The sequence below is a fragment of the Pelobates fuscus genome, chromosome 6 (assembly GCF_036172605.1).
Source record: "Pelobates fuscus isolate aPelFus1 chromosome 6, aPelFus1.pri, whole genome shotgun sequence".
Classification (NCBI taxonomy): domain Eukaryota; kingdom Metazoa; phylum Chordata; class Amphibia; order Anura; family Pelobatidae; genus Pelobates; species Pelobates fuscus.
In genome coordinates this window covers 232,073,516-232,145,604 of record NC_086322.1, presented here as the reverse complement: position 1 = coordinate 232,145,604, position 72,089 = coordinate 232,073,516, and the positions used below count along the sequence as shown (strand labels likewise).

At 44.2% G+C, this 72,089-nt stretch overlaps 1 protein-coding gene across 1 annotated transcript; it reads right to left on the bottom strand.

The window, feature by feature from the left end:
- Nucleotides 1-15,684: 15,684 nt before the first annotated feature.
- On the bottom strand, nucleotides 15,685-59,517 carry LOC134614729 (G-protein coupled receptor 39-like). The gene is made up of 2 exons (XM_063458834.1): nucleotides 58,363-59,517; nucleotides 15,685-16,046 (listed from the first exon to the last, which is right to left on the bottom strand). The coding sequence occupies exons 1-2, from the start codon at nucleotides 59,138-59,140 to the stop codon at nucleotides 15,718-15,720; spliced, it is 1,107 nt and encodes a 368-aa protein (XP_063314904.1). The 5' UTR covers nucleotides 59,141-59,517; the 3' UTR covers nucleotides 15,685-15,717.
- Between the last annotated feature and the right edge of the window lie 12,572 nt (nucleotides 59,518-72,089).

The window sequence follows — 72,089 nt, the reverse complement described above, 5'->3', positions numbered from 1 at the left end:
GGGTTGCTGTTTAAAACAGAAAAGAAACCCTGACATGGAGCCAGACTATGACGTCACCCCAGCATCAGTAGAGAGCTGCAGGGAACTGGGCAATCATTGCAGAGGGATCCCAGGAACAAACCAGTGGACTCCAGAAATGAGGCCCCACTCCAGTTCCGTTTATCCCGAAGGGATACTATAGCGACTACCAAGAGGGCAAGGCACGAGGGGTCGCGATCCTAATGCACAGGAGGGTCCCCTTCGTGGAGGGGAGACACTAACAGATAGGGAGGGCAGATACATATTCGTGAAGGGAAAGATCGTGGGCCAAACATACACATTCACCAACATTTACGCCCCCAGCCAGAGACACTACAGGTTTCTATCCCGTACACTTCGCCTACTCTGGAAATTCACAGAGGGGGTGCTCATCCTGGGAGGAGACTTCAACCTAGCTATGGACCCGAGATGGGACACTTCCACAGGAACGACACACATCCCGACACAACACCTAGCAGCACTTAAAACGCTTCTGTCCAAGCAAAAGCTAGTGGACTGTTGGAGGGCTCACCACCCCGACGAGAGGGATTATACCTTCTTTTCCCACCCACACAACACCTACACCAGAATTGATTACTTCTTCATGACACACTTTCACCTCCCGCTGGTCGAGCACGCGGAACACGGCACAGCGACGTGGTCAGACCACGCACCTGTATCTATCACGATCACATCCCCACTGCACAGACCTACAGTGTCTAAATGGCGCAGAGATATGCTCACCCTTGCAATTAAACACAGGCCAAGGTGGTCAGGGAAGAACTCACCTGGCCTGTGAGTCTGTGCACGGGGGCTGTTCAGGATAACCAGGTCAGAGTACAGACAAGGACTAGAGCAGGAGAATCGTCGTGGGTAAGCCAGAGGTCAGTGGGTGCCAGAAATCAGGATAAGCAAGTAGAGAGCCGAGGTCAGAGGATGCCAGAAGTCAGGGTACAACGAAATAACAATCCGAGGTCAGGAGAACACGGAACAGCAATACTCGAACCAGAGTCAATGAACTGACACTGCCCTTAGGGAGGGGCAGTGTCTTATACCTTATTAATTAGGTATCAGATTCAGCTGAAGAGTTACTGACAGGTCTGAGCCTGGTGAAGTCCAGCCCCCTAGTGCTGCAGGCAATTCAAGAATAAACAGGAGTTATCCAAAGTCCTGAAATGGCTCAGAGGTAACATAGAAGGATACAGTCCAGAAGAACCACGGTTCAAATCCCCTGTTGGCCGCTTCTGGGGTGACCACGTCTGTCAGTCGGGATGTCACGGTGGTGATCATGACACTTGGGTTCTCACACAACATAGCTTGATACTTAGTCATGCGGCTGTTACTAAACCAATGATTGCCTTTATAGTCTAGCAACGTTTGTACTGCATGCGGGACTCGCACATAGAGTTCTTGACCCAGAGTGAGTTTATCAGCTTCGGCTACCAGCAGGGCTACGGCTCTTAGACAAGGTGGAAGGCCACTGGCCACTGCATCCAGTTGTTTAGACATATATGCAACAGGTTGTTGCCATGATCCCAAGTACTGTGTCAATACTCCCACAGCCATTCTTCTTTGCTCGTGTACATATAAGTAGAATGGGCGTGTATGATCAGGTAGACCTAATGCTGGGGCACTCATCAAAGCCTTCTTCACATCTTCAAATGCCTTTTGCTGTTCAGGGGTCCACAGGAAGGGATCGTGTTCTGTACCTTTTATAGCTGCATAAAGAGGTTTCGCCAATATCGCATAACTGGGAATCCATATCCTACAGAAGCCTGCTGCCCCCAAGAATTCCCGCACTTGTCTTCTATTCTTGGGTATTGGTATTTGGCATACAGCTTCTTTTCTCTGTGGCCCCATTATTCTTTGACCTTCAGAGATATGGAATCCCAGATACTTTACAGTTGGCTGACACAACTGAGCTTTCTTCCTCGACACCTTGTATCCTGCCTTCCAGAGAATGTGTAGTAAATCATGTGTTGCTTGCTGACATATTTCTCTAGTAACTGCCGCTATCAACAAATCATCTACATATTGCAATAGTGCACACTCTCCTGGGATGGACTTGAAATCCAGTAAGTCTTGACTTAAAGCTGATCCAAATAGGGTAGGTGAATTTTTAAACCCTTGGGGCAGTCTTGTCCAAGTCATCTGGCATGTCGAGCCCGTTACAGCATTTTCCCATTGGAATGCGAAGATACACTGGCTTTCCGCAGCAATTCGAAGGCAAAAGAAGGCATCTTTGAGATCTAAGACAGTAAAATAGGTAGCCCCGCCCGGAATTAAAGCAAGCAGGTTATATGGATTGGGCACAACTGGGTGTATACTTACGACCGCATCATTGACTGCTCTCAAGTCCTGCACAGGGCGATACTCATCTGTACAGGGCTTTTGAACAGGCAACAATGGGGTGTTCCAGGGGGAAGTACAGAATTTTAGGATACCATACCGTATGAACTTATCCAAATATGATTGTATGTTCTTCTTGGCCTTTTGTGGGATGTGGTATTGTCTTAAGCTCACTGGATAAACCCCAAGTTTCAGTTCGATTCGAATTGGTGGAATATTGCGAGCAAGTCCTGGTGGGTTGTTCTCTGCCCACACTCCTGGTATATTGAACAAGGATTCATCACTCTTAGGGTTTTGGCTAGTCAACACTGTATAAAGTCGCCACTCTTCTTCCTTTGGTACAGATAGTGTCATTATACCTGAAGGTCCATTGAACTTTAAAGATGTTGTTCCATTAGGTAGAAACGTTATCTGTGCTTGTAATTTAGACAACAAATCACGTCCTAGCAGTTGGACTGGACATTCAGGCATATAAAGGAATTGATGTTTCACTACGTGGCCTCCCAATGTACAGAGTCGACTTTTAAGAACCGGTTTAGCAGCACTCCTTCCAGTTGCTCCTATTATGGTGATAGTTCTTCCAGATGGAGGAGCAACTAGGTCAGTCACCACCGAATGTTCAGCACCAGTATCGATCATGAAAGCACTCCTTTTTCCCCCTATTGCTACATCGACCATAGGCTCCGCTCGGCCAAGGGGGATGGAGCCCGGTCGGTATCAATAGTCCTCCATGACTGTGTCAGCCAAACCTACAAAGTCCCTATCTTCTCTATCGCGGGGTCTCTGCGCTGCTGGATAGTACCTGTCTCCACTAACACTTCCTCTATTGCTACCACTATTCCCTCCAGGACCTCATCTACCTCTCGCTCTGCCTCTATAATTACCATATTCTGCCCTAGGTCTGTCTCTCTCATACTGTTCCCTTTGTGGACACTCACCTCTCCAATGCCCTTCTTCCCTACAGTACGCACATTGATTCCTACTCAGGGGTTCCATATTCCATTTACTCTCGCCTTTATCCGTTCCCCTATACACTTCCTTTTCCCTTCTATCTACGCCTGCGATCGCTACCGCTAGCATATCTGCCTTTCTACGCATCTTGTGCTCTTCCTCCTTCTTTGTCTCGGTTTCCCTATTCATATATACCTTTTTTGCTACCTCCATTAGTTGGGTTATGGACATCCCTACAAACCCTTCTAACTTTTGTAGCTTGCGCTTTATATCTCCATAGGCTTGGCTGACAAAGGCAGAGTTAACCATCCGGGAATTCTCAGGAGCCTCCGGATTAAAGGGGGTATACAAACGGTATGCCTCCAATAATCGGTCATAAAAGACACTGGGCGATTCATCACATTTCTGTAATACCTCAGCCGTCTTAGACATGTTAATCGCCTTCTTTCCTCCAGCTTTCATGCCAGCAATAATAGCGTCCCTGTAAGCTTTTAAATGGACCATGTCTGTGCCATTGACATTCCAATTTGGATTGTTATTTGGATAATGGGCTGCGGCCCATGCTGCTGGGTTGGCCTGATTTTGTGTACGGGCCTCTTCTTCCAGCGCTTTAATTGCCGCTTGATTTATCCTAGTCCTTTCCTCGTTATTAAACAATGTAATTAATAATTGCTGGCAATCAGCCCAAGTGGGATTGTGTGTCTGGACTATTGAGGTAAACAAATCCGTCATGGCTTGAGGCTTTTCGGTGTAAGAGGAGTTATGGGTCTTCCAATTAAAGAGATCGGTGGTTGTAAAAGGGACATAGACGTAGACTGGATCAGCATATTGTATCTGGCATATTGTATTGTGTCGGGCCAGGAGTCAATCGAAGAGGCATTTGATAATGTCGGGGTTGGAGGGTACCGGTCAGTTGTCGGGTTAGTATGGAGCTTCGTTGAGATGCGTCAGTTAGGGGTTCCGGTCGAGGGGTAGTAAGACAAGGGGATGGGGAAGCTTTACTAAGGGGAAGGTTGGTGAGTAGAATATTCCGGGCCGGGCTAGGAAGAGCCTGACCGGAAACTAGATATGGCGCCAAATCTGGGTATGTGGAGTTAACAGAGGTAGGTACCGGAAGGGGAGGGTTTGAAACAAGGGGCTGGGCTCTGAGCTAGAGGAGGGAGTAGGTGGGGACAACGGGGCAAGGGGAGGAGCGTTTCCAACAGCACTTCCTCTTCCTCTTCCGGTGGAGGAGGAGTAAGGGGGCGCATGGGGATCTCAGACTCAGGGGGCGTGTCCAAAATGGGCGTGATTACGGCCTTAGTGGACAAGCGAGTCCTGGCCACCATGAGGCGACATTGCTCCTCGTGGCATACTCGGATCCATTTTGACGAGTCATTTACGGCCTGCCTCCAACAATCAATATATGGAAACTGGCCGTAAAGTTCAGGCCTACCTGATACAGCCACGTGTACACGCTGTACCAGATTAGGATCCAAACTGCCACGTGGTGGCCATGCGGCAACCAAAGTAGGCCATTCCCTACTACACAAAGTAGTCAAGCGTGCTGGAGACATCTTTACCCCAAAATCACATGCAGTATATCCCTTTTTAAAGTTTTTTATCATACATCCTAAGGGATCCAAAATCGTCGAATCTGACGCGCCCATACTTAACAATGGAGCGTCGTCTCCAACAGAAACTACACAAACACTCTTCCAACAGTCACACCCGTTCCCTCGGCAACAGCACCACGTGGTACAGTTAGTAAGCGAAATGCACACAACAAAACACTCAGGGAATTCCCGTACACACACAGCTGTTACACCAGTCACTAAGTAACTAATACTGTGCCCTTTGGCGAAACTATACTGTCACCCACGCTATAATTCCCTATATCTGAATTACCCGTCTTTAACATACCCCAGTAACATCGTCTTTACAAACAGTAGTTATAGTACGGTTAGCATTGGTTAGAGTACAATTTAAAGTCACAGTTCAATTAGTAGTGGTTATGGTGTTAAACATACAACATAGACGACAATTATTAGTACTTATTTACAGTGTCAGTAATTATACATGGTTATGGTACCGTGCGCTATAATACAATTACACACTATTCACACTCTCGCTAGACGGCAGAGCTCACGCTATCTAGCAAGATATACACGCTACTACAACAATCTTTAGCACATTTACAATTCCCAACTAATCTATTGGCCAGTACCTTGATGGACTACCTAAAACTATCTACATACGTTTTGGTTAGCCACACTGCCCAAGCACCACATATAGCGAACTAGAGGGCAGAATTTACAACAGTACCCTCTTAGTCTATCTACTCTATCAATAGTATAGTGGGTTCCAAATTTACACGCCTTCCCACTTAGCCAAGATAGGTTGAGATCTAGCGAACCGAATTTACACAGGCGCCGCTTAGTCTCCCGGTCCCTCCGACCTAGCGAACAAAATATACACCCTAGAACGCTAGTCTAGACAAGACACCGGTGTCCGGCTAGGGCTATTTACACCAGAACCCCGCCTGACTCCAAACCAAAATTAAATGGGCTGACTACAGGGCGTTTAATTGAGCGGTGCGCCTTCGCTCCTTCCCTCCACTGGAGGGGGCAGATTCCAAATAACCCCTTATGGGCCTACCGCACAATCGGTATCCAATACCCCTAGTGGGTCCGCCGTCTAAAACAGCGGTCATCTTACCTCCTCGTTCCTGAACCTGAGTTCACACTCATCGACGGGGACACCCCAGCACTTACTACGTAGAGGCCGATGATCTCCTGGACAACAGACCTGTGGCGCCGAGACAAAGGGAGGTCCACGCAGAAGTTATGGGGTGCAGCCGTAGAGAACGTGGGCAAAGATAGACCATCTCACGCCTCTGCTTCTCAGCTACCGTTGAACGATGAGATTCCCGGCCAATGCACCAAATGATACCGGAGAAACTGACGGAAGCCAAGCACAGAGAGATGGACACAGATTTCTTCAAGAAGGAAGAGATTCTTTATTCGATTCACCGAACGGGACTCAGAGGGACTAATGTCACCAAAATACAACAAGATCTGAGCCCCGGACAATAGTGTAGGCTCCTTATATAGGCATGTAACTCCTCCCATAATAAGCTCCACCCACACATACTCTTACCCAATCAATCGAACAAGAACTAACTTCCTGTTTGACAGCATGGCTTGCCCAGCACAATGGAGGAGGGGAATACTACATCCGGTATTCTCGCACATGCTCCGTACACTACTGATTGTATCTTTGCCACGTGCAACCAACCGACCGATACACCAGTATATGCACGTACACATGCCACGTGGTAATCTCTGCCTACTAAATTTATTTTTACCGAGATTCCACCACAGGAGAACCCCCCCCCCCCCAGCATTCCTAAAGGTAAGGAGGCTGGGGGGGTTGTTAAATAAATAAAATAAAAAAAAGTCAGTGTTAATGTGAGTGAGTGTGTTTGTCTGCTAGTGTGTGTGTCTGCTAGTGTGTGTGTCTGTTAGTGTGTGTCTCTTAGTTTGTGTGTCTGTCTCTTAGTGTGTGTCTCTTAGTTTGTGTGTCTGTCTTTTAGTGTCTGTCTCTTAGTGTGCGTCTCTTAGTGTGCGTCTGTTAGTGTGCATCTGTTAGTGTGCATCTGTTAGTGTCTGTCTCTTAGTGTCTGTCTCTTAGTGTTAGTGTCTGTCTCTTAGTGTGCATCTGTTAGTGTGCGTCTGTCTCTTAGTGTCTGCCTCTTAGTGTCTGCCTCTTAGTGCCTGCCTGTTAGTGTCTGCCTCTTAGTGTCTGTCTCGTAGTGTCTGTCTCTTAGTGTTAGTGTCTGTCTCTTAGTGTCTGTCTGTTAGTGTGCGTCTGTTAGTGTCTGCCTGTTAGTGTCTGTCTCTTAGTGTCTGTCTCTTAGTGTTAGTGTGTGTCTGTTAGTGTGTGTCTGTTACTGTCTGTCTCTTAGTGTCTGTCTCTTAGTGTCTGCCTCTTAGTGTCTGCCTCTTAGTGTCTGTCTCGTAGTGTCTGTCTCTTAGTGTTAGTGTCTGTCTCTTAGTGTCTGTCTCTTAATGTTAGTGTCTGTCTTAGTGTCTGTCTCTTAGTGTCTGTCTGTTAGTGTGCATCTGTTAGTGTCTGTCTCTTAGTGTCTGTCTCTTAGTGTCTGTCTCTTAGTGTCTGTTTCTTAGTGTTAGTGTGTGTGTGTCTGTTAGTGTGTGTCTGTTACTGTCTGCCTGTTAGTGTCTGTCTCTTAGTGTCTGTCTCTTAGTGTCTGTCTCTTAGTGTTAGTGTGTGTCTGTTACTGTCTGTCTCTTAGTGTCTGTCTTTTAGTGTCTGTCTCTTAGTGTTAGTGTGTGTCTGTTAGTGTGTGTCTATTAGTGTGTGTCTCTTAGTGTGTGACTCTTAGTGTCTGTCTGTTAGTGTCTGTCTCATAGTGTCTGTCTCTTAGTGTGTGTCTGTCTGTTAGTGTTTCTGTCTGTTAGTGTGTCTGTCTGTCTGTCAGTGTGTGCCTGTCTGTTAGTGTGTGCCTGTCTGTTAGTGAGTGTGAGTGTGTTTGCCTGTTAGTGAATGAGTGTCTGTTAGTGAGTATGTGTTTCTGTCAGTGCATGTGTGTGTGTGTGTATTTAGAATGCGGGGCAGGGTGGAAGGGTTGCGTGGGGGTGGCGCGTGGAAGGGTTGGGTGGGGATGGGGGGGCCTGAGTTTTGTCCTGCCTAGGGCATGGGAACTGAGGCAAAGGGAAGATCACTGGGCACCGGGGTCGAGGAGCTAGCACAGGGAGTCTTCCTGCAGGGACGCCTATGGAGAATGGGTCTATGGGGACGGGTACAGGGAGCCTGCCTACCGGGGAGGCTGCAGGGATTTGGGGTTGTGGAAGGGGTACGTGTGCCTACCTGAGCCTCAGAGTGTGAGCCGTGCTGGGGATGCACATAGGTGGAGGTGAGGTGTTCCAGGTCATTCCCCAGTAGTACTTCTGCAGGTAATCCATCCATGAGCCCAACCTCCACCCTCTTGGCCCCAGTCAAGGTGGATGTGGGCCGTGGGCAGGTGATAAACGTTCCCACCTGCTACCCGGACAGTGACTTTTCCTCCGTTCTTCTCGGCTTCTGCGACGAGCTGACTTTGTACCAGAGTCAGGGTGGCCCCCGGAGTCCCGGAGACCCTGAACGGTGTGCTGTTAAGCCAGACTGGCTGTCTGTGATGAGCCCTGTTGTCGCTGGCAGCTTGGAGGGGGTCCGCTTCGTGCAGGATGGGCCAGGTGTCTTCACTGGGGATCGGTTGGTACGAGAGGGCAGTCTGATAGCAGTGGGCTGTGGCACGTTGGGCAAGGGCGGCCACTGGGCAAACAAACTGGGGTTGGCTTCTGAGCTGAGGGCAATCTCTCTTGAAGTGGCCGAGTTGGTGGCAGTGATGGCACCTGCAGCCCCCTCAGGTTTGGCACAGGGGCTGGTGGGTTTCTTGGGAGTGGGTAGGTCAGAGCTGCAAGGCGCAGGGGTCGTCGATGGCTGAGAGAAGTAGTGGGGTGTATGGAACTGTGTCCTGTTGGTATCTCCCAGAAGGGGAGATGGTTATCTGTAACCCATCCCCTTCTCCTGCCTTGGACAAAGGATTGTGTTGAACTGAATAGAGACCCCTGCGGAGGTCTGTGCTTAAAAAGCTGTGTGTTCCAATAAAGGATAGTCAGTGTTGTAACCTCCAGAGCTCCAGAGTGTTTTGTCCAGTTACTGTGGGGAAACGGGTCTCTTTGTATTTTAAATGGTTCCTGATCGGCTGAAGGAAGGGAATCAGCGGAGGTAACTAGTGTGGTTACCAGGTGGTCCGCTACAATGGCCATGCAAGAACTGAAATGTTTTCAGCTTCCAGGGATTGTGTACAGATCCTTGCAAAATGGGGCCGTGCATTATCATGCTGCAACATGAGGTGATGATTGTGGATGAATGGCACAACAATGGGCCTCAGGATCTCGTGGTATCTCACAGTATCTCTGTGCATTCAAAATGCAATCAATAAAATGCACCTGTGTTCGTTGTCCATAACGTACGCCTGCCCATACCATAACCCAACCGCCACCATGGGCCACTCGATCCACAACGTTGACATCAGCAAACTGCTCACCCACACAATGCCATACACGAGGTCTGCCATCTGCCCTGTACAGTGAAAACCATGATACACCTCTCCAAAGTGCCAGACACCATTGAATGTGAGCATTTACCCACTCAAGTTGGTTACGACGACGAACTGCAGTCAGGTCGAGACCCTGATGAGAACTCCGAGCATGCAGATGAGCTTCCCTGAGACGGTTTCTGACAGTTTGTGCAGAAATTCTTTGGTTATGCAAACGATTGTTGCAGCAGCTGTCCGGGTGGCTGGCCTTAAACTATTTTGCAGGCGAAGAAGCTGGATATGGAGGTCCTGTACTGGTGTGGTTACACGTGGTCTGCGGTTTTGAGGCCAGTTGGATGCACTGCCAAATTCTCTGAAATGCCTTTGGAGACGGCTTATGGTAGAGAAATGAACATTCAATTGATGGGCAACAGCTCTGGTGGACATTCCTGCAGTCAGCATGCCAATTGCACGCTCCCTCAAAACTTGCAACATTTGTTGCATTGTGCTGTGCTATAAAACTGCACACCTTTGCAATAATCATGCTATCTAATCAGCACCTGTGAGGTGGAGGAGAAGTGCTCACCAACACAGATTTAGACAGATTTGTGAACAACATTTGAGAAAAATAGGCCTTTTGTGTACATAGAAAAAGCCTTAGATCTTAGATCTTTGAGTTCAGCTCATAAAAAATGGGGGCAAAAACAAAAGTGTTGCATTTATAATTTTGTTCAGTTTATATTGCTTTATATTGCTTTCTATCAGAAATATTCTACAAGTAAGTCTATTATAATTGTTATGTCCAGGCCCAATAGGCTCTTAATCAAACCATGATTACATGTGTGCCATATAGCAAACCTAACATTGATCCAAATTGGTAGTATCTCTCTTGTGTGATTGCATTGTTACATATCTGTAATCAAGGCTTTTGTAAAGCAGTAAATTAAAAAGACGATGCACAATGAGTGAGATAATCCCAATACACATTGAGTGGTGCATGAAATAAATGGAAAAAACTGAACATCTACTTGGCTCTGGCCTATTTCAGCACAAGGACCTGGATCTGCCACTCCAATAGCACCTGTGTTAAAGGGTCAATTTGTATATTTGCAGAGAGAGGGAATAAGAGAGTACACTCAAACAAGAACTACATTTTTTAGACTAAGGTAGAGGAGTCTGTGACCACAGCTATCTGGGAAGTAAATCAGGCACTGACTGCATCTAAAATTGTTCAATGATGATACATAAAATTTTGTTTATTTTATATTTTAAAATAGAGATTACAACACTGCATCTGATTTCAAATGATTATGTTATACTGATATACTTTTTCATGATATATTTACAGTAATGATCATTAGTACATGTTCAACAAAGCTTCTTTTATTATTGTAACAGTTCTGTAAGGCATAGCACATAAAACCAGAAGCCCCCAAAATAATAAAATACCCGTAGTAGTCTAACTACCATAACAACTGCAGAGTTGTGCCTGGAGTCCCTTGTTGCTAACTTTTAGTAAGCTATTCGGTTATACTATAATTTAGGTAGTGACAGTTCCTCTTTAAACCTGTTCAAAGAGGCAAGGTATGCAGACAGGTATAGTCAACTACCTTGCTTACTGGTATTTGCAAGAATCCTGAAGGCATTACTAGCAATGCAGCCTCCTAAAGATGGCAGCATAATGTAAAAATAATGTCTCCATCTGAGCTTAATGTCCACATACAAAAACTAGTTAAATCCTATATTTCTAAAATAAAGGTATTAAAAACTGCTATAGCAGGAATACTAATGCAATGAGGACTGTGAAATGGTAGAGCCCATTCACTCCTCCATGACTGTATGAATGATCTGAGTCATTGAAACATCCAATACTGTTTGAAAGCAGGGAGTGTGCATACATTTTCAGCAGATTTGTTCTTGGCTGGTAATGTGTTCCTTTACAGGCTGGTAATCATAATTAGAGTATAAATGAGGGTGAGTGAGGCTCTATAGACTAGATTTCATTCTGCAAAACACACCAAAAGAAAAACATTAATACTGGATTTGGGTACTGAAGAAGTTAAGGATATTTTTTTGGCATCATATGGCAAAGTTAGTCAATTCCATTCAAATATTGACAAAACTGAGATATATAAATTATTGTATATTTATAAAAAGGAGCCAGACCAGAGGCATCCTGGTTTGATCTTTATCTGGGGAACAAGGCCAGTGTCTAACTATTTGAAAATGATTTGGCTTCTTACTGCGTGATGAAAGTTACACTCAGCATAACATTTTACTTATCAGTTAAATCACTGGTTCCCAAACTTGTTAGGTTCAAGGCGCCCTTAATATTTCAATATTTTTCCAAGGTGCCCCAAGTCAAAACTATTTTTAGGTTGTATATATGTACAGCGCAGCGGCATATACTGGGCCCCCGTTCGGCAAAAATGCTTGCCGTTTAAGCACAGATCCAGAACCTAATCTTGGGAGAGGAACTGGTAGATTATTTAAAGAAACAATCCAGGCACAATAACCACTACTGCACTTCATAGTGGTTATGGTGCCAGTAGTACCGTAGTGCCCTCCCAGAGTAAGAACAGTTTGACAATTTACCTGGGATCTGCAAGGATAGGGACTGTAGTAGGGAATAGGGGCAGTAGTGTGTGTGTGTGTGGGTTGCAGTGTGTGTGTGTGTGGGGGGGTGCAGTGAGTGTACGGGGGTGCATTATGTTTGTGAAGGATGTAGTGTGTGTGCGTGAGGGGTGCAGTGTGCGTGTATGTGGGACACTTTGTGCGTGAGGGGTACAGTGTGTGTGGGGAGGCAGGTTGTATGAGGGATACAGTGCGCGGGGGGGCAGTGTGGAGGTGCAATTTGTGTATGGAGTGGTAGTGTATGTGTTTGGGGGGTAGTCTGTGTATATGGGGGTAATGTGTGTGTGTGTATGGGGGAGCATTGTGTGTGTGTGGATGGGGGGCAGTGTGTGTGTGTGTACGGGGGGCAGTGTTTGTGTACGGGCGTAGTGTGTGTACGGGGGCAGTGTGTGTATGGGGGGGCAGTGTGCGTGTGTTTGGGGCCCTGTGTATAGGGGGGGGGCAGTGTGTGTGTCTCTGTATGGGCAGTGTGTGTATGGGGGTAGTTATTGTGTCTCTGTGGGGGTAGGAGGGCAAATCAATAAATAAATTTATAATTTATAAAGATAATTTTTTTCATAACCCCCCTCCCTGCTTACTTTTGCCTGGGAGGGGGGGGCAGTGCAAGACAATACCTGGTGGTCCAAGTGGTGAAAGTGAACTCTAGCCTGCAGCTCAAGCTAGAGTTCACTCTTGCGAGATTCGGAGCATTGCCACGGTAACCGCGAGAGGAGAACCCGGTGGAGCTGCAGGTTAGAGCTCCCCAGGTCCTCTCTCTCCCTCCCCTGCCAGCATTACACAGCTGGTGGTCTGGAGATGGAGATCTCTGATCTCCCCTCCGGTTCTGCAGAGCTGGCAGGGGAGAGGGAGGCACAGTTCCCGGTGCTATGATCATTTGATCATAGCACCGGGTAAATATCTTGCAACGCCCCTGTGTGCCCATCATGGCGCCGCGGCACACAGTTTGGGAACCGCTGTGTTAAATCATAAACCATAGTCCTCAATCCTACTATCAACTCTTTAGCTGTGAGTCTGATATATTTTAATTTTCCCAGCATGTGTTTTCCAGCAAAGAAAAATTGCACAATTAAATTTCTTGGTACTGTTTTCAGTAACTCTCTCCCCCAAGATGTGTTTGTGCATATTTTAGTCTAAGGTGGTAAATCATTCTGTTAATCACACACTATTCAAGTGTGAAGTTGCAAACACCAGAGATTTTTAATTAAATCCAATGTTGTATACAGTGTATACTTTTGCTTGATGTGAAAACTATGCACATTAAATTACATATGAAGGCAAATTTACTAGACGGTTAGTTATAAGGATCTGAAAACCAGATTTCCAAATTCAGACTAAATTAGCCATGATGTGACAGATGCTAATTGGGGAAATCTGGATTGAATTTTGCAGTTTGGTTTTCAATTCAGTGATTTCTTGTTTAGTGATTAAACACTCCAGGGATTTCCACTTAAAGGGAAACTCCAGTGCCAGGAAAACAATCCGTTTTCCTGGCACTGGAGGGTCCCTCTCCCTCCCACCCCCCAATCCCCAGTTGCTGAAGGGGTGAAAACCCCTTCAGTCACTTACCAGGGGCAGCGACAGGTCCCACGTCGCTGCTTCCTCCTCCCCCGCCGCTCCTCCTTCTGGTTACGTCGGCCGGTGGGCGAGACTGATCTCGCCCGCCGGCCGAGGAGACCTAATGCGCATGCGCGGCAATGCCGCGCATGCGCATTAGCGCACCCCATAGGAAAGCATTGAAAATGAATTTCAATGCTTCCCTATGGGGAATAGAGCGACGCTGGAGGTCCTCACACAGCGTGAGGACGTCCAGCGACGCTCTAGCACAGAAAACCTGTGCTATGAAGCAGGAAGTGTCCTCTAGTGGCTGTCTAATAGACAGCCACTAGGGGAGGACTTAACCCTGCAAGGTAAATATTGCAGTTTTAAAAAAACTGCAATAATTACACTTGCAGGGTTAAGGGTAGTGGGAGTTGGCACCCAGACCACTCCAATGAGCTGAAGTGGTCTGGGTGCCTGGAGTGTCCCTTTAACCTGGAATAGAGTTGGGAAGTAAACTGAAAATTTTAGGGCGAATAGCTGGAGATGGTAAGCTTTTCAGTTTGGCTATGATGCGCTAAAATGTTCTATTCCCTCATCAATTTTCTAGAAAAGTGAGTAGTTATGTACTGTATGAAATAAATTCTACAATTCTAAAATCTTCAGGTAATTCCATGGTTAAATATAAAGAGTAGGTAACACCTAACTATGCGTCATTATATACACATGTATACAAGTCCATTATATATGTAAAAGGTATTTTCATAGTCTGCATTTACTACTGCCATAAATACTGCATTTTAGTGACGTACTGCAGAGAAAGGCATTATAAAAACACATTTTATATCAAAGGAGGAGATTTATCAATATAACACCAGGTGCTACTGTGGGGGTAAAGAGCGAAATACGGCTCAATCACCATAGAAACCAATCAAATAGGTCTCTTTGCATTTTGCACCCAAAATAATACATTTTATGCCTTGATAAATCAACCCCAAAATGATCTAAATAGCTCATTGGTCCTTCAGCTGGAATTCAGCTAGTCAGTGACTAGAAAATCCTGAGCTGAAGGTAAACTAGTGTAATGACACATTCTTCTATTCAGGAATATAATCTTTAATATGTGGCGTAGCAGCTTCATGATACAATGAGAGATCTGACTGCCTGCCATTCAGGGCTTTAGAAGTAATATGTTCCTAGTTTGTTGCAAAATTGTTAAAGGACCACTCTAGTGCCAGGAAAGCATACTCGTTTTCCTGGCACTAGAGTGCCCTGAGGGTGCCCCCACCCTCAGGGACCTCCTCCCGCCCGGCTCTGGAAAGGGGAAAGGGGTTAAATCTTACCTTTTTCCAGCGCTGGGCGGAGAGATCTCCTCCTGCTCTCCTCCTCTTCTCCTCCCCGTCGGCTGAATGCGCACGCGCGGCAAGAGCTGCGCGCGCATTCAGCCGGTCACATAGGAAAGCATTCATCATGCTTTCCTATGGACGCTTGCGTGCTCTCACTGTGATTTTCACAGTGAGAATCACGCAAGCGCCTCTAGCGGCTGTCAATGAGACAGCCACTAGAGGACATAGGGGGAAGGCTTAACCCATTCATAAACATAGCAGTTTCTCTGAAACTGCTATGTTTATGAAAAAATGGGTTAACCCTAGAAGGACCTGGCACCCAGACCACCTCATTAAGCTGAAGTGGTCTGGGTGCCTAGAGTGGTCCTTTAAGCGCCTCAGACAGTTTTTTTGCCTTCTCTTGAATCAACAGCAAAAACACATGTGAGAAAGGCTGAATTTTATGGACCCGAGTCTTCTTTCAGCCTATATAATTATGTAGCTATGCATTGTGGGCTCCTGGGACAAAATAATGTTTTCTGTTGCAGGTAAGCATATTTTGGAGACAGTTTCTTCAAACAGTCAATAATTGTAGATCAAGAAAATAGACATCCAATGGAGTCCATGCAGACTTTTACTGGAAGGTTTTAACTCTTGTTAGAATTAAATTAGTTGAGGCTTTGAAGGATTTAAGTATAGTTTGGTTTCTCCCATTTTTATTTCCATTAAAATGTATAAGATTTTCAGAAACAAAACTAAAAAAAAAAACCACAAACATAAGGGCTGCTTATTTTTGTATTCATTTATATTCACTTTATTGGCTCACACATCACTGGTGCTTCGAACCACCGATGACGATCTGATGGTTTGATGGGTAATTTGTATATCCCATGGAACTGAGGCTGTCGAAGGCATCTTAGCACATGGTGTAATACTGTTGAAGAAAGCTTGGCGAAAGTTCCGTGATGTCAGGTTGTACAGCAGAGGAGTGAGGCATGAGCTAAGGTAGTAGAAGCAGTTCGTGATGGGTTGCAAGGTGATATATAAACGATAATACGTTTCTGTCCATTCATTCTTACTGCGCAGAACAGTCATCAGACGCCGAGCCTGAAAGGGCAACCAGCACACAGCCAATGTTCCCACTATGTATCCTGCAAGAGAATAAAAATGTTAACACACGAGGGACAGATGGCTTAATGTAACTTCTCATTCTAGATGTTGTTTGGTATATTGCCCAAGATGCTGCAAAAAATGTTCTAGTTGCATATAATAGAAGTGCTAATGCACAATGTCTGCCCCTTAGGTATTCTCTGTCATGTTACCCATACTTATTGTAAGTACACAAACTTGTACAACACGGTTTAGTCAATCTCTGCTAACGATACATACCAGCTTCATATAAGCACATTTTACTGATATAGATTGATAGTGTTTGTATATGAGCACATCACTGATTTAGTGAGAACTATTTGAAGCTCTCAGCAGGACTGCGGTCCCTACATGAGTAGTCTGTGGATTATGGCCTGTGGATTAACTCTTTTCGAGGAGGAGAAAGAGTTAAGCCCAACTGGGGGGGGGGGAGAGGGGGGGTGTAGTGGGCACTTAAAATTGATATAGGCAACCCACCCAATCAAATCGCTCCCACGTATATTGCAAGAGATCCAGGATTATGGGTTTGTGTCGTACTATTCCCAGAACACTAGCAAAACCCAGGAGCTAGGCATAGGTCTGCCCAAACAAACTTTAGATTTTCTTTGACAGAAATACTCCTTAGACTGGAGGAGAGACGATTTTACATATTTAGGTATGACATTTACAAAAACTGCAGCAGACCTTTTCCCAATAAATTTCCTCAGGGCTTGGAAGGATTGCAAACAACTCCTCCATAAGTGGACCCAGTTATTCCTTACGTGGACGGATCATTACTATGAAAATCATCATTCTTCCGAGACTTACCTATTCTGCACACTCTCGTTTCATCTACCACACACCTATTTTATCACAATTTGTAAAGATCTTACACAGTTTGTCTGGGTGGGAAGTAGAGCCAGGGTGGTCAATAAGATGCTACTATCAAAAATGGGAGGCTTCGCTTTTCCTGCTAGATCTATCTTAGCCTCAACCATCCCAAATTTCATCTCTGTATCGACCTCACAATGGGTTTCCCTAGAACAGAAACTGATGCAACCTTTTACTATTCCACACTTATTTTGGTTACCTAAAACGTTCAGACCAGCTACTCATTCTGCACCTGTGAATCTAGCGATACAAATATGGGACATCAACCTAACCAGGCTATCCAACACTTACCCCCTTTCTATGGCAATCCCGATCATGGCCCTAGTACACTGTCCACCCACCTTCCATGCTACAACATGGAGGGGTTACTAATTTATATCAGGCATACGTGGATAATAAATTGGAAGACTTTGTAACCCTTTCATTCAAGCACAAATTACCCTGCACATCACAATACTCTAGGGATGTGCATGGGCAAAAAAATTGGTTTCGGTTCGGACATACGAAATTCAGCAATTTGGTTTGGTTCGGCACTTCTGAAATTCGGGAATTCGGCAATTCAGGACTTTGGTTAAGCACTTCGGCAATTCAGGATATGGCAGTTCCCTAATGCAAGGGTAGGGTTAGGGTTACATAGTTACATAGCTGAAAAGAGACTTGCGTCCATCAAGTTCAGCCTTCCCACATTATATTCCTGTAATCATTCCCTTAATTTTCCCTCCCTCTCCTGTTTTGCCACTTTTCAAAAATCCGAAGCACTTCGCACTTCTGAAATTAGGCACTTCCGAAATTCGGTTCGGCACCTCAGAAATTCGGCAATTCGGAAGCATCTGAATGTCTGAATTGCCGAAATTCATACGAATTTAAATTTGGGCCGAAACTAATTGCACATGTCTACAATTCTCACACTCCTTTCTCCAGCGACGTAAAGTATGAGATACTCACCTAGACAATATTGCTCAAGGCTTCACCAAATGGAAAAAAGTTTGGATGAACTGAAAATTGCTTAAAAGTGGCAAATTTTGCTGTGTCCTGTGGAGAGGGGTCCCAGAAGTATGCTCTTTCCCTCCTGTAGCCTGTCTTCTCCTCTCGCGAGCCGATTGAGCATTGCATTTGGTTGCTATGGCAACGCTGCACATGGCGCGTAATGCACGCCAGAGCTTTGTCATGGCAACCCGCGGTTTGCGAGAGAAGCACATGTGAGACTGCAAGAGGGAAACATAAGACTTGTGGGCCCCCTCTCCTCAGGACAAGGTAACAGGGGCCCAGAATTGGACACTAAATATATATATATATATATATATATATATATATATGCACACACACACACACGGCTCCACAGCAGGCACCACAGTGCCGCCTGGAGCCATGGACAGGCCGGCCCTTGCATCATATGTTCCCTTTTCTAAATCTAAACAGGCAATACAATGGGCCACTGACTTGCGAAGCACAATCTTTCACAAACAGTGGAAAGTACTGCTTATTACCCCCAAGAAGCTTCTCAAATCCGCTACCTTTATAGAACAAGATAGGAAGGTGCTTTATCGATGGAACATGGTCCCAACACGAATACATTGGATTTTCATTTCAATAAAAACTGTAAATGAAAAAAAAAAAAAAACTGATATAGGCAGCAGGGATAAAAGAGGATGGCTAATTGACTGACACAAGCCTCCATCTACTGCAAAATAATCTAAATATCTTTTAGCAGAACTGCTACAGAGACACCGACCTTGCACAAAAGCCACTTCTACAGACTAAAGTGGTTATGGTGCCAGGAATAACAGTTTAATTGTAAGATTTTCTGTTCTTTAGTCTTCTTATTATTCATTATCCATTTTTTGCAATGTAGTTTTCCCAAAAATATGATATCCCTTTTGATTTAATAATACACCTTATTGAAAGGTAGAGCCACTGTCACAGCTGATGGATTACATATCATTTTATACTGTGGTAATCACTATAACCTGTCAGTTTTTTCATTTGCACTAAAAATTTGTCATAAAAAAAAAAAGAAGCAAATTATGAAACATGCATAACAGATGCCTATCGTGTCTGGGTCTTCCCTAGTCCATTATATTTTACTCTTGCACCTGAATGAGAATATAACAGTAATTAAGCTTTTGAAAGAATAGGGGGGGCGGGGGATGGCGACGTGACGCCACGCAGGCAGCGTAACGTGACGGGTACGCCGCCGTACTGAGCTGAGCTGGCGTCCCACGAGGGAAAGAAGGAGCTGCTACCTCTTACCCGATGCCCGATATCAGTTACCCGTTGGAGACTCTTTGTCTCTGTCTCTATGAGACAGATGTCCGGAGCTGCACGTTATGAGATATAGTCACAGCACAAAACCTTTGCTTCAAATTTTCTAAGCCCCCCCGGACCTGTTCAGGTGAAACGATTTCCCTCGACACTACCGCGAGATTGCCGTGATTGAAGGTTCAGTCCTTGTGGGGAGCCGCGGGGTGCTCGGCAACGCTCTCGGAATTGGCGTGGAGAGTACGGGGTAAAAAAAAAAACATCCCTGAAACGGAGGTGAGCACTTGAGTTTAAGCCTCTGTAAATATGTAATATAAATTACTAAAGAGACTAAGGCATTTAAAGGAAAGCTGGTTAAAACTCAGTTTTAAGTATTACGAAGCAGCTGCTGCGGTAAAAGCCAGTTGAAAAGGAGTTTTCTAGACAAAAAGAAAAAAAAAAAAGAAAGAGAAAAGGAAAAGAAATATAAAGCCCTATAATTGGCTGAATTTTGCCTGAAAGTATTGAAGTATTTAAAGGGGCGAAGCTGTAAGTGAAAGTAAAAGGAAGGAATTGATTTGCACTGACTCCCCAGGCAATTTAAAAGTGATAAATATCAGAAACATCAGGGGCTTCTCCGCTAAACAAAGCTAAACAAAGCTCCCGAATATAAAGTAAAAGGAAGGAATTGATTTGCACTGACTCCCCAGGCAATTTAAAAGTGATAAACATCAGAAACACCAGGGGCTTCTCCGCTAAACAAAGCTAAACAAAGCTCCCGAATATAACTTGTCTTAGAATACTTAAAATAGATTAGAAAAATGACAACAAGGAAGACAGCGGATCAAAGACAAGATCAGAAACTTCCTCCAAAAAAAGACCGGGAAAAAAAAGATAAACAAGAAAAGAGATTATCAAATTTTTTTAACGCTCCTGTAGACAAAAGCACTCTGGAAACTCCTTCGATATTAACTCCAAATAAAATGATTTTAAGTAAGGAATCGGCTGAATATAATGAGATGGAGCCACGGGAATCGTCAGAGGAATGACAAATGATTACCCCAGGGTACTTAAAAGAATGTTTAGACCTTCAGCTGGAAAAAATAAAAATAGAAATGCAGGGGAGTTTTGACAATTTAAAGCAAGATATATTGTCAATTGGACAAAGAGTGAAAGATAATGAACAAAAAATAGAAAACTTAGAGTTTCTTCTACATAAATACACTGAGACCATTGAGAAACAACAAATGAAGATAAATGATCTTGAAGAGAGAACTACAAACATAGAAGACAGAGCTAAAAGAAATAACCTGAGAATAAGAAACATTCCGGAATCCATCTTACAAGAAAATTTGGCAACATATCTAGTTTTTTAAAAACCTTGAAATAATAATTGATGAGAAAACGGACTTCCTTGAAAGAATACACCGAATATATAAACCAAGATCCCTCCCAGATGATCTCCCAAGAGATGTATTCATTGCCTGTCACTCATATTCCTTTAGAGAAAAAATCTTAAAAGCAGCAAGACAATCGGGAAGAGATCAAGATAAATTTAAAGACATAAAGGTCTTTCCCGATTTGTCTTTTCAGACAAGGAAAGCGAGGAAACAATTTTTTCCAGCTACTCTGCAATTAAGGGAAAATAATTTAAAATATCGTTGGGGTTTCCCCACCAAACTTATAGTCACTAAAGATGGGACCACTCACATATTTGACTCACTTGATAAGGTCACATATTGGTTGGAAAATAAGGTTTAGTAATGGATAGAATGGATTAAGGGAGGTGATATCTCCTGATTGGTAGTTAAAAAGATTTATAAGGGGGCGTGGCCTAACTCCACATGGAAGCAGACGCATAATCTGGGAGCTCCGCCATTCTGTGGACTTATACAGCGTGTAACACAGCATTACACCACCAGAACCACGACTGAAACGCTAAGGAGAGCTCAGGGGAAGTCATGGCTACTAAATCGGCGAAAAGCAGAAAACTCTTCACTCGCACCTTACGATGGGTCGCAGTGATAGCCAAGATGGCGCCGGAGAACAGAGCCCCACAGCTTCGGACCGCGAACTGGGTGAGAGTCAAGAATCCCCAGACCCCCCCTGTACCCAACCGGCCACGGATGCCTCCGTGAGCTGCATGCTGCAATCACTGCAGTCCAACCTCCGCTCAGATTTTTCTAAAATGGCGGCGGACATCAGGGCGGACATACAGGCCCTGGGAGATAGGACAGCGCACTTAGAGGAGGCGACAGAAGGGCTAAGGGAAGCCCACAACGAATTAGCAGAAGCACACACTGCACTGCAGCAAAAGGTACAATACCTGGAAGGGAAAATAGCAGACAATGAGGATAGAGACAGAAGAAACAACATAAGATTGCGGGGGGTGCCTGAAGAGGTAGGCCCACAAGACCTGACTAAATTTGTACAGGATATGTTTAAGGCACTCATCCCAGAGTTAGAGGCCTCAGACCTCCGGCTAGACCGCACGCACAGATTGCCCAAGCCTAAACACCTGCCTCCCTCTACACCGAGGGATGTAATCACTAAAGTCCACTACTTTACAGTGAAGGACCAGCTCATGCAAGCCTCCAGAAAACACCCACCCCTGCCTAAACCGTTTACCGACATCAAGTTATTCATTGATCTATCAGCAGTGACTATGTTCAAGAGAAGGGCATTTGCACACATAACCTTTGCTTTACGGTCGGCCAATATCCCATACAAATGGGGATTCCCTACTAAATTAATACTTAAGAGGAATGGAGTCGACAAGATATTCTCCACGCCACGTGACGGCGCGAGACTGCTCAAAGAATGGAACATTCCTGTACCACCACCGAGCAACCCAAGATCCCCGACAACTTCGCCACCCCGAAAGCAAACAAAGGGCTACAACTCGCTTCCTTGGCACAACATGAACATTCCAGAAACACACCCACAACCCGACGACACATCGGGCCGAACCGTTCCTGCCCATCGCTGATCAACCGCAGAAATGTATACGTTAACAGAGACTACACACGTAAATCCCCCTGTGCACCCTCATACCTGTCTTCACTTTCATGATGTCGTACAGCCGAGAGTCCACACGAGGCGGCTGACCATATATGATTGTTACAACTATTTGTTATATATTGTTATAGTATTGAATATTTAGCTTTCTTTACGTTATTAATATTACCGGTGCAGAGTGTTACCAGTGGAGGACATCCACTAATTTGGGTTATCTTTATTATAGTATTTCCCCACATGTGCATACCCCATAGGTAACACACCGACAGCGCCCACGGTACCCCAACAGGCTTAGTTACTAAGCCACTTTACTACCCGTCAGCAGATTTCTGCACTAAGCCACCCGGCTATCGGGTTTGTATATAGTTTACGCTTTCTGTAATATAGTGCTACCTAACCCTCCCCCATCCCCCCCCCCCAGTGCCTTCCACAAATCCCGACAGCACTGACAAAAGACAAAGGTAGACAACGAGACGAGACCACGCTTAATACACCGACTCAAGTTACTGCTGGTGACATGTCCCTCAAGGTACTTTCTCTTAATGTAAAAGGGTTAAACACACCCAATAAGAGGAGACTGGCATTATTAGAGGCCAAAAACCAGAAGGCGCAAGTCGCTTTCTTCCAAGAAACCCATTTTAAATGGGGATCTCGTCCCAGATTTAATTCACCCTGGTTTCCTATAGACCATCACTCCTGCTATTCCACGAAAAAGAGGGGAGTGTCCATTTTAATTAGCAAACAAGTCACCTTTGAATTGATCCGAAAAATCACTGACAAAAAAGGTAGATACCTGATAATACAATGCCACCTAAACAACAACCCCTTCACCTTAATGAACATATATGGGCCTAACGACAACCAAGAGGAGTTTATGTGCAGAGTGTTTGCATTATTGAATTTGTATAGTTTTGGGGAGGTAATACTTGGAGGCGACACCAATTTTCTTCTAGATAGCTTTAAAGATTCATCTGCCTCGAAAACAGTAGCAACGGCCACCTCAAAGAGGCGGCTCACACAGTCGCGTAACATTCGAGATGTCTTGGCATCACATGATTTTGTGGACCCCTGGCGAATCACACACCCTACTGAAACTGATTACACCTGCTATACAGCGGTGCACAACAGTTACTCCAGGATAGACAGGTTCTTGATTAAGACCACCTCCCTTACAAAAATACTGGACACAGAAATCGGAGACATTACGTGGTCAGACCACGCTCCTATCACACTAACACTCAAAGAGAGATTCCCTAATACCGGCCAAACGTCTTGGAGGCTAGACAACAAATTGCTAACACAGCCACACATAGTCGAACAAGTAACATCAGACCTAAAGAACTATTTTGCAGACAATGATCGGCAAGACATTAACCCAGACTACGTCTGGCTAGCTCACAAAGCGGTCATTAGAGGCAGCTTTATCAAGCACACTAGCCACACCAAGAGAACACACCAAGCACAATACTTGACTATAGTCAAAGAGATTAAAACTCTCACTCACGAGAACAAACAATCGCCCAATAGCGCACTACAGAGACAACTATTAGCTCTCCAATCTCAGTTGAGAGATATAGAACTGGCTAAAACTACCTACCTTTTACAAAAATCCAAACACAAATTCTTCGCAGCAGGGAATAAGGCGGGAGCTAAATTAGCAGCACAACTGAAACAGAAAACTGTCGCCTCCAGGATTGCCTACCTCCAAGATAGCAACAGCCACAAAATCATTGACCCAGAGGGGATAGTAAATGCCTTCGCAAAGTACTATGGTAAACTGTATAACCTTCAACATGACGGAACAACTATAGTCCCGACAAAAACGGACATAGACAGCTTCCTAGCGGACCTGAACCTACCCTCCCTGACTCCAACCGCAATAAAGTCCTTGCAACAGCCTATATCACTGGACGAAATCTCGGCAGTGATTAAGGCGTTGCCCACGGGCAAATCACCAGGACCTGATGGGCTCACAAATACATACTATAAGCTGTTTGCAGCTGTCCTCTCGCCTCACCTGCTACACCTATATAGGCAGAGTAGTAGCCGGGGAGCCTTACCAGCAGAAATTCTCCTGGCCCACATCTCCACACTCCCCAAACCCGGGAAGCCACCAACACAGTGCAAAATTTCAGACCCATATCGTTACTGAATGGCGATGCCAAAATATACGCCAAGATACTTAGCAATAGAATAGCTCCCTTCCTCAAACAACTGGTGCATAATGACCAATCGGGATTTGTCCGCGGCCGGCAAGGCTCGGATAACACCCGACGCATTCTTAACACGTTGGCATGTATGGATAGGAACAATACCGAGGGCCTTCTCCTTGCGCTGGACGCAGAGAAGGCCTTTGATCGCCTTAATTGGACATATATGTCAAGGGTCTTGGAGGCATATGGGTTCCCACCAGAAATGATCACAAGTATCAATGCACTGTATAGCACGCCAGCCGCCAAAGTTTCAAATGGAGGCTTCATCTCGGACGAATTCCATATCACCAATGGGACACGTCAGGGCTGCCCTCTGTCCCCTCTCCTATATATCCTGTCACTAGAACCTTTGGCTCAAAAGATCCGCAGTCACCAAAACATCAAAGGAATACATGTCTTAGGCCAGGAACATAAATTGGCGTTGTTCGCCGATGACGTTCTCGTAACACTGGCAGACCCGGAGCGATCCCTGCCCCACCTCGTACATACCCTTAGAGATTTTGGCCTAGTTTACCACTATAAATTGAACCAGGACAAGACCCAAGCATTGCCAGTTAAACTGTCCTCAGGCCGCATAGCAGCTCTAAAAAATAGGCACCAATTTGATTGGAGGTCATCCTCTCTTACATATTTAGGGGTTAAAATTGCACCATCTATTGACAAAACTGCCCGCTTAAATTTTTCGCCTCTCCCCCACATGTGCAAAACGGAGACACTGAAATGGAAACATACACACATCTCCTGGCTGGGAAGGATTAACGCCTTCAAAATGGCCATATTGCCCAAAATCCTATACATCTTTCGCATGCTCCCCCTAAAGATAGCACAACCCCTCCTCAAGACCCTACAGAGCACGTGTAATGCCTTTATATGGGACAATAAAAGACCTAGAATCCCTAACAAACTCCTGTACACACAAGTCAAACAAGGGGGTGTGGGGTTACCGAATATTGACCAATACTACAAAGCGTCAGTGCTAACAGCCGGGATCCTACTACACTCCCCCAAAGGAGAGTTGAGCTGAGTGGATATGGAGAACAAACAGGTTCAGGGAGGGAACATGATTGACACCCTGTGGACACCCAAACACTTGAGGACCCCTGGACTAGTCCTGTTCCCAACCACCACTCTCACACTCAACATCTGGGACATGTTCATGTCCTCGCTAGGATGTAAAACCTTGTACCACAACAGAGCTCCACTATCAGCTTTAAGAGCCACAACACCGCACCTACCTCTATCTAGGTGGGTTAAAGCAGGTATCACCAACATACAACATTTGTTGGAGGACGGGGAGGTTATGCAGTTCACTGACATACAGGCCAAATGGCACCTGCCACCGGAGGAATTATTTACATTCCTCAGACTCAAAGGTACCATACTGACTAATGTACATAAGCACGACAATACCCAAGAGAAAATCCTCTCAGCTCTGGGAATCATAGAAAGATGTTGGGCCGCACCAGGCAAACCCAAGACTATCTCCCTCTGCTATAAAATGTGGGAAGGAGTGGTCCCTCAACAAACCCCCCCGTGTAAAAAGAAATGGGAGGAAGATTGCTCCCTCAACTTATCCAACGAGGATTGGGTACAGGCTCTCAATGGTCTCTCTTAACTCACTAGATGCCACACACACATTGAAGCACATAGAAAACTGCTGTATAGATGGTATATGACGCCACTACGACTACACAAAATTTACCCTACTGTGCTGCCGACATGCTGGAGGTGCTCCAAGGATATTGGATCATTTTTCCACATATGGTGGACATGCCCAGTGATTCAGCCCCTCTGGACCGAAGTCCAGGATCTGCTGGAATCGCTGGGCATCGGGAGCCTAACACCGAATCCTCAAATGTATTTCCTGCTCATGTTCCCCACCAAGATTCCTAAGGAACACAAACAAATAAGCGCTCTCGTACTACTAGCTGCTAGGAACCTTCTAGCAATAAACTGGAAATCACAGGCCTGCCCATCCAAGTCTCAGTTGTGGGACAAGATCCAACAGTATCAGATCTATGAAAGCATGACAATGCACCAGAGTGTAGAAACACAACAGTTCAAAACCACATGGCAATCATGGCAGACAATGTATACTAGAGTACTGACCAAACAAAAACCCCTACAAAGTGTTCAGACGCAAGGTATGTGACAATACCGACAGACCCCAACTATCGACGGGGATGACCCCATCACACAAATTGAACCGATGTACTGTCCAGGATGTTGGGAGTGACAGTTCCTGTAAATAACTTGGCAGGTTATCACCAATGTATATGGCCTTGCCAAAGAGATGTAGTGGCAATGACTCGCCACTGCTTAACCCTGCTTACCCCACTACCCTTCCTCCCCCTTGTATATCTTGGCTTAACCTATTACCACCCCACTGTGTTAACCCACATTGTATAACAATCCATAAATTGTATTAAAACTTCTGTATAACGAGTTCATATATTGTGTGACATGCTGGGATTGATACCCCGTACCCCCCCTTTCTCTTCTGTACCCCATATTTTGCAAAATAATAAAAAGTTATATGAAAAAAAAAAAGATTTATAAGTATATTTAAATGGAAAAGGTTTGGTATATTTTGACACACTAAGGGAAAAATGCTGAAATACGAAGACAGGGTCTATGTGTTGTTGGTTTTTTTTGAAGTAAAGAGATAAAGAAATATAGTAGAACAGGGGGTGATTAGTTAGAACACTAAGAGCATTATAACGGCAATACGATTAACAGTAAAGATATCGATATATCACTGGGTTAGTTTTATATCTACTAGGATAGATATTCTTCTCAAAATGGGGTAACACGAATAATTTAATATTTAATAGATTAGCAACACATTAGTAACACGTTCATAGAAATTAGTTTAAATTTACCGTTTTAGAGTAAAAGTAGGTAAAAGATTTATTGGTAGTGATAAAGATTTAATGAAAGGATTTATAAATATTTATAAATATTTGTATAGCTGATATTTGAAACACAAGGGTAGAAAGTGGGAAATTGCAAAGGGGGGAGGGAAAGATGTAGGTGAAGTAGTAAATTAAGTATAAGGGATGGCCACAGCTCAGCTCTTCTCTTTTTCCTTATCTAGGAGTCATCCGGATGAGGACAAGATTCTATAGGGGTTCTTTTTCCCTGTTGAATCAATACCCAGAGTATAAGACTCAGGGTTATTTGTATGAATGGCTCTCATATATGAGGGGACGATGTATGACTGATGTAGTATGTGTATCAGTGGTGGGGGCCCATCTTCAGTATAAAAAAAAAACTTAAAAAACAAGTTCACAAGAACATAGATAACGGAATCTGGATCTTGGAGACATTATATAGGAGGATAAAAAAAAAAAGTATAATGGTTAAAATTTTATCGTTGAATACCCAGGGATTAAACTCTCCCAATAAGAGAGTGATTTTGTTTGATTACATCAAGAGAGAAAAAGCCCAAATCATCTTCTTACAGGAGACGCATTGGAAAAGATCCGATAGCTTAAGATTTGTCCCACAAAGATTTTCAATAGTAGTATCCGCTTCATTAGAAAAAAAGAGGAAGAGAGGGGTATCTATTATGATAAGTGATGATATTGACGCTAAAATTATTTATCAAGAAATAGATAAGGAAGCTAGAGTAATATTAATGATAATTAAAATTCAAACAGAAATCTATACTCTAGTTAACGTCTATGCGCCTAATAATCCTTCTAATAAGTTCTTTCACGATCTATTAGATAAAGTTGAAAAGATAAAACAGGGAAAATTACTTCTAACGGGGGATTTTTTTTTTTTTTTTAATTCTTTATTAAAAGACTATAATACCTCGGCTGTGCTGTGTACATTAATAACAGTAAGGTTAGTTCTAAACAGGCTAGGTAGGGAGGCAGTTAGGAACCACATGCTTCAGGAGTAGTTATTAGTAACAGATTTCTGTAAGCTTAGTTAATTTTATCCACCAGGGCATAACTTAATCGCACATTTTTTTTTAGAAATAGAAACAGACTAGTAACATATCAAGGTTCATAAACTGAGTGCTGTCTAGCATTGCCTGTCTATTGTGCTGGGTCATCCAGCTTCATGTGTAAGGCATGCTATGATTCCAACATGTACAGTAGCAATTAACGCCGTGTAAACAGTGTAAACAGTGCCTATCTGGCTGAGAATGTTTTTGCGGTTGCTTTTATAGTTATAATATCTAGATGTGTATTCATGCTTGTAAGATATAGAGTAGGGTGAACATTGGTGATTTGCTACATAGCTTTCAATTATGCTGAGGGAGATTAATAGAACATGCTCACAGATTACTTTTAGAAACAGGGTACCACAAACCTAACATAATATGAGGTATGCATTGAGAGGTCAGAAAGTCATACAGTGCTAGGTGAGGTGGCCGCTGGAGAATGGTATGGTAATTGCGGTATGGTGTAGCTTTAGGGCAAGACAGCGTCCATCATCATCATGGCGGGCTCTGAGTTTAGCTGCAGTGTCCGCTGTGCAAAGAGTGTCTCTGATTCAGCCAATCCCTCGGTTCGGAAATCTCGCCGGGCATGTAAAGCGGTAAGCAGCCTTTCTGGCCCCCTGCATGGGGTGTCTCTTCGCTTGACGTGTGGCCCATTCATGAGAATGGTTGCTCGGGTCTCTCCGTTTGGTCTCCACTTGGTATGGAGGATCAGAGCCGGGTCGGCTCCCATGCTGGTTGTATCCGTTCCTTCCCCATCTCCTCCCAGTTGTTCGCTGCTTTGTGCGGCGCCGCTTAGCGGATTTAGATGTCGCAGGTCTTCGTCTTTTGGGTACCTGGCTCCCGGAGTTCTGCGTCTTGCGGGGAGCCTTCCGGTTGGAAGCGTGGCGGAGTGGGTGCTCACCCGCGTGGGTCCTCTGCCTGGAGTGGGACAGGCGGACTGCCGCTGGTGCGATCTCTCGTTTTGCTTGAGGGTATTGGGGCCTATGTTGTAGGCTGCTCCAAAATGCTTTGCAGATCTGATCGAACCGGGTCTCAAAGTGCGATCTCCATTGCTGGAGCCTCAGATCCGTTGTGTGTTGCCCGAGATGGTGCATGGCGGCCATCTTGGGCGCCTCGTGTAGCTTGCCGTCAGACGGTGTCTCTCCCCGTGGCGGGTGAGTATGAGTTTCCAGCGGGGACCGAGATGACCCCCACCGGTCCATAGGGGGGGGTAGCAGGGGAACAGGAGAGCTGTCATGCTTAGCCGTCCCTGTGTCGGGGGATCGGCCGCCTCCCCCGGCATTCAGGTTGCTTGCCATGCTAGGCCTTGAATGCGACTCACGGTAATCCGGCTGTGGTGGCTTCATGTCTGGTATCAGAACGTTCAGCGTAGCTTTACCCGTCTGCTGGTGGCCCGTTTTATAACGTTTCTTGGCTATTTCGTGCAGTTTAGTCGCTTTGAGCGCCCTGCAGAGCGGGAGCTGTGCCTGCATGCGTCCGCTCAGCTCTGCGCTCAGACCCCGCCCCCCTAACGGGGGATTTTAATCGAATATTGGATGCTAATTTAGACAGAAAAACATTAAAACCTGCGAGGCCAAATAAAGTAACAACTTCACAGGCAGTCCAATTTCAAAAGATGCTTAGGAAACATGGATTAATGGATATATGGCGCATGTTCCATCCAGAGGAGATGGATTTTACATGCTTTTCCAGAACCTACTTCTCATACTCAAGAATTGATTTACTCTCGGGTATTGATGCTCTGGCCAATTGCACTAAAAAAGTTCTTATAGATGAAGTTACATGGTCCGACCATAACGCTATAAAATTGGAGTTGGACACAAAGAATAATAGCGCTAGAAGAACTAACTGGAGATTAAACGATAATATTCTTTCTAATAAAGAAAATAGAGAATATATAGAGGAGATGACAGACAGGTTTTTCCAAGAAAATGAGGGGTGAGAAGTTTCATTACCAATAGTATGGAATGCATATAAATGCGTTATAAGAGGCTATTTAATTAAATTAGGTACATTAGGGAAAAAAAAGAAGGGGAAATCCCTTAGAGATCTTTATGTAGATTTTTACAAATTATCTAAAGAAAATAAAGCCTTACCAACCAGGAAATAAGTAATACAATGCTATTAATACAAAACGGTATAAACGAACTATTAATGGAGGAGACAAATAGAAATCTACAATTATTAAAGATAAATTGGTATTATAAGAGCAATAGGGCAGATAGACTGCTTTCAAATAAATTGAAAAATAAAAAACAATTAAGGAGGATCCATAAAATTGACACCGAAAAGGAAAGGCTGTTGTGCCCAAAGAAAATTGGGTCAGCCTTTAACGATTATTATAGTCGATTATATAATTTGGAACCTGTAGGACAACAACCGCCCTCATCTGAATATTTAAAAAAAAAAAAAATACCAAAAATAACTAGAGAACAACTTATGGAGATGAACAAACCAATAACCTCTGATAACATTAAAGTAGCAATCAACAAGTAACAGTTAAGCAAAGCTCCCGGCCCAGACGGCTACTCAAATACATTTTATAAGATATTTAGGGATACCCTTTCAGAGCGCCTGGCCAGGACATTTAATGAGATAGTGGAGAATCGTACATTTCCTAAGGAGATGCTTCAAGCAAATATTGTTCCAATCTTGAAACCGGACAAAGATCCAGCTAAATTGGCGAATTATCGTCCAATATCTCTCCTTAATGGAGATGTAAAGATTTATGCTTCGATTTTAGCAGATCGTTTAAAAACCTGTATTCCCGCTCTGATACATCAAGATCAAGCCGGATTTATACCCGGCAGAGCAGCCTATAGTGGTCTTAGAAGGATACTGGATGTACATGACGCTGCGATAAGGAAGAATGCCCCCCTTCTGACCCTGTCACTGGATGCTGAGAAAGCGTTTGACAGGGTAAGATGGGATTTTCTGGGGAATGCACTTAAGTCATATGGCATTGTGGGAGCGGTTTACGACGCTATCATGGCATTATATACTAGGCCCTCTGCTAGGACCATAGGACCAGGAATAGAGGCAGACTGGTTTAATATTAAGAATGGCACTAGGCAGGGCTGCCCTCTGTCCCCGCTACTCTATGTTTTAACCATAGAGCCTCTTGCAGAAGATATTCGGATAAATGAGAAGATTAAGGAATTTAGGCTCAATAATGTAGAACATAAGATCAATTTATACGCAGATGATGTTATGCTTATGATCCAGAATCCTAGATCCTCGTTACCGGAATTGATAAAAATATTGGCTCAATATAGTGAATACTCAAATTATAAATTAAACATTAACAAGACTACAATAATGACAACTAATTTATCTAATGAAGAAAATAACTTTATTAAAATGTCTTATGATTTTGTTTGGGTAAAGGATAATACTATCTTTCTTGGTATTAAAATTCCAAGAAATATAAAAAATATTATAGAGGTTAACTTTCTCCCACTTATAAAATCTACAAATAAGATCCTAAAAGAATGGGTTAGTAAAGAGATTTCCTGGATAGGACGTATAAACACCATTCGCTCATACATTTTGCCTAAGTGGAATTATCTTTTTAGAATGATACCAATACAAGTTCCAACCTCATGGTTAAAAATGATACAATCAGCTTTTTCCAAATTCATTTGGAAGTGGAAAAAAAACGAGAATAAGCTTACAGTTATTATCTAAGAAAAAAAAAAGATGGAGGCCTGGCCGCCCCTAATATAATAGAATATCATAATGCTTGTATGCTTGCTGCCAACACTTTAAGTAGCGATCAAAAAGACCAAGCATGGTATCAAATAGAGCAATCCTTAGTAGAGACAAATAACTTACCTGCTTTATTTTGGACAACAAGGAAGCAGGATAATAAGAGCAACTCAGTAAAACCAGAACACTCTACTATCATAGATAATATTCTGAGATACTGGTACAACACTAAGAAGAAACTTAAAATAGAATATCGACTGTTTCCCTTTTTACCCTTAGAGGTAATTAAGGGGAACATTGAGGATATCAATATTAGAGGATGGACACAAAAGGGAATTATGAATATACAAGGGATCATAGATAAAAATGAAATTAAGCCATTTAATCAGTTACAATCAGAGTTTGGGATTGACAGTAAGGAGATATTCACATATTTAAGAATTAAGTTTTATTTGGGGAAATTCTTGGATTGCCAGCTTAATAAAAATATTATCAATTTAAAAAAGATTCTGGAAACTCATAGAGTCAAAGGCCATATTTCTAGATGCCATGAGTTTTTAGGGGACTCTCAGAAGTTCTCTGCTTGGAAATCTAAAAGAATGTGGGAAAAAGACTTACATATTGCAATTTCTGAGCAAGATATGATAAGTGCGATTGTTAAGGTCAATAAATTGGTACATTGTTTAAATATAGTAGAGAATTTTTATAAACTTACGAACAGATGGTATATGGTCCCAGAAAAGCTGGCTAAAATGTATAAAGATCAGAGTCATCTTTGTTGGCGATGTGATGATGGGAAAGGAGATTACCTCCATATATGGTGGCACTGTGGGTCCTTGGGTAGTACATGGAAGTTTATATACCAACAGATTTGCAGTGTCTGCCAGATATATATACCCTTCACGCCCCAAAGTTTTCTGTTACATCAGGGATGGCCCTCCATGCCTATTGAGAAAGTTATGCTGATAATACACATTTTGATGGCAACTAAGATAGTTCTAGCCAGATATTGGAAAAGTAATAAAGTTCCAGACTGGATTGAAATTAAAAAGCAAGCAATATATCAATGTAAAATGGAAAGTGGAACAATCCAAGGAAACTCTGTTGGTTTGAAGAAATCTTGTAATTGGGATAAAATGGTGGATAAGTTTATCGCTAGCAATTAAACTTGTAATTTAGAAGGTTGGTGTAGCCCCCAGTGTGAGTCTGACCCTGGAGGGATACTAGCAAAACTTATTTATCAGGGTAGGAAGTAATTAGTGGATGGAAATATGCTAGTTCCAAGGGATGGTATGTGTGAATGGTATGAATGTGAATGGTATGAATCTTCTTTTAATGCTTCCTCTATTTTATATTTGTGGCTTCCATTGATAGGATCATATGTATTGAGGAACTCAGGTAAAGCTATAGAAGTATATCTTTTGGGTATAAGAATGTAAGATACATACACAAGTATTTATTGTATTAGTGTTTTTTATCAATTCTTGCAGTGTGTTTAAATGGAAACACCTATAGGAGCAATCTTGATATGTCTAGAGAGAAATTGTATGCATGTATTTTGTAAATTTTGTATGGTTAAAATCTTTGAAGAAATAAAAATATATTTAAAAAAAAAAAAAGCTTTTGAAAGAATAGAAAGATCCCACAAGTGACAGTGCATCTTCACTTTTGTATAATTACCAAGCCCCATCAATGCACCATCCAGTCTGCCTTCTTATAAATGCTGTGTACAGAGATGAGGACTGTGTTATACCTAATTAGCCCTGAAGCAACAGCAAAGTGAAAAAGCACTCTTACATTTTCAAGAAGCATTATCATAGATTTTTAAGTGTTTCAGAGCATTACAACATGTGACATCAATGAAAGTACCATTTTTGTGTAAAAAAAAAATATATAAACACTAAATTTGGCTAAGGTTTGTGACCAAGTGGCTACTAAAAACCCCTGGACGGGGGCGGGGCCGGACTGCCGAGCTGGACAGTCGCAAGAAAGATCAGCTCCTGAAACCTTCTAAACATTAAGCCTTAAAAAGCCTTTTAAGCCTTAAAAAGATTTTCGACGTAAAAGCAGACCGACAGCAATGGTCCTTGGTGCAAAGGGGGCACTGGATCCAGTAAGAGGCTGGCTCCTCAGGCTTCAGTCCCTGGAGGAGGAATCTTCGATGTCCCAATTGGGGCCTTCTCCAGCGGTGAGCTGGGCGGACGGCCGCTGCCCCACTTTCCTGCCTTACAATGCCCAGACAGAGGCCAACATCTGAGTGGAACGGGCCCTGTCCCCCCTCCAGACGGGTGGGGGTGATCCCGGTCCTCACCCTGTGGCCCCGAACGCTGCAACGCAAACAAGGCCCAGCAACAACACCACCCCAATCTGCGGCCTAGGCACCTCACCTAAAATGGCGGATGCCACGTGCGCTGAAGGCAGGGGGAAGGAACATGGTCCACCCACGCTCATAACTAACAGCACAGCATCCAGTCACAAACTGGCCCAATATCAACAGCAGCCAGCTATAAGCACTCACTCTAGCTCCCTGGCAGGCCGGGTGAAGAAGGAAGAGATGGAGATACAGCAGGGCAGCGCACGCATCACAGCAAGGACTAACGACACCCAGCAGACGAAAATCTACCCTCCAGACGAGTCAGGAAGCCGGTCTCACATGCAAGATGCCGCACACCTCTCCTGGATTGCCAGACAACACGTCCCAGCCAGCTCTGACAAAGCCACGACGTATACCTGACAGCCGGTTTGCAGCGGGACCATGCTAAGCTCACAGAGGGCATCAGCTAAACAGAGACTCATGTGGACATTTTGCTTATGTGCCCCACTGACCCACACCTACCTGGTATGCAGTGGTGTATCCTGGTTTTGTGCTGCCCTAGGCAGAACAAAACTCAGGCGCCCTCCCCCACCCGCGCGCCACCCCCACCCAACCTTTACCCCGCCCCGCATTCTAAACACACACACACACATTCACTGACAGATACGCATACACTAGCTAACATAAACACACACTCGCTAACATAAACACACACTCGCTAACAGAAACACACACTCGTTAGCAGAAACACACACTCGCTAACAGAAACACACACTCGCTAACAGAAACACACACTCGCTAACAGAAACACACACACTAATAGACAAACTCACTAACAGACACACACTAACAGACACACGCTAACAGACACACGCTAACAGACACACGCTAACAGACACTCGCTAACAGACACTCGCTAACAGACACACACACACTCGCTAACAGACACACACACTCGCTAACAGACACACACACTCGCTAACAGACACACACACACTCGCTAACAGACACACACACTCGCTAACAGACACACACACTCGCTAACAGACACACACACACTCGCTAACAGACACACACACACTCACTCGCTAACAGACACACACACACTCACTCACTAACAGACACACACTCACACTCACTCACTAACAGACAGACACTCTCACTCACTAACAGACACTCACACTCACTCACTAACAGACACTCACACTCACTCACTAACAGACACACACTCACACTCACTAACAGACACACACACACTCACTAACAGACACACACACTCACTAACAGACACACACACACACACTCACTAACAGACACACACACTCACTAACAGACACACACACACTCACTAACAGACACACACACACTCACACTCACTAACAGACACACACACTCACACTCACTAACAGACACACACACTCACTAACAGACACACACACTCACTAACAGACACACACACTCACTAACAGACACACACACACACACACACACACACACACTCACTAACAGACACACACACACACACACACACACTCACTAACAGACACACACACACACACTCACACTCACTAACAGACACACACACACACACTCACACTCACTAACAGACACACACTCACTCACACTCACTAACAGACACACACACACTCACTAACAGACACACACACACTCACACTCACTAACAGACACACACATTAACACTTTTTGTTTTTTTTTTACTTTAACCTCCCCAGCCTCCTTACCTTTGGGAATGCTGTGGGGGGGGGGCCTTCTTTTTTCCCTGGTGGTCCAGTGGCTGCTGGGCGGTCGGGCGGCGCTGCTGGGCGGGCGGCGAGGGAGCACTTCCTTTGAGCTGTCTTCTCAGCTCCCTCGCGCGCCGCACAGTGAGGCTGGGAGGCGGAGCCGGAATATGACGTCATATTCCGGCTCCCAGCCTCACTGTGCGGCGCGCGAGGGAGCTGAGCAGACAGCTCAGGGGGAGTGCTCCCTCGCCGCCCGCCCAGCAGCGCCGCCCGACCGCCCAGCAGCAGCCCAGCATGTCTGTTAGCCGCAAGGCTAACAAGACATTTGCCTTGGGCATGTGGGGGGCGGCTTTTTTTGCCGCCCCCTGGAAAATGCCGCCCAAGGCAAATGCCTTGTTTGCCTCGCGGCTAATACGCCCCTGCTGGTATGAGTATCGCACATACGAGAATCAAGCTTACATGCTAAGTCACCCTCCTTAACCATACTTAAGCTTGGCTACAAGGGCCTCTAGAGTGAATATTTTGTCTCACACAGTTAAAGCAGCCACCCAGCTACCTACCAGCAGCATGTATTGCCCATACATATCGCCCTAAGCTGGAAAGATTAAACCACATTACCATAGTCTGAAAATAAACCTCCTAACTGCCTTTCATGTACATTAAGCTAAACTCACTCATCAATGTTTAGAGTCAACCTGTACACAATACAACAATGCGCAAAAGGTCAGGCAACAAACCTTACTCTTCAGGCCCCTACACGCCTCCCCTCAGGCCCACAATAAAAACGCACTCTGAGAGGGCTAACATGTTTTATTATTACCTTTTATTCGTTTTATTAATGCCCGACATATTTCTCTCACATTGCATAGCTTCACATGTATTGTGCTTTAACAACAAGCTCCAGGGCGACTACACTTGCTTTGGATATTCAGACATGTACCTTTATTTAATCTTATTGTCAGTATGCTTAGCCGATTTTCATATTAGTTTGTATGCTTTTCCTGACAATGTTTAACCCAAAGTCAAGCTTGTTTATATAAAAATTTGTGCAGACTTAATCTATGCCATATATCTGTCAACCACGAATGGCCAGTATCTGCTATTGTGGCACTACTAGCATATATGTCTAATTCTTCATGCACTCAAAAATAAAGAATTTAAAAAAATAAAAATAAATAAATAATAATAATTAAAAAAAACCTGGACATACATCATTTTGAATACCTTGGGTTGTCTATGTTTGCAAATGGTGTGCCATGATGGGGGTAATTTTAATTCCCGGGCATATGGTCTCAAAAGCAACATAGGCCCAGCAAACCAATCTTGCAAATTTCAATTTGTAAAAACGGAAAAGGGTAAGCTCTTTATTTGACCCTATAACTTTCCAATATATCATGAAACCTGTAAATTGGGGGCATTGCTGTACTCATGGGACATCAACGCATACAAATATGTGTGTTTTATTGCAGTAAAAGCCAACAGTATTAAGACATTCACAGTTATAATGCCATGCAGAAGTTAGGAAATAACTTTTCATAATGTCTAACACTTTGGATTTTATTCATATTAAATTGTGTTCCATATATACATTTAATGAAATGAAAGACCTACTTCTCCTAAACAAAATTATATATAATAAGTGTGCACTTAATATGAAAGAGGTAATTTATGGTTGAACAGACATATAGTTTAAAATTCTAGGTTTTGTTTTGGTTCAAAACTCGTACAATTGCCTCCGTCTTTAAGGGGTTAAAGAGGAATTAAAACAAACAAAATAATGTGCATTCAAGTACTGCATGAAATAATTTAATGCTGCAACAAACTATTTTGTTTTGTTTATATTAATCAGGACCGGTGCCAGTGGTGTACTAAGCAGGGGGGTAGTCAGCCCCTGGTGCCACTCATTAGGGGGGCATCAATGGGGTGCGATCTCCCAATAAGCGTCAGGAGAGCAGGGCACTGCACAGCCCTTCTGTCAGTCACAAAATGTATTGTGGACAAGCAGGAAGACCGTGGTAGAAGACCCTCTGTTCCCCGACCTGGTCTGACAGGAAGTGCTCACAGAGAGCCAGACCTGCTTCCTGTCAGATTGGATACAGGTTCCTCCAACGCGGACTGAGCAGGCAAATGGGAAGGGGCTAAAGAGTAGAGGGGAGGGAGGCTATAAAGTGGAGGGGGCTAAAGAGTGCACAGAAGGTGAGGGTGGCCTAAAGAGACACAGAAGGTGAGGGGGCTTAAAGAGGGCACAGGAGGGGAGGGAAAGGAGATGACAGTAGGAGAGGGGGCTAAATAGATCACAGTAGGGGAGGGGGCTAAAGAGATCATAAGAGTCTGTGAGTCTGTGCACAGGGGCTGTGCAGGTAAAGTGCTCCGAATCACAGGACAGGCAAAGTCAGGGGATGCCAGAGGTCAGAGTAAATGATGAGAAAAGCCAGGGTCAGGAACCGGGATCAATCTGGAGAACACACAATCAGGACACACAGTAGCAGGAACCAATAACGTGAACCAGAGTCAATGAGTGTGGCTCTGAGGCAAGGCAGCAGGACTACAGCACAGAAGGACCACAGTTCAAATCCCTTTTCTGGCATTTGAGAAACGGCCACGTCTGGATGGCATGGTGTGAATTGTGACACTGCAGTAGCCTGCAAGCCTCAGCATCCAGCCAGCAGCAATAAATAAAGGTGAGAAGAGCCTACTTGGTCTGGGTATCAGACAGCTATGCTATATTACTATATGGTGAAGGGGGCCAGAGTTTTAGAGAGACCTCTCTCCATGGCCCATTAGGGGGACTCTTTCTAACATAGTTTTCCAATGTGTGCAATGAATATTCTACCTCAGACGACTAGTGCACCCACTGTAGATGGGAATGGGGGCCCTGTGAGCTTCTGGTCTTACCTTCTGTCTGGTGATATATGGTTTAACACAAGGTCCTGACATTTCAGAGCAGTTACCACTGCAATGCTCTGATACTATCAGTCCAAAGCTCACTAGAAACATACACTACGTGTGCACCTGGCAGAGGGTGAGACCAGAATCACTTCCGAATAGCTGAATTGCTGTATTTCTGAAGTTCCGAAGTGTCAAAGTGCTGAAGTTCCGAAGCACAGTATTGCCTAAGTACTAATATACTTACCCAGTGGAAGAATGAAGAATGTTACACTGTATACAAGTTTAAATAAAAAGTATAAAAACATAGCCAGGATTCAGCTGTAAGCATTTGCAACACTTACAACAATCAAGTAACACACATTCATATAAAATGTAAGTTACTTAGCCTGTGAATGGAATGACAGGAATGAATAAGTAGATAACTCCCTAATTCCCACGGTATTAGGGAGTTATCTACTAAAAGGCTGAAATACCTAAATTAGTCTTTCAGCCAAATTTACTACTACTAAGTAATATTAGTATTAGTAAATGATGCCCCTACTCGCTATACCGCAAGTAGGGGCATGTCTAGTAAACAGTGAGCAGCCTGTGGTTGCTCACTGTAAAAAAAACAAAAAAAAACCACAGCCGTGCGAGTGGGGGCTTCTAAACTGAAGGGGGGACCTAAAGTAAAATAAGGGGGGGACCTATTGTCCTCCCCCCTGGCCCCCACCCCTGAGCGGCAGGTGGGGGCCCTAAGTTACAATAAGGGGGGTGGACCTAATGTCCTCCCCCTGGCCCCCACCCCTGAACGGTGGGTGGGGGCCCTAAATACCAATAAGGTGGAGAACCTAATGTCCTGCCCCCACCCTTGAGCGGTGGGTGGGAGCCCTTAATTTGAATAAGGGGGGGACGTTATGTCCTCTCCCCTGGCCCCCACCCCTGAGCGGTGGGTGGGGGCCCTAAATACCAATAAGGGGGGGACCTAATGTCCTCCCCCCTGGCCTCCACCCCTGAGCGGTGGGTGGGGTCCCTAAATACCAATAAGTGGGGGGATCTATTGTCCTCCCCCCTGGCCCTCACCCCTGAGCAGCGGGTGGGGGCCCTAAGTTAGAATAAGTGGGGTGGACCTAATGTCCTCCCCCTTGGCCCCCACCCCTGAGCAGTGGGTGGGGGCCCTAAATTAGAATAAGGGGGTGACCTAATATCCTCCCCCTGGCCTTTACCCCTGAGCGGTGGGTGGGGGCCCTAAATACCAATAAGGGGGACACACCTAATGTTCTCCCCGCTGGCCCCCACCCCTGAGCGGTGGGTGGGGGCCCTAAATTAGAATAAGGGAGGGGACCTAATGTCCTCCCTCCTGGCCCCCACCCCTGAGCGGCGGGTAGGGGTCCCCAAACCCCCAGTCACGCCCCCTCCCATAAAAAATTAACCCCTACCTACCCCGTCCTCACCGGTTGCCAGGATACAGAGGAAAGATTGACTCACACAATCCTCATCTATCAGGGTCTGGACTGCAGGTTTATTTGCTCATTTTACTCAATATATACTGGACTATCTGCTAAACTCTGATTTTAATCGCTATTTCTTACTTGGAACATATTTTTTTAATTAATAAATTGATCTATTTTTATTAATCAAGTGACTGTTTTTATCCTACATTGTGGCACCACTACAACCCTATTTTTGAGAAACTAGTTCCTCATACTTATTTGCTCTGGCATAGATCTGAATCATATATTATATATTTTATTTATAAAAGTATATCATAAGTAGTGATGTCGCGAAAACATAAAATTTTCCATTCGTGAACGGCGAACGCGAACTGCTGCAAATGTTCGCGAACGGGCGAACCCGACGAACCGCCACAGACTTCAATAGGCAGGCAAATTTTAAAGCCCACAGGGACTCTTTCTGGCCACAATAGTGATGGAAATTTGTTTCAAGGGGACTAACACCTGGACAGTGGCATGCCGGAGGGGGATCCATGGCAAAACTCCCATGGAAAATTACATAGTTGATGCAGAGTCTGGTTTTAATCCATAAAGGGCATAAATCACCTAACATTCCTAAATTGTTTGGAATAACGTGCTTTAAAACATCAGGTATGACTCTTTCTATCTTTGCTGTTCTTTCTCTACATGTCCACTTCCTCTATTCCTCTATCTACTCACACATTCCAGGTTTCGCTTTAGTGAAACCCCGTTCTGCTTCTCCTTCTCTTACTCACATATGCCTTTTTTAGAACACAGCCCGGTCATCTGCAGGAATAAAAGCAGGACAATATAGCTAATGAGATCTCCAACCAACAACAACAGCCAATGAGCCGGGTAAGGTACCCAGGGATCCGCAAGGGGTGCGTCTTAGATTCCCAGAAGGGCAATACAGCCATATGCCACAAACATAAAGAGAGCACCTTAGATACGGTGGGAAAGACGGTATGAGGGTACAGCAAAACCTGTGCTGACCTGCGGAGAATACGAAATAGTCCTATAGTAACTAATATATTGCGGATGAACAGAGCTGTGTTGACGAACGCAAATGTTTTTACTGTTTATATTCAACAAAACTGAAATGTGCACATACGCAATACCTGTCATACGTTTACTGTTGTAATAGGGTACATGCTACAGGATATATTTGTATGAGCCGTGGTGGCTCACCAGTTTTTGCAATGCACAAACCAAAATAAAGAATAAAGAAAAAAAAAAAAAAAAACATCAGGTATGATGTTGTATGGATCATGTAGTGTAAGGGTTACGCCCGCTTCACAGTGACAGACCAAACTCCCCGTTTAACGCACCGCAACAACCGCAAACAGTCCATTTGCACAACCGCAAACTCCCCATTTGCACAAGGTTGGATACCAAGCTAGCCATGTCCCGTTCCTTGTCCTCACTGATGTCATTGAAGGTCTCTTCCTCCACCCAGCCACGTACAACACCGAGGGTCCCCGAAAGGTGACAACAAGCCCCCCTGTATTTTTTTTTAAATGTACACTACTGTTACACCAGATATGAGTTGCACTGGTGTGACACTGTGCCCTGGCAGGCCCTGAAACGCACACGTGTGAAAGAAACTGACTGCTATTATTTCACAGTCAAATTTCTAGTTTTTTTTTTTTTTATGTACACTACTGTTACACCAGATATGAGTTGCACTGGTGTGACACTGTGCCCTGGCAGGCCTTGAAACACACATGTGTGAAGGAAACTGACTGCTATTATATTACAGTCAAAAAAGTTTTGTTTTTTTAAATGCAAGCTATTGTGACACCAGATATGAGTGGTGGCACTGGGACCACCTTAAAAATATTGGATATCGCTAAAAATCATAATCACTATATACTTTCGCTACAAACCTCTAAAACGAACCAAATTACTCATCCATCCGCTATACCACTTTATCCCACCTAGAACTAGTGCCCAGTTAAAATACTTGACTCTTACTTACCCACACTCAGTCATGCCACACACATTTCACCACTACTCTCACTGAATCCCTCTGACTACAGCTAAATTCATCTTCTACATCAGAACACTACTCCTAAGATTGGGTTGTATCCATGTCTCGGGTCTTTCATTTAGAATAGGGGCAGCTTCAGTCTCCTTCAACACTGACACTCCAGTGCATATTATTAAAAGATTGGGCAGATGGAAATCCTCAGTCTACAACCGATATATTCCTCATCCCGAGGAAAGCTTTTAAAAGTTTGGCTTTGTAAATTTGATGCAATAAGTGTGTTTTTCTTTAATACATACATAGTTACATAGTTACATAGTTAGATAGCTGAAAAGAGACTTGCGTCCATCAAGTTCAGCCTTCCTCACACCTGTTTTTTGCTGTTGATCCAAAAGGCAAAAAAAAAAACCCCGTTTGAAGCACAATTTTGCAACAAGCTAGGACAAAAAATTCCTTCTTGACCCCAGAATGGCAGTCAGATTTATCCTTGAATCAATCAGTTATTACCCTACATTGAAAGATTATATCCTTGAATATTCTGTCTTTGCAAGTATGCATCTAGTAGCTGTTTGAACATCTGTATGGACTCTGATAAAACCACTTCTTCAGGCAGAGAATTCCACATCCTGATTGTTCTTACAGTAAAAAAACCTTTCCTTTGCCTTAGACGAAATCTTCTTTCTTCTAGTCTAAATGCATGGCCTCGTGTCCTATGTAAAGTCCGGTTTGTGAATAGATTTCCACACAATGGTTTGTATTGGCCCCGAATATATTTGTATAATGTTATCATATCCCCTCTCAGGCGACGTTTTTCTAAACTAAATAGGTTTAAATTTGTTAACCTTTCTTCATAGCTGATATGTTCCATTCCTTTTATTAATTTTGTAGCTCACCTCTGCACTTTTTCTAGTGCCATGATATCCTTCTTTAGAACAGGTGCCCAAAATTGCACAGCATATTCAATATGTGGTCTTACCAGTGATTTATAGAGAGGCAAAATGATATTCTCGTCCCGAGAATGAATGCCCTTTTTCATGCATGACAATACCTTACTGGCCTTGGCCACTGCTGATTGACATTGCACATTGTTGCATAGTTTGTTGTCTATAACAATTCCCAAGTCCTTTTCGTGTGTTGTTATCCCTAATTCACTTCCATTAAGGGTATACGTTGCTTGTGTATTCTTTACGCCGAAGTGCATAACTTTGCATTTTTCAACATTAAATTTCATCTGCCATTTGAGTGCCCAGTCCTCCAGTCTATCTAAATCCTTCTGCAGCAAAGTAATATCTTGCTCACATTGTATTATTTTACAAAGTTTTGTGTCATCTGCAAACACTGAAACATGACTTTCAATGCTGTCTTCAAGATCATTTATAAAAATGATAAATAGAAGGGGTCCCAGAACAGACCCCTGAGGGACACCACTTGCCACCTCTGTCCAGCTTGAAAATTTACCATTAACGACAACTCTTTGTATTCTGTTTTTAAGCCAATGTTCTACCCAAGAACAAGCATTTTCATCGAGACCGATTTCCTTGAGTTTGAACACTAAACTTTTGTGTGGAACTGTATCAAATGCCTTGGCAAAATCCAAATAGATCACATCCACTGCAACACCCTGATCTATACTTCTACTTACTTCTTCGTAGAACGCAATCAAGTTAGTTTGACATGACCTGTGCTTCATAAAACCGTGCTGATTTTTGCTGATAACCATATTCTTCTCAAGGAATTCTTGAATATTATCCCTTAATAACCTTTCAAATATTTTACCAGCCACAGAAGTTAAGCTCACAGGTCTATAATTTCCAGGCAAGGATTTTGAACCCTTTTTGAATATAGGAACCACATCTGCCTTCCTCCAATCCTCCGGAACACTTCCTGAAAGAAAAGAATCTTGAAAGATTAAAAACAGAGGTTCACTTATTTCTACACTTAGTTCCTTAAGTACACGTGGATGGATACCGTCAGGCCCTGGAGCTTTGTTTATATTAACTTTCTTTAGTTGCTGCAGCACATTGTCTTGAGTTAACCAATTACAATTATTTTGCAAGTTTTTAGTAGCAATCATTTGCACATCTATTGCCATGGGTTCTTCTTTAATATATACGGAGGAGAAATGGTTATTTAGAATTCCTGCCTTTTCTTGGTCTTCATTAACTAACACCCCCGTTTCAGTTTTAAGTGTACCTCTACTTTCATTTTTTTTTTTTTTTTGGAATTTATGTACTTAAAAAATGCTTTGGGGTTGGTTTTGCTCTCTTTAGCTATCATTTTTTCATTCTGAAGTTTAGCAAGTTTAATTGCCTTTTTGCACGCATTATTTGCTTTCTTATATCTTTTATAAGATGCATCTGATTTGTCTGATTTAAATGCTTTAAATGCCCTTTTCTTATTTTTAATCTCTTGTTTTACTTCTCTACTAAGCCACATTGGTTTTAATTTGTTTCTTTTATACTTATTTCCCAATGGTACATACTGAGAAATGTACCTTTCTAATATTTGTTGGAAGATTTATTATTATTATTATTATTATTATTGCCATTTATATAGCGCCAACAGATTCCGTAGCGCTTTACAATATTTTGAGAGGGGGGGGATGTAACAATAAATAAGACAATTACAAGAAAACTGACAGGAATAATAGGTTGAAGAGGACCCTGCTCAAATGAGCTTACAGTCTATAGCAATGATCCATTTATCCTCAGTGTTCCATTTATCCTCAGTGTTCTTTTCACTAAAGAGTTTATGCCAGTCAATATATTGTAAAGCTTCCCTTATCTTATTGAAATTGGCCTTTTTAAAATTATATGTTTTAGTATACCCCATGTGCTTTTGTTTTTTTGAGTTTATTTCAAAGGACACTATATTGTGATCACTATTTCCCAAGTGCTCACCTACTTGAATGTTGGTCAAAAGATCAACGTTGTTTGTTAAAACCAGGTCCAGACAAGCGTCCATTCTAGTTGGTGCTTGTACAAGTTGTGACATGAAGTTGTCATTTAACAAGTTTAAAAACCTAATTCCCTTTGCTGAGCTACTAGTCCCTATGTCCCAATTTATGTCTGGGTAATTAAAATCTCCAATAATTACCTTTTCACCCTCTTTGCATGAACCCGATTTACATATATTACTAATATGTTTCTGAACATATATATTATATTATTCACTCACTCACTCTCTGGGCCGGCCTAAGACATCATGCTGCCTAGGTCCAACGAACAATGACTATGGGGGATAATGTATAATAAACACAGGTTACTGGCTATAGGGGGGATAATGTATAATAAACACAGGTTACTGGCTATGGGGGGATAATGTATAATAAACACAGGTTACTGGATATAGGGGGGATAATGTATAATAAACACAGGTTACTGGCTATGGGAGGGATAATGTATAATAAACACAGGTTACTGGCTATGGGGGGATAATGTATAATAAACACAGGTTACTGGCTATGGGAGGATAATGTATAATAAACACAGGTTACTGGCTATGGGGGGGATAATGTATAATAAGCACAGGTTACTGGCTATGGGAGGATAATGTATAATAAACACAGGTTACTGGCTATGGGAGGGATAATGTATAATAAACACAGGTTACTGGCTATGGGGGTAATGTATAATAAACACGGGTTACTGGCTATGGAGGGATAATGTATAATAAACACAGGTTACTGGCTATGGGAGGATAATGTATAATAAACACAGGTTACTGGCTATGGGGGATAATGTATAATAAACACAGGTTACTGGCTATGGGAGGGATAATGTATAATAAACACAGGTTACTGGCTATGGGGAGGATAATGTATAATAAAAACAGGTTACTGGCTATGGGGGGATAATGTATAATAAACACAGGTTACTGGCTATAGGGGGGATAATGTATAATAAACACAGGTTACTGGCTATGGGAGGGATAATGTATAATAAACACAGGTTACTGGCTATGGGAGGATAATGTATAATAAACACAGGTTACTGGCTATGGGAGGGATAATGTATAATAAACACAGGTTACTGGCTATGGGGGTAATGTATAATAAACACGGGTTACTGGCTATGGAGGGATAATGTATAATAAACACAGGTTACTGGCTATGGGAGGATAATGTATAATAAACACAGGTTACTGGCTATGGGGGATAATGTATAATAAACACAGGTTACTGGCTATGGTAGGGATAATGTATAATAAACACAGGTTACTGGCTATGGGGAGGATAATGTATAATAAAAACAGGTTACTGGCTATGGGGGGATAATGTATAATAAACACAGGTTACTGGCTATAGGGGGGATAATGTATAATAAACACAGGTTACTGGCTATGGGGGGGATAATGTATAATAAGCACAGGTTACTGGCTATGGGAGGATAATGTATAATAAACACAGGTTACTGGCTATGGGAGGGATAATGTATAATAAACACAGGTTACTGGCTATGGGGGGGTAATATATAATAAACACGGGTTACTGGCTATGGAGGGATAATGAATAATAAACACAGGTTACTGGCTATGGGGGATAATGTATAATAAACACAGGTTACTGGCTATGGGGAGGATAATGTATAATAAAAACAGGTTACTGGCTATGGGGGGATAATGTATAATAAACACAGGTTACTGGCTATGGGAGGGATAATGTATAATAAACACAGGTTACTGGCTATGGGGGGATAATGTATAATAAACACAGGTTACTGGCTATGGAGGGATAATGTATAATAAACACAAGTTACTGGCTATGGGAGGATAATGTATAATGAACACAGGTTACTGGTAGTGATGTACCGAATGGCAAACATAGCGTGTTCGCGTTCGCCACGGCGGGCAAACATTTGCGCGGTTCGATCCGCCCCCTATTCGTCATCATTGAGTAAACTTTGACCCTGTGCTTCACAGTCAGCAGACACATTCCAGCCAATCAGCAGCAGACCCTCCCTTCCAGACCCTCCCACCTCCTGTACAGCATCCATTTTAGATTTATTCTGAAGCTGCATTCTTAGAGAGAGGAGGGAAAGTGTAGCTGCTGCTGATTTGATAGGGAAATGGATAGCTAGGCTAGTGTATTCAGTGTCCACTACAGTCCTGAAGGACTCATCTGATCTCTGCTGTAAGGACAGCACCCCAAAAAGCCCTTTTTAGGGCTAGAACATCAGTCTGCTTTTTTTTCCCTGTGTAATCTAATTGCAGTTGCCTGCCTGCCAGCTTCTGTGTCAGGCTCACAGTGGATACTGTGCCCACTTGCCCAGTGCCACCACTCATATCTGGTGTCACAATAGCTTGCATTTAACTATTTTTTTTTCACTGTAATAGATTGAATAGCAGTTAGTTGTCTGCAAGCGTCTGTGTGTCAGGCCTACAGCGTGTACTCTGCCAACCTCTGCCAGTGCACATTGCCACTCATATCTGGTGTCACAGTAGCGTGCATTTAAAAACAAAAAAACGTTTTGACTGTTATATAATAAAGTCAGTGTCCTTCATAAGTGTGTATCAAGCCTACAGTGTGTACTCTGCCAACCTCTGCCAGTGCACAGTGCCACTCATATCTGGTGTCACAATAGCTTGCATTTAAAAACAAAAAAGTTTTTGACTGTAATATAATAGCAGTCAGTGTCCTTCATAAGTGTGTGTCAGGCCTACAGCGTGTACTCTGCCAACCTCTGCCAGTGCACAGTGCCATTCTTATCTGGTGTCGCAATAGATTGCATTTAAAAACCCAAAAACTTTTTTCACTGTTTAGATTGAATAGCAGTTAGTTGTCTGCAAGTGGGTGTCAGGCCTACAGCGTGTACTCTGCCAACCTCTGCCAGTGCACAGTGCCACTCATATCTGGTGTCACAATAGCGTGCATTTAAAAACCCAAAAACGTTTTGACTGTAATATAATAGCAGTCAGTGTCCTTCATAAGTGTGTGTCAGGCCTACAGCGTGTACTCTGCCAACCTCTGCCAGTGCACAGTGCCACTCCTATCTGGTGTCGCAATAGATTGCATTTAAAAACAAAAAAACGTTTTTGACTGTAATCTAATAGCAGTCATTGTCCTTCAAGTGGGTGTCAGGCCTACAGCGTGTACTCTGCCAACCTCTGCCAGTGCACAGTGCACCTCAAATCTGGTGTCACAATAGCGTGCATTTAAAAACAAAAACATTTTTTTCACTGTTATAGATTGAATAGCAGTTAGTTGTATGCAAGTGGGTGTCAGGCCTACAGCGTGTACTCTGCCAACCTCTGCCAGTGCACATTGCCACTCATATCTGGTGTCACAATAGCGTGCATTTAAAACCAAAAATCTTTTTACACGGTTATAGATTGAATAGCAGTTAGTTGTCTTCAAGCGTGTGTGTCAGGCCTACAGCGTGTACTCTGCCAACCTCTGCCAGTGCACAGTTCCACTCATATCTGGTGTCACAATAGCGTGCATTTAAAAACCCAAAAACTTTTTTCACTGTTATAGATTGAATAGCAGTTAGTTGTCTTCAAGCGGGTGTGTCAGGCCTACAGCGTCTACTCTGCCAACCTCTGCCAGTGCACATTGCCACTCTTATCTGGTGTCACAATAGCGTGCATTTAAAAACCCAAAAACTTTTTTGACTGTAATATAATAGCAGTCAGTGTCCTTCATAAGTGTGTGTCAGGCCTACAGCGTGTACTCTGCCAGTGCCAAGTGCCACTCTTATCTGGTGTCGCAATAGATTGCATTTAAAAAACAAAAAACTTTTTTCACTGTTATAGATTGAATAGCAGTTAGTTGTCTGCAAGCGGGTGTCAGGCCTACAGCGTGTACTCTGCCAACCTCTGCCAGTGCACATTGCCACTCATATCTGGTGTCACAATAGCGTGCATTTAAAACCAAAAAATCTTTTTACACTGTTATAGATTGAATAGCAGTTAGTTGTCTTCAAGCGTGTGTGTCAGGCCTACAGCGTGTACTCTGCCAACCTCTGCCAGTGCACAGTGCCACTCATATCTGGTCTCACAATAGCGTGCATTTAAAAACCCAAAAACTTTTTTGACTGTAATATAATAGCAGTCAGTGTCCTTCATAAGTGTGTGTCAGGCCTACAGCGTGTACTCTGCCAGTGCCCAGTGCCACTCTTATCTGGTGTCGCAATAGATTGCATTTAAAAAACAAAAAACTTTTTTCACTGTTATAGATTGAATAGCAGTTAGTTGTCTTCAAGCGGGTGTGTCAGGCCTACAGCGTGTACTCTGCCTACCTCTGCCAGTGCACATTGCCACTCATAACTGGTGTCACAATAGCGTGCATTTAAAAACAAAAACATTTTTTTCACTGTTATAGATTGAATAGCAGTTAGTTGTCTTCAAGCGGGTGTGTCAGGCCTACAGCGTGTACTCTGCCTACCTCTGCCAGTGCACATTGCCACTCATATCTGGTGTCACAATAGCGTGCATTTAAAAACAAAAACATTTTTTTCACTGTTATAGATTGAATAGCAGTTAGTTGTCTTCAAGCGGGTGTGTCAGGCCTACAGCGTGTACTCTGCCAACCTCTGCCACGGCACAGTGCCACTCATATCTGGTCTCACAGTAGCTTGCACGCATAGTACCACTAATCCAAAAAAAAATGACAGGCAGAGGCAGGCCACCCCGCAGGGGCCATCGTGGTCGTGGTGCTGTGATTCCCTTTTGCCCTAGAATAATGCCCAGTTTTCAGAGGCCACGTACCCTGAACTTGAAAAGTTCTGAGGACATAGTTGACTGGCTAACACAGGACACCCAATCTTCTAAAGCTTCCGCTCGGAACCTTGACGCACCATCCTCCTCCAGCTTAGCTTCGGGCACCTCTCAAGATACCACTCACCCGCCTGCTGCCACCACCAACACTAGCACCACAGCCGCTTCACTTTATCTGTCAGAGGAGTTATTTACACATCCATTTGAAGAAATGAGTGATGCGCAACCATTATTGCCAGAGCATGTAGATAACAGGGATATGTCTCAGTCAGGCAGCATTACACACATGGACGTACGGTATGATGATGATGTTGTACCCGCTGCTGCTTCCTTTGCTGAGTTGTCAGATACAAGTGAAGCGGTTGATGATATCGATGCGTCCATGGATGTTACGTGGGTGCCCGCTCGGCAAGAAGAAGAGCAGGGCAAAAGTTCAGATGGGGAGACAGAGAGGAGGAGGAGACGAGTTGGAAGCAGGGGGAGGTCGTCGCAAGGAGCTAGTGGCACAGTCAGACAGCATGCATCGGCACCCGGGTCAGCCCGACAGCAACGCATGCTGTGTCCACCACCAGAATGCCGTCATTGCAGAGCTCAGCAGTGTGGAATTTTTTTTGTGTGTCTGCCTCTGACAACAGCGATGCCATTTGCAACCTGTACCAAAAGAAACTGAGTCGTGGGAAGTCCAACACCCACCTAGGTACAACTGCTTTGCGTAGGCACATGATCGCACATCACAATTGCCTATGGGATCAACACATGAGTACAAGCAGCACACAAACTCAAGGCCGCCATCCTCTTCCTGGTCCAGCATCTTCAGCCACATCAACCACTGCTGTCCTCCTTGCCTCTCTCAACCATCCGCCACTCCGTCTCTCGCCTTGAGCAATTCCCGCTCATCTGCCCACAGTCAGGTGTCTGTCAAGGACATGTTTGAGCGTAAGAAGCCAATGTCAGAAAGTCACCCCCTTGCCCGGCGTCTGACAGCTGGCTTGTCTGAACTATTAGCCCGCCAGCTTTTACCATACAAGCTGGTGGAGTCTGAGGCGTTCAAAAAGTTTGTAGCTATTGGGACACCGCAGTGGAAGGTACCCGGACGAAATTTCTTTTCACAAAAGGCAATCCCCAACCTGTACTCGATTGTGCAAAAGGAAGTAATGGCATGTCTGGCACACAGTGTTGGGGCAAGGGTCCATCTGACCACTGATACCTGGTCTGCAAAGCATGGTCAGGGCAGGTATATCACCTACACTGCGCATTGGGTAAACCTGCTGACGGCTGCCAAGCATGGAATGTGTGGTTCTGCAGAGGAGTTGGTGACACCTCCACGACTTGCAGGCAGGCCTGCTGCCACCTCCTCTACTCCTCCTACTCCATCCTCTTCCATAACATCCTCTTCTGCTGCTGCGTCTTGCTCCACATCAACGGCACCCCCCAGCTCCCCAGGTACTATTCCACATCCTGGATACGGCAGTGTCACGCCGTCTTGGGTTTGACTTGCTTGAAAGCAGAGACTCACACCAGACAAGCACTCCTGTCCGCCCTGAACGCACAGGTGGAAAAGTGGCTGACTCCGCAGCAACTGGAGATCGGCAAAGTGGTTTGTGACAACGGAACAAATTTGTTGGCGGCATTGAAGTTGGGCAAGTTGACACATGTGCCGTGCATGGCACATGTGTGTAATCTGATCGTACAACGCTTTGTGCATAAGTACACAGGCTTACAGGACGTCCTGAAGCAGCCCAGGAAGGTGTGTGGCCATTTCAGGCGTTCCTACACGGCCATGGCGCACTTTGCAGATATCCAGCGGCGAAACAACATGCCAGTGAGGCGCTTGATTTGCGACAGCCCTTCACGTTGGAATTCAACACTCCTAATGTTCGACCGCCTGCTCCAACAAGAAAAAGCCGTTAATGAATATTTGTATGACCGGGGTGCTAGGACAGCCTCTGGGGAGCTGGGATTTTTTTTGCCACGTTACTGGACGCTCATGCGCATTGCCTGTAGGTTCATGCGTCCTTTTGAGGAGGTGACAAACCTAGTCAGTGGCACCGAAGGCACCATCAGCGACATCAAACCATTTGTTTTCTTCCTGGAGCGTGCCCTGCGAAGAGTGCTAGATCAGGCCGTAGAGGAGCGTGAAGAGGAAGAGTTGTGGTCACCATCAGCACCAGAAACAGCCTTATCAGCATCGCTTGCTGGACCTGCGGCAATGCAGAAGAGGATTGTGAGGAAGAGGAGTCAGAGGAGGAATGTGGCTTTGAGGAGGAGGAGGAAGACCAACCACAACAGGCATCACAGGGTGCTCGTTGTTACCTATCTGGTATCCGAGGTATTGTCACTGAGAAGAGAAGTCGCCTAGGTCAAAAAAGTCTAGATTACCTCACCTTAAGATGAAGATGAATGAGGGATGGATCCCGAAGGGACTGACAGTGGGCGATACATTCAACTAAAAAAGGCCTGATGAGATGAGCTGCCTTGGGCTAAAAATGGTCCACAAGCTGCTGTATTTTAGCTCTGAATGCCGGTTGACTTGCGTGACTTATCCGCCACCAACTAGGGTTCAAGCCGCAATGTTTTAGGGCACTTTCTGCCTGGGAAACAAACATCTATTTTTCTGGCCACTGCTACAGCAGCGGCTGCTACAATACCTAATTTTTCAGGCATGTGTACATGCCTAATTTTTCGGGCCTCTGGTGCTGCACTGTGGCTTCAAAAACCAAACCCCAAAAAAGGCACATAACAGGGATTAAACTGATAGGAATAGTACTACTTAACACACCACTCCTATCTGGTGGCACATTAGATTGCACGCGCAGTGCCCCAAATTTGAAGTAGGAGGACCGACCAAGCATCTTTTTTCATCTCCCGGTTCATAAAATCGATGCCATATACACGTCCCCTGATAGGGCACTTAGACCCACTCTTTTTCTTGCACAGTGTTATTCCTAGCCAGCATCTGTGATGGGAAATCCGGCAGTCATCTAAACGTTTAGATTGAGCTTTAGCTTAGAACACCCTTGAAGGTGTTTAAGGAGATTAGGGCTAGTTTAGAGGATTCTTCTTAGACCTCTCTGAGTCTTTATAGCCCTTCTACCTATCCAGCATTTCTGGAAACTAGCTAAGAGAAAGGGTGTCTGTGTGTCTGTGATACATTTAACTTTTGACACTTTTTATAACAGCATCACTCCGGTCTCCATACTCTCTGCCTATACCGATCTATTTAGAGGGAATTTCCTTGCCCCTGGCAATATTATATAATAGGTAATAGTATTACCATTATTACACAATTAGCCACTATAGGGGAATGAGTATAGTATCCCTTTGTTATTTATAAATGATACAATAAAGACTTTGGGCCATTATTTAATTTACTTTAACAAAGGGTACTAACCACGGTATTAGGAAGCATTACTCTGCTTTCCGTTTCTCCCTCTATTATACACCTATGCTCACTAGGATTTGTAGGTATCACTTTATTATAGTTGTCTAACCTTTTCCTATGCCAGTTTTAGATCTCCTTCTTGGGAGATTTTTTCTTTTTTCAGTTTATTAGCATACCTGGGTACAAGCCCTCGGTGGGGCTGGCACCACCACCTGACCACATTTCCTCGTTTCTTCCACTCATACCGCTTTTTCCATCTTTGAAGGGGTTTGGAGAAACAAGGAAATAGTCCTCTACTCGTAACAGGGATTAAACTGATAAGAATAGACCCTACTTAACACACCTTATAATAACGCAGAGAGAGGAGTCTGAAGAAGAGGAGTCAGAGGAGGAAGGTGGCTTTGAGGAGGTGGAAGACCAAACACAGCAGGCGTCCCAGGGGGCTTGTTGTCACCTTTCGGGGACCCTTGGTGTTGTATGTGGCTGGGTGGAGGAAGAGACCTTCAATGACATCAGTGAGGACAAGGAACGGGACATGGCTAGCTTGGTATCCAACCTTGTGCAAATGGGGAGTTTGCGGTTGTGCAAATGGACTGTTTGCGGTTGTTTGCGGTGCGTTAAACGGGGAGTTTGGTCTGTCACTGTGAAGCGGGCGTAACCCTTACACTACATGATCCATACAACATCATACAGTAGGTCCCACCCCTCATTATTTTTATGACGACATCACTAGTTACTGGCTATGGGGGGATCATGTATAATAAACACAGGTTACTGGCTACGGGGAGGATAATGTATAATAAACACAGGTTACTGGCTATGGGGGGATAATGTATAATAAACACAGGTTACTGGTTGTGGGGGGGTAATGTACAATAAACACAGGTTACTGGTTGTGGGGGATAATGTATAATAAACACAGGTTACTGGCTATGGGGGGATAATGTATAATAAACACAGGTTACTGGCTATGGTTGGATAATGTATAATAAACACATGTTACTGGCTATGGGGGGATAATGTATAATAAACACAGGTTACTGGCTATGGGGGGATAATGTATAATAAACACAGGTTACTGGCTATGGGAGGATAATGTATAATAAACACAGGTTACTGGCTATGGGGGGGGTAATGTAAAATAAACACAGGTTACTGGCTATGGGAGGATAATGTATAATAAACACAGGTTACTGGCTATGGGAGGATAATGTATAATAAACACAGGTTACTGGCTATGGGGAGAATAATGTATAATAAACACAGGTTACTGGCTATGGGAGGATAATGTATAATAAACACAGGTTACTGGCTATGTGGAGGATAATGTATAATAAACACAGGTTACTGGCTATGGGGGGATAATGTATAATAAACACAGGTTACTGGTTGTGGGGGGATAATGTACAATAAACACAGGTTACTGGTTGTGGGGGATAATGTATAATAAACACAGGTTACTGGCTATGGGGGGATAATGTATAATAAACACAGGTTACTGGCTATGGGAGGGATAATGTATAATAAACACAGGTTACTGGCTATGGGGGGATAATGTATCATAAACACAGGTTACTGGCTATGGGGGATAATGTATAATAAACATAGGTTACTGGCTATGGGGGATAATGTATAATAAACACAGGTTACTGGCTATGGGGGGATAATGTATCATAAACACAGGTTACTGGCTATGGGGGATAATGTATAATAAACACAGGTTACTGGCTATGGAGGATAATGTATAATAAACCAAACACAAAAAAAATAAAAAAATTAATGCAGCTTCAGAATTAATCTAAATTGTATGCTGTCTAGGAGGTGGGAGGGTCTGGGAGGGAGGGTCTGCTGCTGATTGGCTAGAATGTGTCTGCTGACTGTGAGGTACAGGGTCAAAGATTACTCAATGATGACGAATAGGGGGCGGACCGAACATCGCATATGTTCGCCATCTGTGGCGAACGCGAACACGCTATGTTCGCCAGGAACTATTCACCAGCGAACCGTTTGGGACATCACTAATCATCAGACATAAGCGCCATCAGCCCTGTGTTGTTTTCACAAGCAGGGTTAGGGTTACTTAGCTATAGGTACTCCATATAAGACTTGCACTTTATTTTGGACTCATATTTAATTCTGGACTGTTATTCCTATTTGGACTTGCTATTGTATATTATGGATATTCCATCAAGGGTTACATATTAATTTGGATGATTGCATGCACTAACTATTTATTATGTAAATTCCATTATTTATATTTTATTTTAGCTCCTGGATACCCACACTATAGTTTATGGTGTATTTTTTTATACTACCAGGGCTGCCTTTAACGCGGGGCAAACAGGGCAGTTGCTACGGGCCCAGTTACTTCTGGGGGGCCCAAGGCATCTGCCCCGTGGGCCTCCTTGCCCTCAACAATTTATTTTATTCCCGCCAGGGCAGGGGCCCAGTCGGGCGCTGTGGCCCTTTAACAGCTCTACAGGGCCCCTTGCTTTTCAGCAGCCTGGGAGGAAGTGACAGACGCAAGTCACTTCCTCCCATAAAGAGAGCAACCAGGAGGGCAGGAAGAGCCACACGAGAGGGAGGAGAAGGCAATGAGGATGGGGGCTCCTTACTCCCATTAGTCTCAGGCACCACACTCGACCACAGGAAAGCCATCCTCCAGCAAAAGGTAGGAAACTGGAGAGTGGGTCTAAAAATGTAAATGTTATATGTGTGTAAGTATGTCTGTGTGTGTGTGTGTGCAAAGCATTGTTGAAGTTGCTTGACAGATAGGGATCTACATTTTGTCCAACCTTGCAATTGAGGGGCCCCATAAAATTCTGGCACTAGGGTTCTTTCTACTTTAGTTCTGCAATTGCGTTGGGGTGGAGGGCGTGATTGCATGCCGGGGATAGGGGGCGAGGGCAGAGTCCAGGGGGCACAAGCTAATACTTGCCCATGGTCCAAACAGTATTAAAGATGGCCCTGCATACTACACCACAAACACAAAATAAACAGATCTATTCAAACACACACTACACCACAAACAGCCCCCTCAACCAGAGGCATATCTAGAGACCACAGGGCCCCAGTGGTCTCTAGCGCGGCGCTCTGTTAGCTGGGAGGAAGTGACGACTCCCTCCCAGCTCTGACATCATCACTGGGGCCCAGTCGCGCTCTTAAAGCGCCGCAGCACTGACCGGCCCCAGGAAATCCACGTGCCACCTTCAATGTGGCCCTGGCGGTTGTTCTGCATGGCCGGGGCGGCACCAATATGCCTGCAGGCACCCCGGTGACAGGGCGGCCGGGCCCCCTCAAGTGACGGGCCCAGTCTCAGCTGCAAACCCTGCAACCGTGGTTCCGCCACTGCCCTCAACACATACACAATACCACAAGAAGACACAGTCACCATACTCTTTCTTTCTCCTGTCCTACTTTTGTATTCTGATATCCCAGTTATGGAGACACCAAAGAAATAGCACAATGAATTGTGAAATTTATTACAGTGGAATTCGGTGATACTGACATATAAAATGAATACCTATCTTCCTGTGTTTTATAGCTGTGGAGCTGTGAAGTTTTGTTGTACACTGCTATGCACATTATTGTGAGGTTTTTTTTTTTGCTATGGAGCTGTGATAACTTATACATACCACATATTACTGAGAAGGTCAAGTTTTTTTAGAGGAAAACCCAGAGCTCAAAAGCGATACAGCACACATTCATGTGTGGCATGAATGGGTGTCCAGAGACTCCAAAGTATTAACATTTATGTTTGTTTGTGGTGCTGATATATAAATTTAGCATGTTCATCCTATACTGGAATGGGAGAGGAGCCAATAATCCTTCGACTGGCCCTGATAATAGCATATTTTGCACATGCACGCATTTGCCTAAAGTATAATAGAAAAGATGTCCATTGACACTAAAGTAGAGTTTCAGATAACACTGAAAGAGTGTTGCTAGGTATGTCAATAGTTTCAAACATTTTGTATTGAATTTAGTCTGTTTTTTTAAAAATACCCATGAAATTCTCATGTTTTACTTAACTTTTTAAGATTTATTGCTATTCATGTTAGCTTGCCATGTATGCAATGCAATTAAAAGGTTACTGCAAGCATCATGACCTCTGCAGTGATTTGGTCATGGTGCCAGGAGTCTGTATGTGCAGTGTTTTGCTTTGTTTTCCGGCTGGCTAATACCAATTCTGTGCATATTCGTATACAAACGAATTGTATTCATTGGCTGAGAGTGATCAGCTGACACTCTTAGCCAATGAGTGGTGATGGGAATGGATGTACGTCATCAGAGGAGGAAGTATCCTCTGCACCCTGCGGAAACCCAGGTTAGAGAGCAAATTGTTGCAAAACAGTTTGCCCCATTACCGGAAAACAGAGCCAGAGTACTTCTGGCATTATAAGCACATAGCCGGCTTTAAGAGCTTAACCATGCTCAAGAGCCAACATTTTCCATTTCAGTGTAGAATTAAAGTTCATACAGTTATATCTAACTGCTAACCATCATATAAACAAGAAACTATTAGTGTGAAGTAAATACTTTAGAATTGCTTAGTGTGTATAAGTTATCTTTCTATTCAGTTTGCTTTTACAGAACCCTGCAATGTCGATCAGTACTGGCTCCGGATTATTCACAAAATGAATTTTGCTTATTTATGTGGTCTTTGGTAAGTGCCTGCTCTCCAAGGATGGAATGGACTAATGTATCCTATTTCTATATTCTGTATTATACAATTTACTAAAGGTTTAGGGCTTTCATATGTATCTGGATAAATATAACTACCGGTAGCTCAAGATGTTAGCTACTGGATGTCTGTCCATTGCACTTACCCAGCATTCTGGCATTTTGCTTACGGACTGCCATTGTCTGCTCACTGCAGAATCTTCCCAGCAGCTGTGTAGACCCACCAGGACCTGGTGCCGCTAAAAATTGTCCACTTCCCTCAAGTGCTCTCCTCATTTTCCAGCATGTTATACCCACAATAAACAGTGCGCCAAGATAGGTTAAAAAGGAAGCCCAGACACTGATTGTAAAGAGATCCCTCCAAGGGCTTAGTGGAGTGCATACCCACAATTCTTGAGGCTGACCTTCTATGACTTCTACGTGGATGACTTCCAAGCCCATGGTGAAGAGCATTGGGAGCCCGGCCAGAAGAGAAGCCAGCCAGAGCAAGCAAAGTCGAAGACGGACCCCTGAAGATTTCTGTAAGTGTAGGCTCATTGGCTGGCAGGTGGCACGGTGTCTGTCACAACTCAGAGATAACACATTTAGGATGGCAGCATAACAAAGTACCTCCCACAAGTAATAGAAGCCACGACAGCCAGTTGTGCCCAGGGGCCATGGGAATGGGTTCCAGATACTACAATACAGCTCTGCTGGAATACCAAGTGCTAGTTGAAGAATATCACAAGATGCCAAGCTACACATGTGGTGGCTAAGAGAGGCCTGCACACTGCGTCCACCTCGGATACCACGCAAAACACGAATCACCAGAGTGTTTCCAAGAATACCAGCTATAAGCAGCAGTGTATAAACCAGAGATATCACTGTCTTTGCATATGTGCTGAGCTTGATTGGTGCTTTGGGGGCTTCAGTCACTGGGGGCATTGGTCCAGTAAGGGAGTTACTGGAAAAAGAGACACTTTGAGGTTTCAAGTTTGTGGTCACTTTGTATGCGTCCTGGTCCTTCTTTGAGGTATGTGGTCAGCTTTTATGCTCTGTTCACTCGGTTTGATTTATGGTATGTTTGCAAGCTCTCTGGTTAATCTGTGAGGTATCTGGTCACTTAGCATGCTCTTGGGTCATACTATAAAGTCACTAGTCTGTTTTCAGATCACTGCAAATTGTATTTGGTCAGTTTAAAACCAGTTTAGGAAGTCTGATTGCTCTGTCCAGTCAGTGGGTGTTCTGACTCTCTGTCCACGCTAATGAGGAGGTATATTCTGTGACGGTTTATGAAGTTTATTTCACAAACTCTGAATTGAAGAGAATTTAAAGAAAGGGAAAAAAAAAAAGAATAAGAGAGCTGTTTTGGAAAAAATCTCCAACTCCGAGAAAATACCGTATGAGTGTTAAAAATTAGTTTTGCCAAATTTTGATATTTCCAGTCAATGTATTGTTTTCCTAATACATTTTTACAGTCTGCCTATCATTGATCTGTAACTGTCTTCTTAATTTTCCTTGTAGCTAATCCTTTGGAAGATGTGCGATATGCCTGTAGCTGAAGTTTTATCTGTCCAGTGGCATCATTATTTACATTTCCTGTAAGATACATCAGCCTGTTTCTCAAGCTTCGTTGTACTCCCTCCCAAGAGTCCGTGGTTGCTGTGCTCTGTAGATGCTGCCGTTGTTCTTTGCTGAGGTTTCTTTTGGGGCTCTATTCTTGTTGCTTTTTAAATTCCTTCTCTCTGTGGTTATATTTTCTCCAACAGTTCTCTGCTCTCCCTTAGTTGGGGTGGAGAGCAGCAGGATGTAAGTGTCAAGGGTGTCAAAATAAGTAGATGATCTTTGGGTCAAAGCACTCTCTGAAAGAATCTGCAAAATCCTTCTTCCTCTTTAATTCTTTGGTGTATATATATAAATAAAATCAGAAATAAAAGCACTTCTCTTGTTAGTATTATAATTAGCAATTATACAGCGCCAAAATATTCCACAGTGGTTTACATTGATAGAATGGTGATACACGACAAGTAATTCACACACAGAATATGAACAAAGACAAACAGTGAATAATACCAGCCAGAAGCAGCAGGGGAAAAAACAGAAATAACCCTGTCTTTGCACATGTGCTGAGCTTGATTGGTGCTTTAGGGGCTACGACCACTGTGGGCATTAAGGGGCATAAAGTAAGGGGGTTACTGGAATAAGACTTTGAGATTTCAACTTAGTCTTTCAGGTAACTGGTCACTTTGTATGCTTTCTGGTCCTTTTTTAAGGTATGTGGTCAGCATCTAGGCTCTGTTCAATATGTTAGATTTATGGTACGCGTGCATGCTCTCTGGTCAATCTGTGTGGTATCTGAGCACTTAGCATGCTCTACGTTCATTAGACTTGAATACCTTGAAACTTGAAACCTGCCTGGTTTGGTAATTTTTGTTTTTTAAAAAAGAAAAAATGGCTGTTTATATTATTATTATTATTATTATTATTATTGCCATTTATATAGCGCCAACAGATTCCGTAGCGCTTTACAATATTTTGAGAGGGGGGGGATGTAACAATAAATAAGACAATTACAAGAAAACTGACAGGAATAATAGGTTGAAGAGGACCCTGCTCAAATGAGCTTACAGTCTATAGGAGGTGGGGTATTAGAAACATTAGGATAGGAAATATCAAGTAGGAGTGAAGCAGAGCTGGAGGAGAGAGCAAAGCACTATTCCATAGGGACAGGTATGTAAGGGAGAGATTACTCTGGGAGGCCATACACTTTCCTGAAGAGATGGGATTTAAGGCCCTTCTTAAATGATTGAAGACTAGGGGAGAGTCTGATGGCAGTAGGCAAGTTATTCCATAGGAGAGGAGCCGCCCGTGAGAAGTCCTGCAAGCGTGAGTTGGCCGTACGGGTGCGAGCAGCGGTCAGGAGGTGGTCGCGGGCAGAGCGGAGGGTACGAGGAGGGGCATACCTCTGGATCAGTGAAGAGATATAAGAGGGGCTGGAATTGTTCAGTGCTTTAAATGTATGGGTTAGCACTTTGAATTGACTCCTATAGAATACAGGGAGCCAATGTAAGGACTGGCAGAGGGGCGAGGTGTGAGAGGACCGACTGGATAGGAAAATCAGTCTAGCTGCAGCATTCATTACAGACTGTAGCGGGGCAGTACGGCTTTTGGGGAGACCAATCAGGAGAGGGTTACAGTAATCCATGCGGGAAATTACTAGAGCATGGACAAGCTCCTTGGTAGCATCTTGCGTAAGAAAGGGGCGGATGCGGGCTATGTTTTTGAGTTGGAACCTACAGGACTTGGCAACAAACTGGATGTGAGACTCAAAGGTGAGACCAGAGTCAAGTATGACGCCAAGACAGCGCGCTTGTAGGGATGGACTTATGTGGATATCACTGACTTGAAGGGAGAGTGAGAGAGGAGGATCAGTATTAGGAGGAGGAAAGACAAGGAGTTCAGTTTTAGAGAGGTTAAGTTTGAGAAAGCGTGACGACATCCAGTCAGAGATGGAAGAGAGGCAAGCAGTGACACGTTGCAGGACGGCCGGGGAGAGGTCCGGTGAGGAGAGGTATATCTGAGTGTCATCAGCGTACAGGTGGTAGTTGAATCCAAAAGAGGCAATAAGTTTTCCAAGAGAGGCAGTATAAAGAGAAAATAGAAGGGGACCAAGGACAGAGCCTTGGGGAACTCCAACCGAGACAGGGCGAGGGGAGGAGGTATCCTTGGAAAAGGAGACACTAAATGAGCGTTGGGAGAGATAGGAGGAAAACCAAGAGAGGACAGAGTCACAGAGACCGAGTGATTGAAGAGTTTGAAGGAGAAGAGAATGATCAACTGTGTCAAAGGCAGCAGAGAGGTCAAGGAGAATTAATATGGAGTAGTGACCTTTGGATTTAGCGGAGATTAGGTCATTAGTCACTTTGATAAGAGCGGTCTCAGTAGAGTGGAGAGGGCGGAAGCCAGACTGAAGAGGGTCAAGGAGAGAGTTGGAATTAAGGAAGTGAGACACACGGGTAAAGACAAGTCTTTCCAAAAGCTTTGATGAGTAAGGGAGCAGGGATATGGGACGATAGTTCGAGGGGGAGGACGGGTCAAGAGATGGTTTTTTCAGGATAGGTATTACAGTGGCATGTTTAAGGTCAGCAGGAACAGTGCCAGAAGAGAGAGAGCAGTTAAAGATGTGTGTTAGGATAGGCACAAGACAAGGGGAGAGAGATCTGATGAGGTGAGATATCTATCATAATTGTACGGTCTTCTTTTGACATTCCCTTTCATGAAATATTTATGTATAGTTCACTCCACTACAATATTTTATGAACTGGTTTGTTATTGTGTATTGTTGAACCTTGTTCCTAATGTCTTCCTGCTACTATGTACAGATAAAGATAATTGTGGATGAAGCTAATTGCATTCATAAATTCACCTTTCCACCATCTGCTGCTATCCAAAATATAGCCTGCTGTCAGACTTCACTGGACAAGCATTGTATTATGGCCACATTGCAAGGTATGAAATCACTAATATTTGAAACCTTTTTAAGGCCCTATCCAGGTCTGCCCTGCAATGTAGTGTCTCTGGGCTCAGTTTCCCGACATCTACAATCAACAGCTGGCATGGCCTATAGATGGACAGTTCCGAGGACTCTGTCCATCATAAAGGAAGTAACAGCCTTTAAAATAACAGCTCTGTCAGAGAACCCAACCTTCTTCACCGCATTATGCATTTCAACACCATAGCCAGTACCCAGGGGCCCAAATCAAGTACACTCATGGGATCCAACTAGGGTGGTTCTGTTATGGTACTTTTTGAAAGTAAACCAAAATGTTCAAATGTCTATCTGTTCCTGTCCAAATCAATAAAATTAAATTGCGTATATACGCTGAAGTAATTAAGTCTGACACACGAGGTTCAGGTTAAAATAACTTCGAGAAAGTTTATTGGCAAGTGGAGAAAAAGCGGGCGCGCAGGCCCTTTTAAGAGGCATTTTGCGTCATCATTGATTATTAGAATATCAGCAAATAAACATCATCAATTGGATTAATTGTTAAGTGACGGGGTTAGTGTCTTACCTATTGGTTCGTAAAATAAAGAGGTTAGTCCCGTGCCCACCCATCAGAGGTGGGATTATTCTGGACACGGGTGGGGGACAAGGGGGTCCTAAGCGTCATTTTACACGGTCAATGATATCAGGCTTTATGTCCAGGTGCAAGGTCTCTTATGAATAGAACATTTCATTACTACTGTGTTCTGTGGCCTTCAAACTGTACTATCTTACAAGCTCTAAGGAGTAGCCAGCATGTCTTAAGGAGTAGCCAGCACCTCCTGGTACTTGTCCTTGAAGGAAACACAGTCTTTGTCTACTGTATTAATTGGGTTGAGAAGTTCAGTCACGTAATGTAGTTTTAAAATGAACAAGTTAAGTCATGAGGACAAAATGGAGGATTGAAGAAGTCAGGTTAGGAGGACAAAATGGAGGACGAAGTCACAGTATAAAGTTAAAATGGAGTTAGTACAATAATTCAATACAAGTACAATAATAATTTTTAATAATTCCACATCAGTCCCCCCTATGAAATGTTAGATTCTAAGAGATAAACTTTATTATGTTAGTATCAGAAGACGTGTTAACCCAAAGGCACAGAAACCCCGCGGCCGCTAGCTAGATGTTAATGCAAAGTGCAAGGCTGTCCCTAGATCTGATCCTAATAGGCTAACCATCCGTCAGTATGGCTCTCGAACGCTTCACACCCAAGGGTATCCCATGGCAGCTAACCCACCACTTCTCCACATGGGGTCTTTACCATTCACTGACAGATGCTGTCCCTAATCTAGTCCCTTCCTAGAATTCCTGCACTTTATCAACAAAGGGGATAATTTGCAGCGGCAGACAGGGTGAGTTGATGTCTTGGAATTCTTGGTCATCAACTTCGAGATGGGTCAAAGTGGGTGTTGCTTGGTCAACAGTCTTCATGAGGGATTTTCTCAGACATGGGAGGACACAACAAAAGAGAAGAGCAAAGATAAAAAGAAAAATTAGTATAGCCATACCAATCTGCATTAAAGCCTTTTGCCATCCTGTCATCCAACCAAACCATCTTTCCCAGGGATCCTTTATCCCAGAATTCCTTTTTAACTCTTCAGACAGGTCATTTAATTTTTCTATAGCTAGTGTGACTTTACCATTAGGGCCTGTGTTTTCTGGGATGTAGGTACAACATGTCATAGTGTCGGGCAAAATCTTACAAACCCCTCCTTTTTCGGCTAAGATCATATCTAGGGCCATTCTATTCTGGAAAGTCATTTGGGATGTGGCCTGCAACTGTTCGGCCAACCCCTGGAGGGCGTCTCTGGTGTAATTGACAAAACGCTGTTGATTATAATAAATGTAATTTATCCAATTTAGATTCTTGTTTGCGGTAACTATGGTAAAAATTGATTCAAATCCTGCAGCAACTTCATCCCTAGCTTTAAACTCATTGGGCACCCCCCTGGGCACTCCAATGGCATCAATATATACATGAGGATCAAAACTTCCTTTCACTGGGACGTCACGTTTAACCTTAGTGTGGCTGAACTCATGGGTGTTGAGGTGTGTGTCAGAAATAATATGTATAGGCATAATGGCCTTAGTCAACGTACACTCTCCCCACCATTCCGTGTCCATTCTGGATCTTAGCTGTAAATCCCCACACAACCAATAAATGTCTCCTAGTGACCTAGTGTGATGTTGCAGCAAGCGTACAGGGACAGTTCTGTATGTAGCACAATAGCCTTTGGAAAAGTTACCTACAAATTTACCAATACCATCGTACATGGCATAGCAAGTGTAATTACCTTTATATACGGTAATACCATCAGGGGGTTTGACATCTTTGGCTAGAAGAGGATACTCCTTTGTCCATGCAATACATATGGACCTGTTAAAATTATAGTGGTAGGCAAAAAGGCTTAAAACACATTCTTCTATATCTACGGGTAGGATTAAAGGTACGGTACCCAGGTGAGGCCGGGCACCGCCACACACATAACATGCGGTTCTATTATGCTTATTAGCATTATATTTCATCCATTCTAACCATAAATTTACATCATTAAAACCTGTTTCAGCGGCCATGGTATCTTCAAAAGTGGGGTTAGCAATGGCCATCATGTCCTGAAAGGTCTGGATGTGAGGTTTTAATGGGTTAGGGACCATATGGGTGGCCCCTTGCCACTCAGAAGAGTTGCACATATCTTTTAGGTAGAAATGCCCTAACTTTTTATAGGAACCCTTTTTCCAATACATTCCCATCACATATTGGTCTGCATCTGTTGGGCTTGGATGCTCAATATTAAGAATTAATTTCATTGGTGTACTCCCTCCAGGCTTTCTTAAAGTCATTCTCTGGAGAAGCGATCTACCATGATCATCTACTTTAGCTACGGCACTTTTTGGTTTGTAACCCCAGGCAGGCCCGGCATTCCACCCCGCCGCCCCCCAATGGTCACAATTGTGCCCCCATTGTTTGTCAACTACACAAACATATGGGTCTTTCGAATGAGGGATATCTCTATAGATGCTCTGGATTTGTGGTGTGGGAAATGGGCATTCTACAATATCACAGTAGTCAAAGGTATAAGTAGCCACCTGGGTGCATGATGAATTATACCAGAAGGTGTACCCACTAATGTCTTTGGTAATGGCTACTTGCTGGGCCTTCATAAGGCTAATTAAGGAGAAGATGTACCAGAGATACATGTTTGTGCGATATTCGCTTCCTCTGGGGCAGGAGATTTCTTGCAGTGGGAAGCGTGGATCCAATTTGGCCTACCGGCCAATTTGACGGAGGTTGCGGTAATCAGGAGAACTTGGAATGGACCGTCAAATCTCGGTTCTAGGGTATTTTTCCGCACAAACTTCTTAACCAGGACCCAATCTCCGGGGAGTAGGTTATGGGAACCTGTATCCAATTCGGGATCTGGAATTGAAGAGAAAACTTGGGCATGTATTTTGTTTAGGACATTTGCAAGTTCAGTTACATAGTCTACTAAAACATCTGATTGGAGTTGCAACTGCTGCGGATAATAACAACCTAGTCTGGGTGCTGTCCCAAATAGAACCTCATATGGGGACAGTGAATGCTTCCCTCTAGGTGTGTGTCTAACACTAAATAGAGCTATTGGTAGGCTTTCTGGCCAGGGCATCTTTGTTTCTTGTGACATTTTTAACATTCTGGTTTTTAGAGTGCCATTCATGCGCTCCACTTTACCACTACTTTGTGGGTGGTAAGGGGTATGGAAGGCTAGAGTCACCCCTAGAGCAGTCCAAATTTCTTTAGTCACAGTTGCTGTAAAGGCTGGGCCTTGATCACTCTCAATAACTTCTGGGAGTCCGAATCTACATACAATATCTGTAAGTAGGCGCTTTGCGGTTGTTTTTGCAGTGATATTGGCCACTGGGTATGCCTCTGGCCATCCTGAGAACATGTCCACTATGACTAGTGCATATTCATGGGGCCCACTCTTGGGCATTTGGATGTGGTCAATTTGAATTCGTTGGAAGGGGTACATGGGCTTTGCCAGGTGTTTCGCAGGCACCTTAATTGGTCTTCCTGGATTGCATTTTGCACAAATGACACAGGCTTTGCAGAAGTTGCTTATCAATGTTGTGATTCCGGGTGCTTCATAATACTTCTGTATGAGGGCGGCCATCAGTTCTTTTGACAGGTGTGCAGGCCCATGTGCCCATTGGACCACTGCTGGGTATAAATTTCTGGGAAGACAAAATTTGAAGTTGTTGTAATATATTCCGTCCTTTTGGACAGCTCCTTTCTTTTTCCATTTCTGGATTTCCTCAGGAGTGACTGCAGCTTGCTGTTCTTGTAAAATTCGCAAATCAGTAGGAAGAGTTTGCAAAGCAAAAATAGGGACTTCTTCTTCTTCTTCTTCTTGTCCGGACACTTCTTCATCCACTTCCTGCAGATCCCTGGCCGCTAACTTAGCAGCTTGATCAGCCAAATGGTTGCCCCTTGCTTCATCTGTATCCAATTTCCCGTGGGCCTTAATTTTCAAAACGGCCACTTCTTTGGGGAGTAGGAGGGCATCCATTAGCTCCTTGATTGCAGTGCTGTGTTTGACTGGTGTACCGGCGGTGGTAAGAAATCCTCTAGTCTTCCAAATTAGGCCGAAGTCATGTGCCACACCCAGAGCATATCTTGAATCTGTATAGATGTTGGCACGTTTTCCTTCGGAAATTTTGCATGCTGAAGTCAGAGCTTGTAATTCAGCTTCTTGTGCAGACATTGTTGACGGTAAGGATGATGATTTAATAACTTCATCTGTTGTGGTTACGGCATATCCTGTGTGATATGTTCCTCCCTCATCGGCATATCTCGATCCGTCCACAAACAGGGTAAAATCCGGATCTGGTAATGGGTTCTCATGCACAGTTGGTAAGTGCACTGTTTCCATTTTCATCTGTTCAAAACAGTCATGAGGTGTTTCTGGGTCATAATCATTCTTTATGACCAGATCTTGAAATTCCTTTTCCAGGAAATGGCGTGGCCATGCTTCTAGGAGGTCAGTTGTTGGGTATTTGACAATACCACTTTCCTGTAGCTGTTCTTCATTCATGGTGGCCCATAGTTTTGCCATAGGCCCAAGATCATTCCATGACCTTGTCTTCAACTTGGTAACAGGAATATGTGGGATAGCAGTATCCCAATGACGGTAAAGGTAGTTAAGTTGTTGAGGTAGCTGGATCAAGACCATGCTATTGCCTTCAGAGTCACAATAGAAGTCTTGTGCAGTGAGCTTTACATCGGTCCGGTGGTAAAGCTCATCTTCATAGCAAGGTTCAGGAGTAATGTTCGGTTTGTACCACATGGTACAGAAGGCGTGATCTGGGCCCTCACAGAGAGGTTTTTCGCCTTCATAAAATGTCAAATGTGGATGCATGACTTTCTTGATACATCCACAGAGCAGGTGAATGTAGGTTTCATCCGTGATAAATCCATAGTAGATACCCCCCTCAGGGAGTGGAAGAAGAGTGGACGGATTAAGCACTTGACATCTTTGGATGGAAATGTTGTCAGGCAAAAGAAGATGACACTGTAAGCGCAGATGTCTGGCTGGAGACACGTGCTTGAGCTGGACTTGGTTGATGATGGCAGAAATGTCATGAGGGGCCAAAACAACCAGAGGGTGGCCTAGGACCAGGTCTGAGGTTCTTTCTATGAGTTCTCTCGCAGCAAAAACAGCCCTGAGACAGGAAGGAGTCCCTCTGGCCACAATGTCCAGTTGACATGAGAAGTATCCAATAGGCCTCTGGCGGCCTCTTGAGTCATTAGTTTGGGTGAGGACTCCTGTTGCATGGCCTTGTCTTTCAGAGACGAATAATTTGAAAGGTTTGGAGTAGTCAGGTAGGCCCAAGGCAGGAGCTGAAGCAATGGCACGTTTTAAAGCATCGAAATTGTCCAGGGCGTCATTGGTTAGACAAAACGGGTCAGACTTAAGAGCGTCATAGAGAGGTTGCATAAGCAGAGAGGCTTCTGGGATCCATGCTCTGCAGTAGGAAATGAGGCCTAGGAAGGCATGAAGAGACTTTGAAGTCCTTGGAGGTGGAATGTCCAGAACAGCTCTTACCCGGTCCCGAGTAAGATGTCTGGTACCTTGAGATAGGCAATGTCCAAGGAAGATCACTGAAGATTGACAGAATTGTAGCTTGATGAGTGAAGCTTTGCATCCCTGTTCTGCCAAATAGGAAAGAAGACTGATTGAACACCTTTCAGTAGTGGGAATATCATCTCCACACAGCAGTAGATCATCCACATACTGAAGCAGGACAACTTCTGGGTGTTCAGCTTGCCATGGGTCAAGGATGGTGCCCATGGCCTTTGCAAATTGACTTGGAGAATTTTGTGCCCCTTGGGGCATGACAGTCCAGGTATACTGCTGCATCTCATGAGTGAAAGCAAACAGGTATTGACAGGATGGGTCCAGTGGGACACTGAAAAAGGCATTAGCCAGGTCAATAACTGTGAAGAATTTTGCAGATGGTGGGACTCCAGAGAGCAGAGTGTGAGGATTTGGTACAAGAGGGGTGTCCAGGACGGTAGCTTCATTAACGGCACGGAGATCCTGGACCATCCTGTATTTTTCCGGCTCACCCTTTGGAGTTTTCTTTTTCACAGGAAATAACGGGGTGTTGCATTCAGATTTACATTTGACAAGGGCACCCTTCTCCAAGAGTGCCTTGATGTGGACAGAAATTGCAGCAGACTGTGCTGGTTTTAATGGATATTGTGGTTTCCTTGGTAACTTAGCTCCTGAAATAAGCTTTACCACCACAGGGGGAACATTTAGGTGACCTATGTCCTCTGGGCCTGAGGACCATAACTTAGCGGGCACCTGTGTTTTTAATTCCTCTGGGAAATTAGACCTTAATTCTGCTGCCTCCTCACGGGGCTTTTCTAAATGCAGCATCAGAGGCAAAGAGCATAGGGCTGAAGTGTCTGATACAGACAGAGGTGTAAACATTTCTACCTGCCCATCCGGGGTAAAGGTGATGGATGCTTGCAGGCGTGAGAGAACATCAGCACCTAACAGGTTAATGGGGCATGTGGAGGATACTACAAAGCGAGCAAGCAGGCTAGAGCCAACTCGTAGTGGAGTTGTTAAAGGGCTACGTCTTGGCTGGCCATCCACTCCAACACAAGAGACATCAATACTGGACAGGAAGGATGGGTCTGGCAGGTCTTGTTCTCGTAGAACACTACGGGCTGCACCTGTGTCAACTAGAAATGTAGTAGGATGGTCTTCAATGGGCAAAGTCACTGTGGCAAGTGGCCCTCCCTTATCCCCTATAGACGCTGCCATTATAGGGGTTACAGACACAGGCTTGCCAGTTTCCTAATCATCTGGTTCTTCAATAATTGGAATCTTTTTCTCGGTCTTGGGGCCTGGGGCAGGCTTAGAGAACTTTCTGGGTGCCCCGGGTTCCTTTTTAGGTTCCGGACAATCACTTCTGTAGTGTCCCTGAGCCCCACAATTAAAACAAGGTACATCCTCTAACCTGGCACCCTTGGTGCCAGAGGTGATGGGGGTAGCGCGGGCCACCATGAGTGGAGCTGGATTGGGTCTTCTTGGGGTCTGAACAGATTCCAGACCTCTAGCAACTAAAAGCAGGGTATCCAAGGGAACAACCTTGTATTCAGGACGTGCAGCAATGATTCCTTTGCGTATAGAGTCTTTAACACCTTGGACAAACGCACCTGACAGCATTTGTGAATGAATCTTATCTGTAAGATCAAACCCCAAATCTGTGAACATTTGATACAGTCTTGCATGAAACCTTTCCACTGATTCTCCTTTATCTTGAATAACATCAGTAAGGCCAGCAGCCTGATCTGCAAGTTTGTCCTTAGCCCATTCTCTTAATTGGGTGCAAAAAGTTACTCCAGAGGGGTAATCAACATCACTGCTGAGCAGATCTGTACTGAGGTGTCGGGCCATACTTGGCCAATACGCATCCCCTGCTTTGATAGCACAAATGCTCAGTAAATCACGCCATGCGGCGGAATAAGTCTTTTGAATTTGAACTATCCCTCGGTAGAAGGGCATAGGCTGCTTTTCTGGGTCAGGGAGTGATTTCATTAGAGCACTAGCTTGAGTGGGATTAAAAGCAACATATTTAGGAGGGGCCTGTTCTCCCCGACCCTTGTGGCCAAAGGGGTCATCGATAGAACGATGAGTTGGGGCTCCCGCGGCAAGTTCCGATGAGACATGGGACACCCTGTCCATCTCGTCATCATCGAATTCTATGATATTGGCTCTTTTGCGCGGTGCAGGGCCCGCATGAGGTGAAAGGATCGGTGGTTGGGAACGAGCCCCGGATGCAGGGGTGGCTAGCGAGTCATAACCTGGGGATAGGTAGTCACCGGGAATTACCGGCATCAGGGCCGAACTGGGGGCCGCCATATTGGTGGCCGGAAAAGGTGTTACATTAGGGTTAAGGGAAGGAGTGGCGGCCATGTTAGATGTGGGCACACCCGGAGCAACCTGTGCCGGACTGGGCATAACCGGAACTTGGGGAGTGGCTTGTGGAAGGGGTAGTGGATATCCGGGATAGGGCAGGGCCATGGGATAAGGGAAGGGGTAGGGCCAGGCTGGGGAGGGAAAGGAGGTGGGGTATTGGGCTGGGGCGGAGATGGGAGGGGACGGAGAGGGATTGGTAGGGGTGGGTGTAGAGGGAGGAGCCGGGGTGAGGGTGGACGAGGTGGTTGGCTGGGCGGATGCAGAGGGGAGGGGATCATTAATGGAGAGGGATTGTAGGGAAGGGATGGCAGATGAAATGGTAGGGGAAGGTATAGCAGGTAGCGTAGGGATGGATGAGGATGATGGGAATGTCAAAGATGGGGAAGGGGAAAAGAAAGATCCATCAGAATTCAGGACCGGGCAGACAGGGGAGGTAATGGGATGGGTGTTAGGAGGATTGGGAGTGGGGAACATAGTCGGCTGGCTATCACTTATGGCTGACTGAACCTTGGGGATAGACATTCCCTGGGCGCCGGTTTTGGGCGCTGGCTGAGGGTAGACCCCAGCAACACAATTATTATGATACACAAACAATTTCACACCTTTGTGATTTATCTCTTCCTCAACCCAACCTTCTAGCTGAATAGCCTTCGCTACTCTATACCATGCTTCAGCAGTTTTTAATAAACCATTATCTGTAAGCTTGCCTTTCTTTTCTGTCAGTAACCTACGCCAACTTTCTGGTTGCAATCTTCCACATGTCGGTACAGCAATTTTACATACTTTTGCAATCTTTTCAACACCTTTAACCATTTCCTCACCCTCTCTGTCTTCGACTAAATCACATGCTAACCAGCCCTTACTGGGCTTGTTTAAA

What these genes read in the sequence shown, in the direction of transcription:
- LOC134614729 (XM_063458834.1), bottom strand. Translation starts at nt 59,140, where the DNA reads ATGCCCCCAGTGACTGAAGCCCCCAAAGCACCAATCAAGCTCAGCACA. An exon ending in GCAAAATGCCAGAATGCTGG is followed by an intron (nt 16,047 to 58,362) that starts GTAAGTGCAATG and finishes ATTCTCTTGCAG; the next exon opens with GATACATAGTGGGAACATTG.